Below are 72089 nucleotides of genomic sequence, written 5' to 3'. Positions count from 1 at the left end.
TACCTTGGAGTCCCTCTATCCACAAGGAAGCTCACAATCCACTAGTGCATGTCATTAATAGAGAAGATTGTAGATAGGATCAAAAGCTGGACTTCAAAGTTCCTATCATATGCTATCAGACTACAACTCATCAAGAGTGTTTTGTTTGAAATGTTGACCTATTGGGCACAAGTATTTTTAATTCCAAAGAAGGTCATCAAGATGTAATAGCATTTACAGGAGTTACCTATGGACTGGAGTACATGACAACTCTAATAGAACTCCAATTGCTTGGAAACCTCTATGCAAACCAAAAGTTGTTGGGGGTCTAAACATCATCAACTATGAATTATGGAATAAGGCTGCTCTAACCAAACTCCCATGGGCTATAATGGCAAAGAAAGATAAATTATGGATTAGGTGGATCCACAGTCACTACATAAGACATAATGATGTTGCTACCGTGAATGCTCCAAAGCAAGCCAGCTGGTTAGTAAGGAAAATATTCTCTGCTAGTGAATGGTGGGCATCTAATCTAACAATGATAAGCTCTTTTGTCTCTGATGGAAAATTCAGCATCAAGAAGGCCTATATATATTTTATGCCAAGCTATCCTAAAGTCCAATGGAAATCACTAGTTATGTTGAAAGGAATCCTGCCAAAACACTAGTTTATATAATGGATGGCAGTACAACAAAGGTTAGCTACTGTTAACAGGCTCACAAAATGGGGAATTCAGGTTTCCCAATCATGTGTGCTATGTGAAAGAGATATTGAAGAAACACATGCATACCTATTCTTTGAATGCCAATATTCAAAAAGCTTGTGGAAAGGAATTAAGATACCAAAGAAACATCACAAACTGGGAATTTGAAGTGAATTGGTTATCAACCATTGTCAATTGTCGGAATCCAAGGAGAACAATCCTAGGAATTATCTTTGTAGCAGTGGTGTATTACATCTGGATGGAAAGGAATAGCAGAAGATTTCAAAACCAGAAAAGAGAGGCCAAGGATAGAGCTAAGGACATTACAATTCAAGTGCATATAACATGTCAACAAAAATGCAAATGGAGACGTATATTCAATACACTGAATAGTTATCCTAGTTGTTGTTTATAAAAAATAGGATAGAGAAAGATCCACATTTTCTCAAGTGGTCTTGGATAGGCATCAGTATGCTTGTATAGCTTCTTATTTTGGTTATTTTTGAGACCTGCTACTAGAGTCAAAAAGTGCAAGTGGTGTATATTGAAAACTGGTTGAAATAAAAAATTAACTTTCGACCCAAATATGTATATGTATATATATTTGGTTCTTATCTTCTTCGCTAAAATGGGTATCCCACCATCCTTTAAGTTGACCTGTGAAACCTGCTACTAAGATATGGGTAGTAAGCTGGTCAGAACAGTTATGAGAAGTTCAGTATGCAGTGGCTACCATAGTCATTTGTTGTAATTTGGCCAGAATATTATACTCAGAACAACCATCTATGTTCCATTCATAGATATTATTGGCATTATAGTTGTTTTGCATAACATTGGGTCTTTCTTCTAAGGCTACATCAGGATGGGTAGCTCTAGAATAGTAAAGTCTTTGAGGTTGATGCCAGTTGAAGGATCTTGTTCTGACAGGGTTAATTTCTAGGGAAGGATTTTCATAAAATTGTTCTGACTGCGAATTGGTTTCTTGGTCAGAATCGGCTTCTCAGAGAACATGGACAGAAGACTCCTTAGTTGGAGTATCCTGAGCTATCAGGGTTTTCTCTATTTCTAGGATCATACGCTGAAGGTCAGAGAACTGAGGATAGTCTTTAGCTTGGTGGATCCAAAGTTCTGTAGCGAAAGTTCTAGGGATCTCATAAGGTTTAAACAAAGGGATTAAAGAAGTGGAGGTATCTGCTGGCTTAGAACTAGTAGATGCTGAAGTTGGTTTTGTAACCAAATATTCACCAAGCGATTGTAAATATTTGTTCGTATATTTATTTTGTTCAAAATACTTTTAATATCTTTTCCTATAATAGCTTCATTTTTATTTTTTAATTTGAAAGGATTAGATACTACTAAAGCATTTACATAACTTGTTGAAAATCCTTGTGCCGGAGGAAGTTCTGAGAGGATTTCTTCTCTGAAGGAGGTTTTCCAAATTTTTGAAACATTAACTGATTTAGAAAAAGGAAAATCTAATTGGTGATATTCAGCATAAGACTCAAACCATTCAAATAAATTGATTTTTTCTTTTACGTAGTTTAAAGACTCATAGTAGATACTTCAGAGATTTTTTCTATTATCTCCTTGAAAATTCTCAAAAAACCAAGTTCTTTTGAAAATATTTTCTGGTGAATAAAAGTTTGCTTGAAGTTTTTCTTTATCAATTTGGAAATCTTTTTCCAAAACACCTAATTCAGCACCTAAAGCTGAGTAAGTGGGAGATTGAGGTTGTTCATAAATAACTTCTGTTGGAGGGGCTGTCTCTACAGAATATTTGGCTTGTGGGATCCTAGAGTCAAAATTAACAGTTTCGATCCTAGAAGGAAAGAAGATATTGAATGCCTTCCAGGCTGAATCTCAGACTGTGTCGAAGAGGACGAGACAGAGACTCTTTGGCTAAGGGATCTTTAGAAGGAAATGGCTACAGATCCGCTAGAATATTGTTGGATCTGAGAGACCGTAGTATTTTCTGGTTTTTCAGCTTGAGTGGCATCTTATAGTAACCAGTTTTGTGGTAGAGAAACTTGGCTCCAAGAAATGGGTTTTGGTATTGACAGGTGAGATCTTTATATATTTGTTTTGAAAAGAACAGTTTCTCCTTTACGGAGGGTTTTCATAGCTCCAGTGTTAAAGGCAGAACTCATGGCTTTGTACTGTATTCTATAAATAATTGCTACTGGTAAGGATCCAGTTTTGGTTTTGTAATTGGCTGTTTTAACATTAAGAGTTAAAGAATCTAAGATATTTCTATCTTTAAGAGACACCGTAAAATTAGGAAAACAATCAAAGTAAATTGGACTGCTATAAAGGCTGGTTTCTACTATTCCCGGGAGGGAATCATTGAAGTTTAAAAATCTAGAGTCTCTAAAACAGAGGAGTAGAGACGTGTTTAGACCTTCCCTGGATATAGGTCTAGCTGCAATCAAAAATAGATTTTGTACATCCTTTTGTAAAATAGATTTAGTACAGATTGCAGCTAGACCTCTGTCCAGGGAAGGACTAGACACGTCTCTACTCCTCTGTCTTAGAGACTCTAGATTTTTAGACTTCAATGATTCCCTCCTGTGAATGGTAAAAACCAGCCTTTATATCGGTCCAATTTATTTTGATTGTTTTCCTAATTTTACGGTGTCTCTTAGAGATAGAAATATCTTAGATTCTTTAACTCTTAATGTTAAAACAACCAATTACAAAACCAAAACTGTATCCTTACCAGTAGCAATTATTTATAGAATACAGTACAAAGCCATGAGTTCTGCCTTTATCACTGGAGCCATGAAAACCCTCCATAAAGGAGAAACTGTTCTTTTCAAAACAAATCTACAAAGATCTCACCTATCAATACCAAAACCCATTTCTTGGAGCCAAGTTTCTCGACCACAAAACTGGTTACTACAAGATGTCACTCAAGCTAAAAACCAGAAAATACTACGGTCTCTCAGATCCAACAATATTCTAGCGGATCTGTAGCCATTTCCTTCCAAAGAGTCTCTGCTCATCCTCTTCGACATAGTCTAAGATTCAACTTGGAAGACATTCAATATCTTCTTTTCCTTCTAGGATCGAAATTGTTAATTTTGACTCTAGGATCCCACAAGCTAAATATTCTGTAGAGACAGCCCCTCCAATAGAAGTTAATTATGAACAACCTCAATCTCCTACTTACTCAGCTTTAGGTGCTGAATTGGGTGTTTTGAAAAAAGATTTCCAAATTGATAAAGAAAAACTTTGAGCAAACTTTTATTCACTAGAAAATATTTTCAAAAGAACTTGGTTTTTTGAGAATTTTCAAGGAGATAATAGATAAAATCTCCGAAGTATCTACTATGAGTCTTTAAACTACATAAAAGAACAAATCAATTTCTTTGAATGGTTTGAGGCTTATGCTAAATATCACCAATTAGATTTTCCTTTTTCTAAATCAGTTAATGTTACAAAATTTTGGAAAACCTCCTCCGGAGAAGAAGTCCTCTCAGAACTTCCTCCGGCACAAGGATTTTCAACAAGTTATGCAAATGCTTCAGTAGTTGCTAATCCTTTCAAATTAAAAAATGAAAATGAAGCTATCACAGGCAAACATATTAAAAGTATTTTTGAACAAAATAATTATATGAACAAATATTTACAATCCCTTAGTGAATATTTAGTTACAAAATAAACTTCAGCATCTACTAGTTCTAAGCTAGCAGATACCTCCACTTCTTCAATCCCTTTGTTTAAACCTTATGAGATCCCTAGAACTTTCGCTACGGAACTTCGGATCCACTAAGCTAAATACTATCCTCAGTTCTCTGACCTTCAGCGTAGGATCCAAGAAATAGAAAAAACCCTAATAGCTCAATATACTTCAACTAATGAGTCTTCTGTCCATGTTCTCTGAGAAGCCGATTCTGACCAAAAAACCAATTCGCAGTCAGAAATATTTTATGAAAATCCTTCCCTATAAATTAACCTTGTCATAATAGGATCCTTCAACTGGCGTCAGCCCCAAAACTTTACTATTCTAGAGCTACCCATCCTGATGTAGCCTTAGAAGAAAGACCCAATGTTATGCAAAACAACTATAATGCCAATAATATCTATGAATGGAACATAGATGGTTGTTCTGAGTAAAATATTCTGGCCAAATTACAACAAATGACTATGGTAGCCATTGCATACCGAACTTCTCATAACTGTTCAGACCAGCTTACTACCCATGTCTTAGTAGCAGGTTTCACAGGTCAACTTAAAGGCTAGTGCGATACGCATCTTAGCGAAGAAGATAAGAACCAAATTCTCTCAAGTGTCCGAGTTGATTCAACGGGAGAACCAATTCTTAAGGATGGCCTTACCATTCCTGATTCAACCAACACCCTGATTTATACCATTACCAAAACATTCATAGGTAGCCCAGGTATCTTTAGGGAAAGATCTTCTGAGATACTTAATAACCTTAAGTGTAAAACCCTTTTTCTGATTTCAGATGGTATAAGGATTTCTTTCTTACCCGAATCTACGAAAAACCTGATGGAAATCTCCCATATTGGAAAGCAAAATTCTTAGATGGTCTACCTAAGTCTCTTAGGGATTTAGTTAAAGAAGAACTCCAAAATGAGCATTCTGGTGATATTATTCCTTTCGAACAAATCACCTATGGCCAACTCACCAGTCTCATTCAACATGTAGCTCTCAAAATATGTCAACATGATAAGATATTGAGACAATTAGCCAAAGATAGAGCACAGACTCATCGAGATCTAGGTAGTTTCTGTGAACAATTTTGTTTACCACCTTGTATGCAAAAGCCTCACAAGAGACGAACAACCAAGGATACGGAGATTACGAAATATAAGTCTTCTGCACCCAAGTTTAGGAAGACCAAACCATTTTATTCTAAATCCAAATCCTTTCCCAGTAAAAATAAGCCAACGACCTTCTAAACTCCCAATTCCGGCAAATGTTTCAAGTGCAACAAACCGGGTCATATAGCCAAATACTGCAAGTTGTCTAACAAAGTTAGAAATCTTTATTTGGATGAGTTTGTTCTTAACCAGATCGAACAACTTTTATTCGAAGATAGCGACACTTCCGATGTTGTTGATGATGAACTTGAACAGCAATTTAACCAACTTGAAGATGATGACACAAAATCATTTTCATCCTAGTCTAGTCAACAGGAACCTGCGATTAATGTTCTCTCCAAAGAACAAGATCTTCTTCTTGAAATAATAAGCAATCTCCAAGATTCTGAGCAAAAGAAGTATTATCTCGACCAATTCAAACAAACAATAGATAAGTCTTCTACATCTTCGTCTAGTGTCTTTACCAATCATCCACAAGTTGCCAATACTTATAATATTACTGATATCCTCAGTTGATTCCCTTCCCAAAAACCTAAGGTAGTAACTATCCAAGATCTCCAATCTGAGATAGCATTCCTTAAAGAAGAAATTCGAGAAATTAAGGCTAGACAAGAATTAGACCGTCTTGTTTTCCAACAGCTCCCTACCAAGCCTGAAGAGTTCAAACCAACTAAAGTTAAACCAGTTGAACAAGACATTTTTTGCAACCACCTCTCCCGAATTTCTATAAGAAAATGGCACATGAGAATCATCCTAATTGTGAATAAGCCCTTTACCTTGGATATCATTGCCTTATTTAATACAGGTGCAGATCTCAACTGCATACAAGAAGGGCTCATTCCAACCAAATTATTTGAAAAAACCAAAGAAGGTCTTAGGGCTGCTAACGGCGGGAAACTAGGAATAGGCTTCAAACACTCCAATGTTGAAGTTAGAACCTCCCTAGAAAATTCTCCATTGTCAGCCTCAAGTTCTTTCCTATTAGTAAAAGACCTTACTAATCCAGTTATATTAGGAACTCCCTTTATCGAAGAGCTCATACCTTTTATGGTAACAAAACAATGAATTCTAATCGAACGCATAGGAGGTAGAACCTTTCTTCCTTTCGATAGACCACCAATGACAAAGTTCTTGTATACCATAAAAAGTAAAGAAGCACAGATCAATTTTCTCAAAGAATAAGTAGCATTCCAAAGGTTACAACAACAGCTTCAAATTCTTCTCTCCTATCCAAGACAAAAAATTTAGAAACCAAAATCCAGGAGAAACTTTGTGCTGATTTACCTACAGCCTTTTGGAATTGCAAAAGACACATTATTAGGCTCCCTTATGAACCTGACTTTGATGAAAAAACAATCCCCACAAAAGCTCGTCCTATTCAAATGAATTACGAGCTAACCATTCATTGTCAAAAAGATATCAATGATCTTCTTGAAAAACGCATCATCTCTCCAAGCAAATCCCCTTGGAGTTGTGCTGCCTTTTACGTCAATAAAAACTCTGAAATAGAATGAGGTGTCCCTCGATTAGTCATCAATTATAAACATTTGAACAAAGCACTTCGCTGGATTAGATACCCTATTCCAAACAAAAAGGATTTACTTCAAAGGCTTTATGCTGCAACTATCTTTTCAAAATTTGATCTAAAATCAGGATATTGGCAAATTCAAATAGATCCCAAAGAAAGGTATAAAACTGCTTTTACAGTACTATTTGGACAATATGAATGGAATGGAATGCCATTTGGTTTAAAAAATGCTCCTTCCGAATTTCAAAGGAATATGATATTTTTAATCCTTTTTCAAATTTTATTACTGTCTATATTGATGATGTTTTAGTATTTTCTACTAGCATAGATCAATATTTTAAACATCTAAAGGTTTTCTTTAATGTTATCAAAGCAAATGGATTAGTTTTATCAAAAACTAAATATAGTCTTTTTCAAACCAACATCCAATTTCTTGGGCATCGAGCAGGGAACCATTGTCCCTATTCAATATTCATATAATTTGTTGACAAATTTCCTGACCAAATTTTAGATGAGACCCATCTTCAAAAAAATTTAGGACGTGTTAATTATGTATCAGATTTCATTCCAAGCCTTAGCAATTTGCTAAAACCTCTCCATGATAGGTTAAAAAAACCTCTACCTCTGTGGACTTTAGTCCACACCAACGTTATCAAAGAAATCAAGTTGAAAGTCAAAGACCTTCCTTGCTTATCTCTCCCTGATCCTTCTGCATTCAAAATAGTTGAGACTGATGCATCAGACATTGGTTATGGTGGCATTTTAAAGCAGAAAAAAGATGACAAGGAACAAATTATTGCATTTGCATCAAAACATTGGAATAATTCCCAACAAAATTATCCGACAATTAAAAAAGAAATTTTAGCAATTATTTTGTGCATTTTTAAATTTCAAGCTGATTTATTAAATCAAAAAATTTTGTTAAGAATTGATTGTAAAGCTGCGAAATCTGTTTTACAAAAGGATGTACAAAATCTTGCTTCTAAACATATATTTGCTAGATGGCAAGCTATTTTATCTATTTTTGATTTTAATATAGAGTATATCAAAGGGAGCTCAAACTGTATTCCGGATTTTCTTACCAGAGAATTCTTGCAGGGAAGATAAAATGCCAAGAAAAAAGAAAGCCGACATTTCAGATCCTTCAATACCTGCTCTTCCTCCTCCGGAGAAAAATATTACTGAGACAATACCCAAACAGTCTGATACAGATGTTGTTTCCATACAACAAACAATTTCAGTTGCCTCCAAGCAACTCCCAAAAGGCGCAGCTGGACCAAACCAGCCCAAATATAGAAAGTCATCAGACTACGCTATGAGCGGAGCCCCCCAAGTTCGTATGATAGAAAGTTCAGGACCAATCTCAATTTCCAGTCCGAAAAATGGGCAGACCTAGTTGAAGAAGAAGAGTCTCAACAATCTCAAGCTCAACTAGCATAAACCATGTCTTCTCCTTGGACATAAGAAGAATTCATGCAATGGCAACAACTCATGGGCATTAAAAATCAAATGACCAAGCCTGCCTTATTTAAAAAACAACTGAGAGATCAGTATCAATTGTATAAAAATTACTGTTCCAGTGTGGCGGCACAAAGCCACGCATCTTCTTCCAACTCCGTAGCGGCCCAAAGTCACACAGCCTCTTCACTTCCTATGGTTGCCAGAAGCACCGCACAAAAAATATTGGAGGCTAAAAGCTCCATTGCAGGTACAGGGTGTCCATCCAACATCCCAAAGACTACAACCAATCAGGCATTTTCTTCATTAGAGCCACAACCTATTTCTTTACATAAGGGCTCCTCCTCCGAGGAACCCACTTATATTAAGAAATAAAGTGTTTACCCACTCATTCAAATTAAACCAGAATTCTAGTATTCCAACCTCCAAGAGGTAGCTAAGAAAATACTTAGCCCTTCAGCCAATTTCATTCAAAACACCCACCAACATACCCAAAAATATAATGAGTTTATTCTCACAGATACCAGATCCTGCTTGTTTAAGCCCCACAAAGAAAAGCAAACCCAATCATATGTCACACACACTACGGTGTGGATTAACAAAATAATCTCACCAAAAGAATGGGGGACCCATCCAGCCAAATACAAAAAACATTCTCAGCCTTTTGATCTACATTTTTACAATTACTATGACTACTAGGCAGCGTGGATGAATGCTTTCACCTTCCAAAACCAACTTGGAAAGCATTCATGGTTCATCCTCTGGAGTAAACAATTAACCTCTGAATTCCCTCAGTGGTTTATACATCAAAGGTGGCCTGTATATGGTCAAAGAGCTGAAATCCTCCTAATACCAATAAAAGAAGGATATGATTATTTCTGTCATAGGTTTTCTAGTGAACAACAAATACTCATACTTCTCCAATTTCCCACCGATTTCATATCCCATGGATATACTCCCAGAAATTTTCCTTCCATAAGCCAGAAGGACATAAAGGACTACCGTGGTTAGCCCTCCTAGGACACTACAAATGGTACAAAATGTGGGATTCATCTGAAGCCTATGTACCTGTAGTAGACAAGTGGTTTCTATCCCATCCGCGGTATCTAGCTATAACAGATGCTGCTCAAATTTTATTTATACAACAAAAGTCCATTGCAAGTGCACAACTAGTCGGTTCCAGCAGCAGGCTTGATTTTATTCAGTAAATGGAGCAAATTCTTGATACTCTCAAGACACAAATTCTAGATCAATAAAATCAAGCATCGTTGTTTGATAAATCATCAGAGGAAGAAGAAGAAGACCTTGATTAAATGTTCTGAAAAATTAATCAGAAATTACATCAGCATGACATCACAATGACATCACAGCTGACACCATCCATGACATCAGCTAGCACTTACTCCTAATGACATCATGAATGACATTAGAAAATATTATGTAATTTTTACTTTTTTGGCTATAAATAACCCCCGATATCACTTGTAAGACACACACCTTACACTACCACTTGAGAAAGAATTCTCTCTCTCTCTCTCTCTCTAGAATTGGTTAGAGCTCTCTCTTTAGTTTATTAATATAAATTTTTAACTTGTATTATCAATTTTTCAGTAATCAAGTTTATATTTATTTTACTCTTGCCAAGTTTACATTTACACTACTCTGCATAATGGTCGGTTAAACCGCCTATTTACTCTATTGCATTTTATTTACATGGTCAGCTCTGTCCCATAGATTTATTTGCTTACACTCTAACTGTATCTTCTGCAGAGCGGTCCAATTTACTTTGATTGTTTTCTTAATTTTACGGTGTCTCTTAGAGATAGAAATATCTTAGATTCTTTAACGCTTAATATTAAAACAGCCAATTACAAAACCAAAACTGGATCCTTACCAGTAGAAATTATTTATAGAATACAGTACAAAGCCATGAGTTCTACCTTTAACACTGGAGCCATGAAAACCTTCCATAAAGGAGAAACTGTTCTTTTCAAAACAGATCTACAAAGATCTCACCTGTCAATACCAAAACCCATTTCTTATAGCCAAGTTTCTCTACCACAAAACTGGTTGCTACAAGATGTCACTCAAGCTGAATATATATATATAAAAATAAAAAGAACAAAAATAAAGGAGCCAAAAATGTGTGCAACATTAGATTATGAAAAAAAGGAAATAAAAATGATTTAAAATAATAATAAATAAAATTAAAAAAAATTAAAGCATAAAAGAGAATAAAATAGTTATAATGTATAAGTTGTTCTAATAATTAAATTAAAAAAATAAGAAAAAAAGATAAAATATACATTATACCAGTTATATTTAAAAAAGGTAAACATATATTTACTATATCAATTATCTTTTCTTATTGAATAACCAAAGAAGAAATAAAAAAGAGCGAAAAAAGTAAATGAAATTAGATTATGAAGAGAAAAAGAAAATAAAAGAAAAATGAGTTAAATGAAATTAGAAAAGGAACAAGAAATAAAGAAAATAAACAAAAGGAAAAAAAAAAGAAGGAGCCAAAATTGAGTGTGAATTGCAGTGTAGCTTACCATGAATGTATTAGAGGAATATGAGGCAGCTTCACGTGAGAAGATTAACAAGGAAAAGTCCTCATTTTATATGCATGAAGGAGTGCCTGCAGAAGAAGCTAACACAATTCATTTGATCACAGAATTTCAAAGAAATTCCTTCCCATTCACATATTTGGGATGCCCTATATCCTACAGCAGGAGGAAGAAAGATTTCTACAAGGTCATCCTCTTCAAAGTTCAGGAGAGGCTATCATCATGAAAGGTAAGTTATTATCAATTGGTGGCAGGACAATTTTGACTTCACATGTGCTTGAGAGCATGCCAATTCATCTCTTGTCAGTTGTGAACCCACCAACATATGTGATCAATAAGTTACACAAGATTTTTGCTAGGTTCTAATGGAGCAATTCAAGCAATGGAAAGGCTAGACATTGGGCTTCATGGGACAATTTGTGTCTGCCTAAAAGTGAAGGAGGTCTTGGTTTCAGATCCTTACATGATGTGGCTAAGGCATTGTTTGTTAAGCTATGGTGGAACTACAGAACAAAAGATACACTATGGTCTGCATTTATGAGGAACAAATACTACAAGAAGATTAATGAGGTGCTAGTTCCTTGGAGAAATAGATCCCAGGTTTGTAAGAAAATGCTACAAATGAGAGAGGAGGTGGAGCATCAAGTATGGTAGCAGCTAAAGAATGGAAGCTCTTACTTCTGGTATAATACCTGGACTGGACTTGGTGCTCTTTACCATGCTTCAGGTCCAGATCATTGGTGTGATGAATCCATAAAACATGTGGATGAGGTGGTGGAGAATGGGACATGGAATGAAGTGTTGTTGAGGGAGCTATTGCATGAGGAGTTAGCTGACCATATCTTAGAGATGACCACACCTCCTGCACATCACTCAATGAAGGATAAGCCCTGGTGGAAGCTAGAAACAAATGGCTAATTTACAGTGATGTCTGCTTGGCAATACATAAGGAAGAGAAGAGATGAGAGCAAGTTATACAAGTTCTTTTGGGTGAACGGACTGCCTTTCAAAGTTAGCTTCTTCATGTGGAGGTTATGGAAAGCAAAGTTGCCTTTGGATGATTGGTTCCAAAGGCTGGGGTACATTAGAACTTCAAGATGTTGGTGTTATAGTCACCCTAAAGAAGAAACATTACCTCATGTCTTCTTGACATCTCCAGCTGCTAGGTTTGTATGGAATTATTTTGGTGCACCTGTTGGGATCAAAACACAAGGGAAGCAGCTGGTTTAATTGATAAATGAATGGTGGAACAAAGCAGGAAATACAAGTTTGAAGACAGAGTATATCAAGCAATGCCAAGCTTGATTGTCTGGCACTTGTGGAAGAGGATGAACTCTGGAAAGCATGGAAAAACAGTATCTTTTAATAGACTGATTTATCAGATTTCAAACTCCATCCAAATGTCGTTGAAAGTGAGGCATCAAGGGTGACACAGCAAATTGGCCTGACCTACATGAGAAGTTAGCCCATCATGTTCCAAAGCTGAGATATACAAAGGTTATGTGGCAATTACCTCTTGTGGGTTAGATAAAATGCAATACGGATGGGGCTTGTAGAGGAGACAATAGAGGAGCTTCATATGATTTTTGTATAAGGGATGGAATAGGGGACCTCATCTATGCCCGAGCAGATGCAGTAGAGGAAGCAACAAACAATATAGCTGAGGCACAAGCAATTCTGGAGGCCCTAAGGTACATTATTCAAATGTCATTCCCTCCATGCATAATTGAAACTGATTCTCTGCTTATGAAGAATGTGTTGGATGATATTTGGGAACCACTTTGGAGCATAGCAAACCAAGTAGATGAAATCAAATCATTATTGTCTAAGAGTGTATTCCAGCTAGCTCGTATACTGAGGGAAGGCAATAAGTTAGCTGATCATCTAGCTAACTTGACCTTGGACCAGCAACATATCCAAAGGGTACACTCCTTTTGGGAATTAGTACAAGGGAGGAAGATACGAAACAGTGACAAACTTCAAATACCATACTTGAGGGTAAGAGTTGCCAAGCCAAATGCTAATTGATGAAGGAACTAATTGATACAGAGAGTGAATGGGATATCATAATAATGAAGAGGAGGGGGAAAAGGTATTATGGAGGAATGAGGCAAATGATAGGGGAAAGGGAAAACATGATCCTTTCAACTCAAATCTTAAGGGATGAGAGGAAGAAGGATTTTTTCTCTAACAAATTTGTTAATTTTGCATGTACCTTGGAGAGGATTTGGCTCTATGTTTGGCCAAACTTACTAGGGTGGTATTAGTATCTTTGATACTCAATCCTATAGGTATAACTACTACATAGGTCAGTTTGATTATTCCATCAAAAATGCAAAGAGAAGGTTGCGCACAAGCTTATGTCACATGATCCATTACCATGTTCATTGTGGAGGAAACGGGAAGAGTTACACTAGGAAATGCATATCCCTTTGCATCTACCACTTCCTGAGGATCACACAAGGTAAGAAACACACAGTCTATATGATTTGTTTCTGCTTCTTTATACAGGAAATGATTTTGGTAAGAGACTAAGTGCCCCATTTCTGCTTCTTTATGATTTGTTTATCCGTGTTATGTGGTATCGGGTTAGTCGGATCGAATCCGGAATGATTTTGGTAAGGTTTGAGACACTTAGTCTCTTTAAAGGAAGTTTAAGTTGGAAAAGTCAAGCGGATGTTGGCTTATATTTTAGAGGGCTCGGATGTGAGTTCTGATGTTTCGGTTAGCTTTGGGAGGTAATTTGGGACTTAGGAGCGCGATCGGAATAAGTTTTGGAGGTTTGGAGTACATTTAGGCTTGAATTGGCGAAGTTGATATTTTGACGATTTCCGATTGGTAGGCGAGATTTTGATATAGGGGTCGGAATGGAATGGTTGGGTTTTTTATCGAAAACATAATTTGGAAGATTTTAGGAAATTTGGCTTTGAATCCGATGTGTTTTGGTTGATTTGATGTTGTTTGAGGTGTTTTGATGATTGGAACAAGTTTGAACAAGGTATTGGGATATGTTTGTGCTTTTGGTTAAGGTCCCGGGGGCCTCGGGGTGATCTCGGATGGTTGACGGAAAGGTTTGAGACTTGTGAAGTTGCAGAATCTCATCTGCTTCTGGTATTTCCGCACCTGTGGATTGCGGACCGCAGGTGCGACGCTGCATATGTGGGAGACGAGTCACAGAAGTGGATTTTAGAGGAGTTGTTAGGAACCGCAGATGCGGCTGGGGACCGCACCTGCGAAGTTGCAGATGCGGGAAAAGTATTGTAGAAGCGAAAATGGCCGAGTGAGCACCGACCGCAGAAGCGGTTAGTGTGATCGCAGATGCGGGAATGTGATCGTAGATGCGAGTTTTGCCGGTTAAGTGAGTTCCGCAGAAGCGGAGGAATGAACCGCAAATGCGGCAACGCGAAAGTGGGTATTGGGCCGCAGATGCGAAAAGTTCTGGGCAGAAAGTATAAAATGTGGCCTTCGCGAATTTTGAGCTATTTCACCATTTTTATCTCGGCTTGGGAGCTTTTTGGGCAATTTGAAAGAGCGATTTCAAGGGAACTTCATTGAGGTAAGGAATTTGGACCTAAAACTCGATCCTATGCTATTATTTCATGGATTAAAGCTAGAAATCATTGAAATTAAGGGTGAAAATTGGGGAAACTAGGGCTTGGGAATTTAGGCCTTTAATTGAGGATTTGAAGGACCATTTGAGGTTGGATTTCAGAACTTTTGATATGTATGAACTCGTGGGGAGATAAGGAACATGTTGATGTAAAAATTATTGAATTCCGAGATGTGGGTTCGGCGGTCAGGTTTTGGTAATTTTGGGATTTGTGTCATATTTTGATTATTTTCACTTGGGCTTCGTCCCCTTAGCATATTTTGACGTCCTCGTTCTGATTTTGGATAGGTTCGACGCAAGTGGAGGCCGATTCGAGGGGCAAAGGCGTCGCAAGCTAGAGATTTGACCGGTTCGAGGTGAGTAATGACTGTAAATGATGTTCTGAGGGTTTGAAACCCCGGATTTGCACATTGTAGTGATATATTGAGGTGAGGCACATGCTCGATGATGTGTGTGGGGTCGTGCACTATTGGGGATTGTGACTTGGTCCATCTCGACTAATGATTTTACCGCATATTTGACTGAAATCTATTTGTTATCATCATTTTTTGGGCTGAATGCCATATTTGGCCCTTGTGCCAACTATTTGAACCCTTCGGGGATTTTTACTGGTATTTCCTCACTGTTTTGACTTTATACTTGAACTCAGTCATGTTATTTTCCAATGTTTTCATACTCAGCCATGTTTACTCAGTTTTAATTTTCAAATGATATTTTGGGCTAAGAATCATGTTTTACTATTGCCCGAATGACTGAGTAAGGCCGAGGGCATATGTTGTGAGGAAACATTTGATACTGATTATGAGGCTGAGGGCCTGAGATATGTACGCCACGAGGTGGCTTGATTGTTATGAGGCCGAGGGCCTAGAGATGATGCCACGAGGTGGCTTGATATTGCACTTGGGCCGTAAGGGGCTGCTCCAGGAGTCTGTACACCCCCAATGAGCGCAGGTACCCATTGCGATGTGAGATTGATCCCGAGGGGCTGGTATTGTTCTATGTGATTGCCCGAGGGGCTGGTATTATTCTGAGATGTTGTCCGAGGGGAGAATTTGTTGATACTGTGCCCGAGGGGCGAACTTCTATTTGTTTGCTTTACCTTAACTACCTATCAATTACATGTTTACTTGTTGAAAAAGGATTGTTACTTAACTTTTCACTGGTTTACTACTTTTAAATGGTTTTATGCTTCATTATAGAATGCCTTGTGCCTTAAGTGTTTTCTTACTTTCAATCGTTATTTACATTTGTTACTCACTGAGTTGGAGTACTCACTTTACTCCCTGGACCCTGTGTGCAGATTCAGGCGTAGCTGGTTCCGCTCTCGAGTGCTGATCCCTCCAGCTTCAGGAGGACATTCGGAGTTCACGAGGTAGTTGTTGGCGTCCGCAGCCCCGTGTCTCTACTCCTTTATAACTTCTATCTCTTTTCAGATAGTTGTACTAGTTTATTGACTTGCCAGATTTGTATTATGACTTATAGATGCTCATGACTAGTGACACCCCGGTTAGGGCTGTGTATGGGTGTTCTTCCGCGTATTTATGTTATCATTGTTATTTTGGATTTATTTTATCATGTTTAGACCATTTCTTAAATGCTTAACTGTTAATAATTGGAAAATGGGAAGTGTCGGCTGGCCTTGTCTTCACGAGAGGCGCCATCACGACCGGGTCCAGGTTAGGGTCGTGACAAGTTGGTATCAGAGCCTAGGTTACATAGGTCTCATCAGTCATAAGCATGTTTAGTAGAGTCTCGCGGATCGGTATAGAGACATATGTATTTATCCTCGAGAGGCTGCAGAACCTTTAGGAAAAAACTTCACATTCTTGAAATTCTTGTCGTGCGAATTTGTTGATCCGAGTACTAAACTTCTGTTGTTCTATTCTCTCACATATGGTGAGAAAACACACTACCGGTTAGGATGGACGACCACCAGTACCACCGGTTGTGGCCACCAGAGGCTGAAGACGCGGTCGTGGTCGTGGTAGGGGCAGAGCAGTTAGGGCAGCACCTGCAGATCCACCAGCTGCCCCAGTTTAGGATCAGGTCCCAGTTATGGGCGCTCCAGCAGCACCAGCTTAGGCACCAGTTGTGCCCATTGTGATTTCGGGTCTTCAGGAGGCCTTGGATCAGATCCTATCAGTTTGCAATGGCCTAGCTCAGGCGGTTTCAGCCACTACAGCCGCAGCTACTTCTCAGGCCGGGGGAGGCAATCAGACTCTCGCCGCTCGCACACCTGAGCAGGTCGTGCAGGGACTTCAGACGCTGGGGGCATATCCAGCCCAGTCGGTTACAGCTGCTCAGGACTATGTAGTTCCTGCTATGCCGGAGGATGAGCAACGTAGGTTGGAGAGGTTTGGTAGACTGCAACCTCCGACCTTCAGTGGTGTAGAGGGCGAGGATGCCTAGGGTTTCTTAGATAAGTACTAGAGGATGCTTCGTACAGCGGGTATTCTCGAGACCAGCGAGGTCGCTTTCACTACTTATCAGTTTTCCAGAGCTGCATTTACTTGGTGGGAGGCTTTTGAGAGGCGTAGGCCTGTTGGTGCAGCACCCCTCACCTGGCAGTAGTTCTCCGTTCTCTTTCTGGAGAAGTATGTGTTGCAGTCCCGCAGAGAGGAGTTGCGTAAAGAGTTTGAATGGTTGCTTCAGGGAGATATGACTATGATGCAGTACAAGATAAGGTTCTTCGAGTTAGCTCGTCATGCTATTTGGATGGTTTCGACAGATAGAGAGAGGATTAGGAGGTTTGTTGATGGCCTTACTTTTCAGCTTCGTATTCTCATGACTAGGGAGAGGATGATTGGTGCTACTTTCGAGGAGGTTGTGGATATTGCCTGTAAGATTGAGTCTGTTCGTCGCCAGGAGCGAGAGGAGAGGGAGGCCAAGAGGCCTCGAGGATCTGGTAATTACAGTGGTACTCCTTTGAGATGTTAGTTTCAGCACGGCAGAGGCCGTCCATTCAAGCATGCTCAGCCAGCTCGCCCAGGTTATCGTGGGGCATCATCGGGTCATGGTTCTCACAGTTCTCATCAGGGCCTGTCATTACTTAGTGCCCTTCTAACATAGAGGTCATCTCGTGCCCCATCGGCTTAGGGTTCTTCTATGCCGAGCGCATCTGCTAGTCACTCCGGTGCGAGGGGTTCCCTTCAGTCCCCTTCTCCAGCACCTGAGAGTTGTTATGAGTGTGGAGAGATGGGCCATATGTGGAGGCAGTGTCCTCGTCGTTTTGTGGGTTCATCTCAGCAGAGGGGTCAGTCATCAGCTTCAGCGCTAGTTGCTTCATCACCACCCGCCCAGCCAGCTAGGGGTGGAGGTCAGTCAGCTAGAGGCCGTCCCAGAGGGGGAGGTCGATCAGGGGGCGGTCAGACCCATTTCTATGCACTTCTAGGTAGACCCGATGTTATTGCTTTAGATGCTGTTATTACAGGTATTGTTTCAGTCTGTCACAAAGATGCCTCTATATTATTTGATCTCGGTTCCACCTTTTCTTATGTGTAATCATACTTTGCTTGTTATTTGGGTACGCCCCGTGAGTTTCTTGCTTTACCTGTTCATGTATCTACCCCGGTGGGGGATACTGTTGTTGTAGATCGTATGTACTGGTCGTGTGTGGTGATTATTGGGGGTTTGGAGACCCGAGTGTATCTATTATTACTAAGCATGGTGGATTTCGATGTCATTTTGGGCATGGATTGGTTATCTCCGTGTTGTGCTATTCTAGACTGTCATGCTATGACAGTCAGATTGGTTATACCAGGTGTGTCACGGATCGAGTGGCGAGGTGTGACTGATTATGTTCCTAGTAGAGTGATCTCATTCTTGAAAGCCCAGCGTATAGTTGGGAAGGGTTGTCTTTCGTATCTAGCCTTTGTGAGGGATGTCGGTGCTGAGACTCCCAGTATTGATTCTGTTCCAGTTGTGAGGGATTTTTCCGATGTCTTTCCTGCAGACTTGTCGGGCATGCCACCGGACAGGGATATTGATTTTGGTATTGACCTGGTGCCGAGCACTCAGCCCATTTTTATTCCGCTGTATCGTATGGCACCAGCGGAGTTGAAGGAATTAAAGGAGCAGCTTCAGGAACTCCTTGATAAAGGATTCATTCGGCCTAGTGTGTCACCTTGGGGTGCGCCGGTTCTATTTGTGAAGAAGAAGGATGGCACTATGAGAATATGCATTGATTATAGGCAATTGAACAAGGTGACAATTAAGAATAAGTATCACTTGCCTCGCATTGATGATTTATTCGACCAGCTTCAGGAAGCAAGGGTGTTCTCCAAGATTGATCTTCGTTCAGGTTATCACCAGAACACCCAAGATTGATCTTCGTTCAGGTTATCACCAGTTGAAGATCAGGGACTCGGATATTCTTAAGACAGCTTTCAAGACCCGATATGGTCATTATGAATTCTTGGTGATGTCTTTTGGGTTGACCAATGCCCCAGCAGCGTTCATGCATTTGATGAACAGTGTGTTCCGGCCTTATCTTGACTCGTTTGTCATAGTCTTCATTGATGATATTCTGGTGTATTCGCGTAGTCAGGAGGAGCACGCGGAGCATTTGAGAGTTGTGTTGCAGAGATTGAGAGAGGAGAAGTTTTATGCAAAATTCTCCAAGTGTGAGTTTTGGCTTAGTTTAGTGACTTTCTTAGGGCACGTGGTGTCCAGCGAGGGTATTCAGGTTGATCCGAAGAAGATAGAGGCGGTTCAAAGTTGGCCCAGACCGTCCTCAGCCATAGAGATTCGCAACTTTCTTGGTTTTGTGGGTTATTATCGTCGGTTTGTTCAGGGATTCTCATCTATCGCATCGCCCTTGACCAAGTTGACTCAGAAGGGTGCTTCATTTGTATGGTCGGATGAGTGTGAGGAGAGCTTTCAGAAGCTCAAGACAGCTTTGACCACAGCTCCAGTGTTGGTCTTGCTATTAGTTTCAGGTTCATATACCGTGTATTATGATGCTTCAAGAGTTGGGATTGGTTTTGTGTTGATGCAATAGGGTTGAGTTATTGATTATGCTTCTCGTCAGTTGAATCCTCATGAGAAGAACTACCCCGTTCATGATTTGGAGTTGGCTGCCATAGTTCACGCGTTGAAGATTTGGAGACATTACTTGTATGGTGTGTCTTGTGAGGTGTTTACTGATCATCGTAGCCTTCATCACTTGTTCAAACATAAGGATCTCAATTTGAGGAAGTGGAGGTGGTTGGAGTTGCTTAAGGATTATGATATCACTATATTGTACCATCCGGGAAAGGCCAATGTGGTAGCCGATGCTTTGACAAAGGCAGTGAGTATGGGGAGTTTGGCATATATTCCAGTTGGGGAGAGACCTCTTGTAGTTGATGTATATATTCCAGTTGGGGAGAGAACTCTTGTAGTTGATGTCCAGGCCTTGGCCAATCGATTCGTGAGGTTATATATTTCGGAGCCCAGACGGGTATTGGCTTGTGTAATTTCTCGATCTTCCTTATATGATCGCATCATAGAGCGCTAGTATGATGATCTGCATTTGCTTGTCCTTAAGGAATGAGTTCAGCATGATAATGCCAGGGATGTGACCATTAGTAATGATGGGGTGTTGAGGATGCTGGTTGGATTTGCGTGCCCAATGTGGATAGGCTTCGAGAGTTGATTTTGGAAGAGGCCCATAGCTCGGTATTCCATTCATCCGGGTGCCGCGAAGATGTATCAGGATTTGAGGCAGCACTATTGGTGAAGGAGAATGAAGAAAAACATTGTGGGAATTGTAGTTCGGTGTCTCAATTGTCAGCAGGTGAAATATGAGCATCAGAGACCGGGTGGCTTGCTTCAGCAGATGGATATTCCAGAGTGGAAGTGGGAGAGGATTACTATGGACTTTGTTGTTGGACTTCCACGGACTTTGAGAAAGTTCGATGTTATTTAGGTGATTGTGGATCGGCTGACTAAGTCTGTGCACTTCATTCCTGTGTGTACTACTTATTCTTCAGAGCGGTTGGTGGAAATCTATATCTAGGAGATTGTTCATTTGCATGGTGTCCCAGTTTCCATCATTTCGGATAGGGGCACTCAGCTTACTTCGCAGTTTTGGAGGTCTGTGCAGCGAGAGTTGGGTACTCAAGTTGAGTTGAGCACAACTTTTCGACCTCAGATGGACGGTCAGTCCGAGCGCACTATTCAGATATTGGAGGACATGTTGCGTGCTTGTGTCATTGATTTCGGAGGATCATGGGATCAGTTTTTATCGCTTGCAGAGTTTGCTTATAACAACAGCTACCAGTCGAGCATTCAGATGGCTTCGTATGAGACTTTGTATGGGAGGAGGTGTAGATCCCCAGTTGGTTTGTTCGAGCCCGGTGAGGCTAGGTTATTGGGGACAGACTTGGTGCAGGATGCTTTAGAAAAGGTGAAGGTGATTCAAGAGAGACTTCGTACAACGCAATCAAGGCAAAAGAGCTATGTTGATAGGAAGGTTCGGGATGTGTCCTACATGGTTGGTGAAAAGGTTCTGTTGAAGGTTTCGCCCATGAAGGGTGTTATGAGATTCGGGAAGAAAGGGAAATTGAGCTCGCGGTTCATTGGGCCTTTTGAGGTGCTTTGGAGGATTGGGGAGGTGGCTTATGAGCTTGCTTTGCCACCCAGCTTGTCGAGTGTGCATCCGACATTTGATGTTTCTATGATCCGGAAGTATATTGGGGATCCGTCTCATGTTCTGGATTTTAGCACGGTTCAGTTGCATGATGATTTGACCTATGATATGGAGCCAGTAGCTATTTTTGGTCGTCAGGTTCGAAAGTTGAGGTCAAAGGATATAGCTTCAGTGAAAGTGCAGTGGAGAGGTGGGCACGTGGAGGAGGCTACCTGGGAGACCAAGCGGGAGATGCGGAGCAGATATCCTCACATGTTTGAGGCTTCAGGTACGTTTCTTGATTCGTTCGCGGACGAACGTTTGTTTAAGTTGGGGAGGATGTGACGACCCGGCCAGTCGTCTCATGAGTTACCACTCCATTTTCCGCATTTCTGCTTCTTTATGATTTATTTATCCGTGTTACGTGGTATCGGGTTGATCAGATCGAATCCGGAATAATTTTGGTAAGGTTTGAGACACTTAGTCTCTTTTAAGGAAGTTTAAGTTGGAAAAGCCAACCAAATATTGGCTTATGTGTTAGAGGGATCAAATGTGAGTTCCGATGTTTCGGTTAGCTTCGGGAGGTGATTTGGGACTTAGGAGCGCGATCGGAATGAGTTTTGGAGGTTTGGAGTAGATTAGGCTTGAATTGGCGAAGTTGATATTTTGGCGATTTTCGATTGGTAGGCGAGATTTTGATATAGGGGTTGGAATTGAAATCTGAGAGTGGCAGTAGTTCCGTTGTGTGATTTGGGATGTGTGTGCAAAATTTCAGGTCATTCGGACGAGGTTTGGTTGGGTTTTTGATCGAAAGGTAATTTGGAAGATTTTCGGAAATTTGGCTTGAATCCGATGTGTTTTGGTTGATTTGATGTTGTTTGAGGTGTTTTGATAATTGGAACAAGTTTGAACAAGGTATTGGGATATGTTTGTGTTTTTGGTTGAGGTCCCGGGAGCCTCGGGGTGATCTCGGATGGTTGACAGAAAGGTTTGAGACTTGTGAAGTTGCAGAATCTCAGTTGCTTCTGGTATTTCCGCACCTGCGGATTGGGGACCGCAGGTGCGACGCCGCATATGCGGGAGACAAGTTGCAGAAGTGGATTTTTGAGGAGTTTTTAGGAACCGCAGATGCGGCTGGGGACCACTCCTGCGAAGTCGCAGATGCAGGAAAAGTATCACAGAAGCGAAAATGGCCTGGTGAGCGGCGACCGCAGAAACGGTTAGTGTGAACGTATCTGCGATGTCGTAGATGCGGGAATGTGCTCGCAGATGCGAGTTTTTCCGGTTAAGTGAGTTCCGCAGAAGTGGAGGAATGAACCGCAAATGCAGTACCGCAGAAGCGGGTATCGGGCCGCAGATGCGAAAAGTTCTGGGCAGAAAGTATAAAATGTGGCATTCGCGAATTTTGAGCTATTTCACCATTTTTATCTCGATTTGGGAGCTTTTGGACGATTTGAAAGAGGGATTTCAAGGGATCCTAGGGCTTGGACCTAAAACGCGATCCTATGCTATTATTTCATGGATTAAAGCTAGAAATCATGGAAATTAAGGGTGAAAATTGGGGAAACTAGGGCTTGGGACTTTAGGCCTTTAATTGAGGATTTGAAGGATCATTTGAGATCGGATTTCAGAACTTTTGATATGTATGAACTCGTGGCGAGATAAGGAACCTATTGATGTAAAAATTATTGAATTCCGAGACGTGGGCCCGGGGGTCGGGTTTTGATAATTTCGGGATTTGTGTCGTATTTTAATTATTTTCGCTTGGGCTTCGTCCCCTTAGAATATTTTGATGTCCTCGTTCTGATTTTGGATAGATTCGACGCGAGTGGAGGCCGATTCGAGGGGCAAAGGCGTCGCGAGCTAGAGATTTGACCGGTTCGAGGTGAGTAATGGTTGTAAATGATGTTCCGAGGGTTTGAAACCCCGAATTTGCACATCGTAGTGATATATTGAGGTGAAGCACATCCTCGATGACGAGTGTGGGGTCGTGCACTATTGGGGATTATGACTTGGTCCGTCCCGACTGATGATTTTATCGCGTATTTGACTGAAATCTATTTGTTATCATCATTATTTGGGCTAAATGCCATATTTGGCCCTTATGCCAACTATTTGAACCCTTCGGGGATTTTTACTGGTATTTTCTCACTGTTTTGACTTTATACTTGAACTCAATCATGTTATTTTCCACTGTTTTCATACTCATCCATGTTTACTCAGTTTTAATACTTAAGTAATATTTCAAATGATATTTTGGGCTGAAAATCATATTTTACTATTGCCCGAGTGGCTTGTGAGGATTTTTGACTGAGTAAGGCCAAGGGCCTATGTTGTGAGGAAACATTTGATGTTGATTATGAGGCCGAGGGCCTAAGGTATGTACGCCACGAGGTGGCTTGATTGTTATGAGGCCGAGGGCCTAGAGATGATGCCACGAGGTGGCTTGATATTGCGCTTGGGCCGTAAGGGGCCCCTCCAGGAGTCTGTACACCCCCAGTGAGCGCGGGTACCCATTGTGATGTGAGATTGAGCCCGAGGGGCTGGTATTGTTCTATGTGATTGCCCAAAGGCCTGGTACTGTTCTGAGATGTTTCCCGAGGGGCGAACCTTTATTGATACTGTGCCCGAGGGGCGAACTTCTATTTGTTTACTTTACCTTAACTGCCTGTCAATTACCTATTTACTTGTTGAAAAAGGATTGTCACTTAACTTTTCACAGGTTTACTGCTTTTAAATGGTTTTACTGCTTCATTATAGAATGCCTTGTGTAATGCCTTGTGTCTTACGTTTTTTCTTACTTTCAGTCGTTATTTATTTGTCACTCACTGAGTTGGAGTACTCACTTTACTCCCTGCACTCTGTGTGCAGATTCAGGCGTAGCTGGTTCCGCTCCCGAGTGCTGATCCCTCCAGCTTCAAGCGGACATTCGTAGTTCACGAGGTAGCCGTTGGCGTCCGCAGCCCCGTGTCTCTACTCCTTTATCACTTCTATCTCTTTTCAGACAGTTGTACTAGTTTATTGACTTAGCGGATTTGTATTATGATTTATAGATGCTCATGACTAGTGACACCCCGGTTAGGGCTGTGTATGGGTGTTCTTCCACATATTTATGTTATCATTGTTATTTCGAATTTATTTTATCATGTTTAGACCGTTTCTTAAATGCTTAACTATTAATAATTGGAAAATGGGAAGTGTCGATTGGCCTTGTCTTCACGAGAGACACCATCACGACCGGGTCTGTGTTAGAGTCGTGACACATGTACCTTCATTTTTTACGCGCTTACATTTTGTAAGACCTCTAGACACATGTTTTATTTTTGATTATCTTAATAAAAAATACCACTAGGCAACTAGCCTAGTGGCATATTTGTAAAAATAAAAATAAAAAATTAAACGTGAATAGTAATAGTAATGTGATTTAGGCAAAAAAAAGAACCAAAAAGGAGAAGAAAAAAAATAAGAAAATAAAAAAAAAACGTAGAAAAGAAGGAAAAGAGAAAAGAAGCAGAGAAATAAAAAAAAGAGGAGGAAATTACCCACAAAAGCTGCCATGGATAGGAAAGGTAATTAGCTAGATGGGTAGAAATGTAAATGGATAGGCAATAATTTTATTTTTGTGGATAATTGTATTGTTCACGCCTATTTCATTTCTTATAGTAACATCTTCAATCACTATTGTTTCACATCTATATACTATAATGCAATTAACGTAGGACAAAATCAAACCATCTCAAGCAACCTTTTAGTTTTTGGGGAGTGCCGACAATGCATTTTCTATAGAGTTCGGTAAGTGCACTCCCCATATATTTATTGCCTAGGGCCCCAACAATTCTGACTTTAAGAGGTGGGGGAAAATCAGCTTTAGCAACAAATTTAATGAAATTCGAATTTGGACTAAGGTTGTAGCCTAGTAGCCTATGAAATGGATACATATATGGGAGACCAGGGTTCAGATCCTAACAAAGACAAAAAAAGATAATTTCTTTCCATCCGCCTAACCCTCCACAATTATCAGGTACTTGTGTTGATGGAAAGTAGCACGACCCCATTATTAAGAAAAAATAATAATAATGAAACTCAAATTCTTTTCTATGGAAAAGAAAAATTCTTTGAAAAGTAACAGACCACCATTAGTAAGAAAAAGTAATAATTAGCCTGCGAGTTTATAATGCAACATGTTATAACCTATGCAGCAGTGAAACTTTGATATACAAAATAATATTACAGTGCTTTTGGCCTGTAGCATGCAAATGATCATAAGTCGATCCATGACTGGAACGTACAGAGAGTAAGCATCAAACCTGCTTTACCCGCATCCAATAGTACAACAGAAGATCTTCCTAAAACATAACTGGACAACCAATGCTGTCAATTATGCAATCTCAAGCCCACTAAGGTCTTTGTGAGTGTAGACAACTGCTTTATCACCGTCAACAATTTGTCCAGTTCCCCTCGCAAGCCTACAGAAAATTGCAGCATTGGCTAAATAATTTCAACAAAATGCATGTAAGTGTGTTATGCCCAAGGAAACTAACTAAACGGCCTTAAGAAAACTTTGACAAAGACAAATTCCTTTATAAGAAATCAAGAAAGAAACGGCTGAAAAAGCACAGGTAAATGTGTGTCAGCACTTCAACTTAGGCTCTTTCCTATTAGGCACTCCCAACTTCAATAAATGTGTGCTATTAAACACAAAATGATGAGATGTCATGTTATGTGAATAACAGTTCTCTTGAGTGCGTGATGAGCCTAATATTTTTATTTTTAATTAAAATTTTATTTTTTAACTTTTCACCAGAAAACCACAATAAACCCATCGGCCACTCTACTCAGGATCGTCGATGACTGGCCAGCAGTACCACTTAAGCACCAAAACAAAGAATCATTCCTTACAAACTTTCCAATTCCACCAGCACCATTCTCAGAGAAATTTTAATTTGAGATCATTTTCACCATCCTCTAATCTTTATCTCCAATTTCATTTATTACACAAGACCGAGGAGAACAACAAAGAATCATTCCTTATGTTTACCGTGAAAATGGTAACAACAATTAAATTTGTAAATGGGATTCTAAAAATACTTGATCTATTCCCGAGCTAGTTTTTAGAGCAGTTGATGCTAAAAATGTTAAGATTAACGATGGAGCTCGAGTTAAAAAGAGGCAGTAACCAAACTGAAGGGGGGCTGTTGCCCGGGTGCATAGATGGTCGATGGGACCTCGGGGTCGGCGTTAGTATCGATCTCGAACTATCGGGGGCAGTCGGGAATGGGATAACAGGCAGGGATATGATCGAGCAAGGCTCTATGTTACCAATATTGAGCAAAGTAGTGAAGAACAAATAAGAGAATGATAAATGCTAAAGCGGCCTCGGGGCAGTGAGAGCGAACAACTTAGAAGAAAAGGGAGAGAGGGAGATTATTGCATTTTTGGAGAGAATGGAGCAACATCTGCCCCTTACAAAATGGTATGGGTTCCCCTTATATAGGCGAGGGAACACGGTATGGTGCAGAGTGCATTAAATGTAAAGATGCGGGGATGGGACGGCTAGACATGATGCCTCAGCATAGGCTCCGGATAGGCCGAGCTTGTCAAACGTAGCCATGTGCCTAGGGGGTTTCCCCCTCTGTCCTGGCTTCGTTCCTCGTTTCCTCCGAGTCGGGCTTCGACGAGCCCCGAGGCCGAGAACTCGGTCGCGGCCTCCCGCCCTCGGGGTCCCGGGGCATGCTTCTAAAATGTCTTGATAGCGAGAAATCAAGTCTTTTGATTTCGCTGCGAACAGATAGTCTCCGCGTTTCCCATAACGAAGTGATGGGAAATGATTCTTACACTTGACTCCTCGAGCTTCTTTTGGCGATGCCATATCGATGATGCGACCCCTGGCGTAAGCTTCGCGGTGATGGGGCATCCACGGGCTCGTGTTTTTCGACCTCATTCATTGCACTCCTTGATTCTTGCTTTCCAATGTGCAGGTATCGCCGTCGGTTCGGTTTTCCATGGACGCATTAACTGCGCCCGTCGGTCAGTCTTCCAAAGCCTAGATGACTGTGTTGTAATCCCCTATAAATGGGGGTGCCTTGGCTTTGCTTTTCCTATCCCAGTGCCTTCGTTGGCTATGATAATTGTATGTAATGACCCCTCGCTGCCTGTACGCAAATTTTTATGAATAAGAATATACTTTGCTGACTTCTGCTTTCCTTACTTTGCTTTGTTTCTGTATGCTCTCATGCCCTTCGAGGCTCTTTGAATGCCTTCTTTTACTCGTTGATTGTTGATATCTGACTTGAGCGCGAGCGTTCACTCTGATCTTCTGCTGATCGACATGGCTCTCCTCCGAACCCATCGTCGTGCTTCGGATCAATCTTGGATTGATCTGATAGGTCCGAGCTATCAAGGCCCTCCGAGTTGTTTGGAGATCATGCGTCGAATTCCAGGGCCTTCGGGAATGTTATCTTGGATGACGGTCATCTTTGGGTACCCGGGGGTCCCTATTGATCTTGATGTAGATAACCTTTTTAGAATGTATAGGATTGACTTCTGATGAGGAGTTTACTTATATTTAGTCGCTTCCTCGGACCTTCGTGGAGCTTTCGCGATCGGAGCTTCCATTGTTTATTCCTCTTTTCAGAAAGAGGGGATCGCGAGACCAGGTGCCTTCCTTGCGTCGAGTGTTGGCGTTTAAAGCTTACCGAGGTCCGACTTCTTTGGGCCGGGGGTTCTTGATGTAGAGTGCTGCCTCGAGCTTGGAGATAATATGAATGGCCCCTCGAGTCTTGACTCCTCGTTGAAGGGTGCTTTCTGGATCGGGTACCGATCCGTCGATCTGTTTCGAGGTTGTTTGCTTCTCGGGGCTTGCCTCGGGCAGGCGAATCGTCGCTGCTTCTCGCATATATGTGGGGCGGCTTCAGCTCCTTCGCAAGACTTCACTATTTTTAGATAGCCGCCTTTCTGCTTTGGCACGGGGTACTTCGTCTCTTTAGGCGCAAAAAGTGTTGGTGTGCACCCTTGCCCTGACCTGTTAGTTTCACCATAGTCATGGAAACCACTTCGGGGCCGATCCGACAGGGGAGGGGGGCCGCTGCTCCTGATACTCAGGAACCGAGGGATTTTGCTTTGGAGACGACGTCCTTGATAAGAGAGGAACACCTGGAGATGGCAAGGAGGTACTGCGGGTGGAGCGAGGGGATAACACTGCAGGTGCTTTCCCTAGATGAGGGCATCGCGGACTCCACTGATGGATTTTTGAGTGTATACCTATACCCTTTCGCATTTGGCCCCCCTAATAGGGTTGTGCTTGATTTTTGCTCGAAGTATCGGGTTACCCTGGCACAGATTCATCCGTCGTTTTGGCGAACGGCATTGATGACAAGATTCTTCGCGGAGAAAGCCGGGCTTGAATTCACGCTTGACCATCTTGTCAGGCTATATCGATCCTTTCATCATCGAGGCCTGCTAACTCTAAGGTGTCGTTCGTCCACGCCCTTTGTTGTTGATGACGAGGAAGGCGAGGATCGAGAGTGGGCCAGTTGGTTTGTCCGAGTCCGGACGACCAATATTATCCCTGTGGAGTTTTTGCCATTTCCCGAAGGGTGGAATCATGCACGTGAGTGAGGCGTTTGGCGCTTTTTCAGATTCCGCATATAGCGAAAACCAGCTGAGTAATAATGTTGTCTCCCTTGTTGCAGCAATTTCGTGGATGCCGGGTGAAGTCCATGATCTGCCCGGCTGGGTCCAGAGGCTGGTGACCCATTCGTCCAGCGGCGAGCGCAGGTGGCGAGTTGTGCTTCGTACCAGATGGGGGGCACAATACCAAGGTATGTGCGTATGCCGCCTTTGTCTTGCCTTCGTATACCCGAGGTAATACTTTCCCCTTTCATTTGCATTGGATTCGCCGTTTGCAGATATCAGGTGGTTCCTTGGGATGAGGCAATGTTTTTCTGAAGAGGGGAAGGAATCGTTGGCCGAGGGACGACGGCAATAAGAGGGATCGGCACCCATGGCGCGACGGAGCCTTTAGTGGTGTTGGTCGGGCTCACACTTCCGAGGAAGGGGCATCGCCCGAGTCTGCTACTCCCGGAGTGCCCGACTCTCGGCCGACGGTTCCTTTGAGCGAACATGTCGTGCCCGAGGTCAGTTCTTCTGGGGCAGCGGGGGCAGGATCAACAGGAGTGTGTTCTGACTTCGAGGAAGTCCGTCGGCTTCACTTTGTGGTGAGTTTATGCACAGTTTCCCTGTATCATGTGTCCTCCTCCCTCTATTGAACCTTGTGCAGGCCTGTGATAGGCTTAGGTTTGAGTTGCTCCGTCAAGGGGCCAAGCTCCAGAAAATTATGGATGAGGGCGAATCTCTTGGGCTCCTTAGCAAGGAGAAGGAAGTTGAGCTGCAGCATTGGCAATATGAGGCGTATTGGAGCTCGAACTATGAGAGTTATTTGATGGAGCACGTAACTTCCTGTAGTACGTGCTTCGCTCCTTTCTAACCTCAAGGCTAACTCCCTTTTGCCGAGATAATTGATGTCCGGGCAGAAGCGGCATTAAGCCAAACCAGGGCTGATCGTGAGATGGTGATTCGTACGAAAGATGTTGTTGATGCCCAAGCTGAGCTAAAGCGAGCCCTCGACCGGGAGAAGAGGATCGAGGAATATGTTCGTTGTAGATCCCGGAGAGAGGTACTCGAGGAGGTCGGTGCAAGGGCCTTCGTTCTCTCGGAGGATTTGGCTCGAGCAAGGGTAAATGGAATTCTAAAAATACGTGATCCATTCCCGAGCTAGTTTTTAGAGCAGTTGATGCTAAGAATATTAAGTTTAACGATAGAGCTCGAGTTAAAAAAGAGGCAGTAACCAAACCGAAGGGGGGCTGTTGCCCGGGTGCATAGATGGTCGATGGGACCTCGGGGTCGGCGTTAGAATCGATCTCGAACTATCGGGGGCACTCGGGAATGGGATAACAGGCAAGGGATATGATCGAGCAAGGCTCTATGTTACCAATATTGAGCAAAGTAGTGAAGAACAAATAAGAGAATGATAAATGCTAAAGCGGCCTCGGGCCAGTGAGAGCGAACAACTTAGAAGAAAAGGGAGAGAGAAATATTATTGCACTTGTGGAGAGAATGGAGCGACATCAACCCTTTACAAGGTAGGTATGGGTTCCCCTTATATAGGCGAGGGAACACAGTATGGTACAGAATGCATTAAATGTAAAGATGCAGGGATGGGACAGCTAGACGTGATGCCTCAGCATAGGCTCCGGATAGGTCGGGCCTGTCAGACGTAGCCATGTGCCTAGGGGGCTTCCCCCTCTGTCCTGGCTTCGTTCCTCGTTTCTTCCGAGTCGGGCTTCGACGAACCCCGAGCCCTAGACCTCGATCGCGGCCTCCCGCCCTCGAGGTCCCGGGGCATGGTTTCGAAATGTCTTGATAGCGAGAAATCAAGTCTTCTGATTTCGCCGCGTACACCTTATTTCCTAAAAAAATCTCCTTCAGCTTATTCTCAAAACCTTCTTCATCATCAGCGCCGTCAAAGCTCTCGTTGTCATTGACGGAACTGGAATCGCCAGCAAGATATCCGGTCAAACTCAATGGTTCTCTTATATTATTTTGAAGGTGCATGGATTTTTTAATGCGCATCTGAAATGAGGAGAGAATAGAACAAAAGGAGACAAAGGGTCAGCTCGTTGTACAGGTTGCCGGAGAATAAATTTTTGGACCAGGCTCGAGTTTTTTTCAATGGCCGCTGCTGGTCGGATATTTTTTGGTTGTTGCTTGCTCAGACTGGTTGTAGCAGCTGTTTACAGTTGTAATCAAAATGAGAGATGAAGCAAGGCTAAGGTTACAACAATAGTGAATGGGGGGAATTGGGAACTGAACCGGGGTTTGGGTGAGCGGGGAAGACAATTGGGATTTGGGGGGGGGGGGGGGTTGTTTAGTGAAAATAGTCTTTTTTATTTTAAAAAATTCCTCAAAGTATATTTCTAATAATTATTTTGGGTCGAAATAACACATGTCTTCATCCCGTTTGTCGATTTGCCACATGATCCACGAGTGAATTTACACTCGCTTTGTTTTTTTGACTGATTGTCAATGAAGTGCTCAATACACATTTTAGATATATTTTTAAGTGTCTAATAGGAAAGAGCCTTAGTTGAAGTGCATGAAAAATTGTGGCAATTTTAGGTGGCCACTTATGTATTTGGCCTAAATTTTGTACAGCTACTAAACTCTTCCTCTTACACATGCCATACACCCAGTAAAACCATCGCAAATTCATGCCTCTGATCTCTTTTTTTCCACTTTGGGGATAAAGCATTCATGCCTCCTGAATAGCAGTCAATCTAAGTGAAATTTGTCTTACCAGCCTATTTCATAACACTGCTAAAGAAGAGAGTCAAGAAAGATTTCTGATAAGAATCAAGAGTTCATGGCAAAAAAGTACATACAGCAACTATAGAGTAGATTCTTGATATTAGGTCTCCATCTCCAATTTTAGTCAGAGATGATCGTTTACGCATCCATTTTCGTGTGATTTTCCAGTATTTTCCAAGCAAAAAGAAAGAAAAAAAGTCAAGCGTTTGCCGGGCTTTATGTGCAACATGCAATAAAAGCATGTGTCTAATAGAAGAAGGCACAAACAGAGAAGGGTATATCTATACACACACACACACACACACACACACACCTTTTCAATGTATAAGCAGAAATGTAGTACCTCTTTCTGGTCGAGGGAAATATAGTAATTCTTTGACTTTACTCGACAGCCGTGCTCAAGAACTTAAAAGTTCAAACTCTTTGGACTTATTACTTAAACGATATGAACTAGCTAAGGAGTTTTGTGATGTATGTCCTTTGGCCTACCGCATCCAAATCTTGCCAAGTAGAAAAACTACCGGGCAATGGACTGCAGGCTGGATATGCAATTATGCACAGAGATCTGGCTACACTTGATATAAAAGACTGGTTTTGGTCAAGAAAAAAACTAAAGTGAGGCCAGTTCAGTCAGATGTGATCCTGTAATGAAGTAATAACTAATACTCCCTCCGTTCCAATTTATGGGAACCTGTTTGACTGGGCACGGAGTTTAAGTAAAAAATGAAGACTTTTGGAATTTGTGGTCCTAAACAAGTTCAAATGGGGCCCAGAGTATTTGTGTGGTTATAAAAGCTTCTCATTAAGGGTAAAGTTGTAACTTTAAGCTAAATTGTTACCAAATTTAGAAAGGGTTCATTCTTTTTGGAACGGACCAAAAAGGAAATAGGTTCACATAAACTGGAACAGAGGGAGTAACCAAGTTCATGCAGCAAACAGACAAAAAGATAAACAAGAAGTTGTAGCAAATGCAATAAAGCTGGAGGACATCTCTTATAGGGAACACATGGGATCTAGGTCAAGCTGAGAGACTTCATTTTCGACTAACATAAAGGGATTTAACTGACAACGTCATCTTCTTTACTTCTATTTTCTCTTTTATCATATGGGATACATGAATTGCCAAAGAGATTTGAGAAGTCTCTTGTTCCGAGGGCAATCTCTCAAGTCTCAAGAGTGGTAGTTTTCCAGATAGGACTTAAAGCCAGAATGATGTAGAAAACAGGGATTGAAATCAAAAGAGAGTTGACAACAAATATACCATCTCGTAGTTAGCAACCCTTCAACTCCAACTGGGCCACGAGCATGAATACGACTTGTGCTAATCCCAACCTATTCACCCAAAAGCAATCAAGATACTTACAAATATGAAATTATGATAGCAAAAGACAATTTGGAACCACTGATAGATTATATACCTCTGCACCCAGTCCAAAGCGGAACCCATCACTAAATCTTGTGCTTGCATTATGAAATACAGCAGCACTGAAAAGTGAAGATCAAACATGTTTAAACAGGGATGGTAGTACTAGTTCCCCCAATTAAATGAAACAATAATGAGCAAAACTTACTATCAGAAATTAATGAAATTCCAGAGGTCTTAGTATATCAGATTGAAGAAACTACTCATCAGTCATGAAAGAAAGATGAAGTTGAAAACATGAGAATGTACCTGTCAACCTGACGTAAAAATATTTCAGCAACTTCCTGATCTTTGGTAATAATGCTATCAGTGTGGGCACTGCCAATGAGTTAGGTATAAAAATAAGGATTGCAAAAGTTTGCATAGTATAAGAGTTCCAATATGAAATAATTTGAAAAAGAAAAAAATCATAATGCAGCCCTGTAAAAGATAAAAGTTAGGCAAACATAACACCTTCCATGCTGATGTATATGATCTATTGCAGCATATACATCTTCAACAACTTCCACAGTGCAAGCAAGTGAACCATATTCGTGATGAAAAGTACGCGCCTCTGGAATCTTGAGCAGGGAGCTTGCTTTTGGTCCACCATATAAAGAAACCCCTGCCACAAATGCAAACATCAGTTCACATTTCTTCAATCTAACTAAACTTTATTTTCAGGGCCAAGGAATGTGAGGATAGTCAGTCACTTTTCTCAACAAAAAAAAGGATGTTGAGGAAAGACAGCATTTACCATATTCTAAAACTATTAGGACAGAATGATTAGTACGCAAAACTGTGTGAAAACTATTAGGCAGCATTTTAGAGAGTCCGTGCAACATAGCTGTTCATTATAGATGAGCCTCAACAACAAGAGTGTTTTCGTGGGTGATGCAACTCAACGCTAAACTGAGATTAACAAAAATAATCATTACAAAGCAGATTTTGCTATCAGAAATACCCTCAGATTCTATTTTCCCTACTTTCAAGTCAAGACTCCACAGTAAGCATATAGAAGCTTTAATTACACAAGGAATTTGAAAAAGAAGTTCTACCTTTTGTTTGAAGTTCCACAATCAGGTCATTAAGACCTCCATTTTCTGCCAAATCCTTATGCACAAGAAGTGTTTCCTACCAGGGAAAGCAATGAAACAATTTTATTGCAAAAAAACAAAAAGAAAAGAAATCAATAAACTACCTGGTTAAAACTGGACACTGTTTTATGAAAAAGTATAACAAACTACCATCGCATTACAGGCTGCAGGATAATCTGTTTTTGCATCCACAACAACCCGCTTTGCCATATCCATGTCAGCAGACTTGTCAACATAAACATGGCAAATTCCATCTGGAAGCAAACATAGTAATATGACCATCGCAGGAAAACAATCCGTGACATCAAAGCAGAGATTGAGTCTAGCATGTACAAGTAACCAATACTCAATTAACACATAATTACCAGCATGGCCAAGAACAGGAATTTTTGTTGATGCCTTAATTTGAGAAACAAGTTTATTGCTACCTCTTGGAATAACAAGATCAATCACATCATCATGCTGCGGGATGCAAGAAAAAAAAAACTAAGAACCAAACTCATGTCCAGTGTAGGTCATGATTTCCTAAAAAAGAAAGAGAGGGAGAATATACGTTTCTCATTTAACATATTTGGCAGGTACCTTGAGCAATTCAGGGATCTCTTCTCTAGAAGTCACTAGTCCAATAAGCCTTTCACCAACAGTTCCAGGAATCGCTGAGGTAATCACCTAAGACAAAAAAGAAAAAGAGGAGAAGGTGACAAAGCTGGACATGAAATGATGGAAACGTGAAGCTTCAGTAAAGAGTGTATGAGAACATAAACTATCAGTTAAACCTTGTGTAAGATAGCGTTTGATCTTTTGGCCTCCTTTCCTCCTTTCAACAAGAGGCCGTTCCCACTTCGGACTGCTAGAGAAGCTATCTAGTCATGCAAAAAAAGTGCAACGAGTTTGTGAACTGTAAAGGTATAATCCAAGGACATGCAATTCAAGCATGCAGAGAATTCCGTGAAGTTTACATAGACAGACATATGTTAATCACCATTGTCCCCGCCATTAGTAAAGAAAAAGTGTTTCATAACTACTAAAAAGAGAACCCTACTAATTTATATTGGACATGCAGCAGAACCTTCCTGCTAGTGGAAAACTTCTTTTTGCCAGCATTGCTTACCTGTACAAGTGCATCCGGTCGTGACTCAAAAATAATCAATAGAACGCCTAATGGAGATGATGATTTCTCCAAGATGAATCCATCAGCAACCTGGACGAGACGACAATATTCCAGACATTAAATCAACATCTCACTCTGAAACTAAAGGCTAATAACTGAACACTGATCAATAAAGGTTTCTAGTTACAAATTGACATCTCTGTTGCTCCCAATATTCCAACAAGTCAGCCCAGTTCTTTTCATGGCTAAGAAACAAAACAACAACAACAACAACAAAATAGCTTTGGCTATACCATTAAATATAATTGTCAATGGACATAGTACAGTACCCACTAAATCGTCTGACAGTGCAGAAGTTTTTTCCTAAATAAGTACTTCACAAGACTCTTTTTCACAATTTGTTCTCTATTACTCATGTCAATAAAAACTACCTTATGCCACATATATTTGATGTGATTTGCTTACCTCCGTTCTCTTTAAAATGCGACCAATGGGCTCATCCATGTTAGCAAGCACACGAACTGAATTTGCAAGATTAGAAATCTATGACAAAGAAGTAGCCCTTTCAGCAAGAATACTAAAAAGGTACATGATCATTCAGACTAAGTTGCAAAGTGAGCACGCTCTTACTTTTCTTGGCTTTAATGCCAGCCGATATATCAAAGACTTCTCATATCCAGCCTGTTGAGCAGCAACCACATCAGCTTCATTCTCAGCGAGGATTGCCTTTTCATTTGCTTCCAATGCATTAGCTATATCCTGCAACATTTTACTCCTTTCTTGGGAAGAAAGTGCCTGGAGGTGAAGGAACCAAGAATAAATATTCACATCCATGCGGTTTACAAAATGTTACAGCCAGATGTCTCTCTAGATATACCTGAAGCCGCCTGGAACATTCCCTTGCGGCAACTGCCATCTCACGAGCACCTATCTCTCCAGTTGATGCCCATTTATTGGCATCACGATGGAAGAGGGTGCCGATACATTCCCCATGTAGCACTTTAATGATGTTATCGACAGCGAAGCCACTTATCCCCGTGAACGCGCACAGACGGATAGAGAGAGAGAGAGAGAGAATCAGCAGAAATTTTAGGTGAAGGGAGTAAGAAACTCAGAGAAATCAACTTTCACACTGAACATCTAAAGAACAATGCTTTGCTGCATATAATACGTTTTACTCATGTACTGATTTGCATTCGTTTTTCAGCCTTATTTTATTGCATTCGTCTTCAACCTAACCACTTACTATCACCATCTTGTTCTGCTACCACCCTTTTCTTTTTAAATAGCAATGGTGTTTTATTGGTGTTTTGGACCAGCTTGCACGTACCTCAACTATTCCACCGGGTAATTACATCCTCCCACCAATACACATACAGGCTAGGGTAACTTTGTCCACTTGGCCTCTGCTGAATTACATCCTCCCACCAATACACATACAGGCTAGGGTAACTTTGTCCACTTGGCCTCTGCTGGATTTCAGACCGTGGTCTCCTATGATCTTTATCCCAGCTTCATCCACTGAGCCACAGCTTGGAAAAGTTCTTCAGAACATAGTTATTCTTTCTAGCTAAGCTCATAGTCGACATTTTTGACAGTAACTTTATATTTCCAAGGTAAAAGTCCAAGGATGAAATAGAGTAATCTCTTTTAGCAGTTAATGCACCCAACATTTTCTTTTTGGACTAGAAGAGAGAGCATAAAGTATCTTCAATTGTAGTAGGACTTCTGATAAACTGTATACAACAAAGGCTAATTACCAAAAAAGAAACCTGCAGGAATCTGTTTTTGAGGATTAGAGAACAGTCTAAATTGATTCGAAGGTTGTCTTCTCCAGAATGTGTTAAGTGTTAACAGATCTGTTGGTGGATGCAAGGGCGTATCTATGTGTTGGAGCATGGGGCACATGAATCCATACTCGTCTCTCTATATCATTTATAATAATGTTATATTTCTTTAAAATTGCTTAAATATACATGTGTGCACCCTAGCTCAAAGAGTCCTGTGATGCAATGATTATTGGGTGCACCTTTACAAGTGAACTAGAGGTTTAAATCTCAGTTTGAAGGCATATCTAGTGTCCCCTATTGTATTTTAATTAAGTATTTTCTTCTTTTTCTTTCTTTTTTAATTTAATTTATTCATTCAAAATCCCCATATCTAAGACATTGAAATCCTTGATCTCCTTTTGTCATAGCAAGTTTTTAAATAATTAAAACTAATAGCAGTGGATAATATAACATGGTTCAATGACCCAATATTTTTGATATGGAATATAGGTATATATGTTAAAAATCTCTAAAATTGCACACATTTTTTTAATTTCAAGCTATAATTTCTAAATGGTAATAGATTGACCTATAACTTAACCTATTAACCTATAATTTTAACCTTTAGGTTCAGGGCAATAACTTACAAATATAACTTCTAGATTCACCTCTTTGTAATAGTGCACCCATCTTCTTAGAATCCTAGATTTGGGTGGATGAATAGAAATTTTTAAGTTTTCCAACCATTGAACTTACAACATTAGGATTATCAAAGCTTAAAATGCATTAGAATGAGCAACTTTACAAAGTGTTATCATACATAACTAGAAGCACTTTTCCTACGATGACTAAAATATTCACTCTATAGGCTGATTTATTGTTACCTCGAATCTTTTTGAGACTTGTAATAATATATTAGAAAAAGCACTAAGGCAATGCAGAAAACCATATGTACAAGGTGGATAAATCAAAACTGATCCATCGAAGTTACAAAAAGCCTAACATGTCAACCAAGGACTCTGTATTCTCTACATGACTTTCCTTACAGCAATAATTAAACAAGAGAATACAATTCATCTTGATATTTTGGAGGGGATTATATCTATCTTCAAAAACTCATGCATTCCTCTCTTTCCATACTGTCCCCTAAATGCAAGCAGGTATCAGCCTCCAACATGCCTTCAGACTAAGTGAACCTCCATTGTTATTCCAAGACTTCAAAAGCTCCTCAGTAGTTGCAGGTATGGTCCATCTGAGGCCCACAATGTTAAGGAACGATTTCCGCAGTTGCCTAGTGATAGGACAATGCAGGAATAAATGGCTGTTTGTTTCCAGATCTCTACCACATAACAGGCATCTAGAACATAACTGAAATCCCCTTCTTCTCAGGTTTTCTTGAGGCAAGCATGCTTCTCTTGCTACCCAGCCATGAGAAACAGACCACCTTAAAAGGAGCTTTAGCTTTCCATATTCTTCCATGACCATCCCTCAATATGCTGGCCTTTACTTGAAAGCACAAGATAGGCGTAGTTGAAAGTGTAGCTCCAATTCTTACATTTGTTCCATAGTAAGGTATCTACATGATCTGTGAGACCCTAGAAAGCTTCCAAAGCTTTAGAGAAGTCAGCATTTCTTGACATTTCCCAATCACTGAACCCTCTTCTAAAAGTGATATTCCAGCCATGCTGTCCCCGGGCTTCTTCCACTTTAATTTCGGGTATGGTGGCAATACCATAGAATTCGGAAAACATCTCTTTAAGTGGATCATGTCCTAACCAATTATCACTCCAAAATAAAGTGTTTCTTCCATTACCCACCTTTATGCTAGTGTTAACCACAAGAGAATTCCAAAATTGCAACACCCACCACATATGGACTATTAACAGATCTTGTGCACCCCTATTCAGTCTTGTCAAACTACACACAACCTTTCTCCATGAAGTATTGGTCTCTAAGTGGTATCCATCTTGTCTGCTTCACATAATTTCAAACTTTCCACTACTTCTTGTTCTTCAAAGTCTCTTTGCATCCACTCCCTTTCCTCCTCTCTAATGCTTGACCCATGCATTTTGTTGAACTCAGGCCTCCAAGATTCTGTTTCAGCATATAGGGTCTGATAATAGGCTATAACCTCCCTTTCGATATCGTCCAGATTAATAATGGTCACACCTTGAACCACCAAGATGTCTGATCTACTTTCAAGGTTTTGCACCTCTCACGCATAAACATGAGAGAAAAACAAAAGCACCCTGCTAAAGTTTTCCACAAAACTAGTGAAAGCGTTCTTCAAACTCATGTCAGAAGAATGTAAGATGAAAAGAAACCTCACCCACACGTTCCTCAATCCAGCAAGATTGCAAGAAACGTTGAATAAGCGAAGAACAATGAAATACAAAATAAATCACGTTTTTTAAGCAAGAGCATAGAAAAACTAATTACCAATCTTTATTTCCAGCATATTGAGCCCTTTAAATAGTGCTTACAATGAGTAAAATTGATGATGGTAAGGAAAATTAATCCTAATTAAACAAGAATAAGGTTAAGAAAAATATATCCGAACTAAAAAGGAAAAAAGAATTCTAGTAGGAATTGAATACTAACTAACAATCTTGGTTTAACTAGGACTACAAATATATAATCCTACTAAATCAAGAATCAAATTACTAGAAAACAGGAAATAAGAAATCCTAATCTTGATGGAGAAGAAATTCTAATCTTGATGGAGAAGAAATTCTAATCTTGAATGGATTCTTGAATTCCTAAATTCTTGGCCTTGTTGATTTTGCATCATTCCCCCTGGTTGAAAAAGACTCCTCCTCGAGTCTAACAACTTCCATAGATGGTGCAAGATTTGCTATATTAAGGAATGGGGACCCAGTACTCACCAGGTTTCAAGTTACATTTTGCTAGCTTATTTATGGAGCTTCTTCATGTTGTAAGTGAACTTTGCATTTGGTCGAACTAAATCCCACTTTCTAAGTTTTAACTTTCTATTAAGCCTTCTCCATGTAATCTTTCTATGTTGACTATCAAACTTCAACTTACAATATGAAGTTATTGGTGTTAAAACTTCAAAAAACTTAGTCAACTCCATGTCTAGCTTTGAATTAAGTATAGAGATCAGCGCTTTTCTTGGGAATGCATCAATTGCAATGGTTATACACCAAAATTCACTTTGATGATGGCCAAATATATTTATCAAGTGAAGACATCTTGTTCCTCCAATATACCTCAAACTCTCCATTATCCACTCTTTTTTAGGTAATCCTTCCTCTTGTTCATGCATATTTTTATGGACTTTAGGATTAACGCAATATGCTGACTTGTTTGGAATGATAGAGTCAACAATCAAGTCAACATTGTGTTGAGCATCTCTGAAAGACGGAAAGTCAATGACATACAAGGCTGGATACTCCAATGAATCATCATAAAACTTTGGTAGTAAATCCTCAATTTATGGATCCAATGCATGTTCCTTGTCTTTTTGATATTGTCTTCGTCAGCTTTGTCCTCTTCACTCCCTTGATTATCTGAATATTTATCATATTGGGCCCTTGGTACTTGTGAAAAATAATCGGAAAATTACATTATTGATTGATGTATTAACTATAATACAATGAGCCCTATTTATAATTATACACAATACATACTCTATTGCTATTCGATGTGGGACTATACTTATTTACGTAACTATCCAACACTCCCCCTCAAGTCGGTGCATACAAATCATATGTATCGAGCTTGTTACATATGTAACTAATACGAGGACCAGTGAGGGACGTAGTGAAAATATCTGCAAGCTGTCATTCGACTTCACAAACTTTATAGTAATATCTCCTGAGAGTATCTTTTCTCTAGAGTCAATCTCAATGTTTTTGGTTCCTTATGAAACACTAGATTTTGTGCAATAAAAATGGTAGCTTGATTATCCCTCACAAGTTCCATTTGGCTGCTTTCACCACGTTTCAACTCTTTGAGCAACTGTTTGATCCAAATTATCATAGCCATTGCTCGATATTCTGCTTCTACACTAGACCGAGAAACCATATTTTGTTTCTTGCTCTTCCAAGACACCAAATTTCCTCCTAAAATACAATATTCATATGTAGAACGTCTATCAGAAGGTGATCCTGCCCAATCAACATTTAAGTATCCAATGATTTGCTCATGGCCTCGATCCTCAAACAATAATCCTTTGCGTGGGGCTGATTTTATATACCGAAGAATGCGAACAACTGCATCCCAATGACTATCACAGAGAGAACCCATTAACTAACCCACGACACTCACAGGAAAAGAAATGTCAGATCTAGTACCTGTGAGGTAATTTAACTAACCAACCAACCGCATATATCTTGCAGGATCATTAAGTGACTCCCCCGGTCCTGGCGAAAGTTTAGAATTCGAATCCACAGGATTGTGAATGGGTCTACAGCCCGGCATTCCTATCTCCTCAAGAATGTATAAGGCATACTTCCATTGTGAGATCACAATACTTGACCTAGACTGAGCAACCTCAATACCTAGAAAATACTTTAATGTAAACAGATCATTAGTCTGAAAGTGCTGAAAGAGATGTTGTTTCAACTTAGTAATGCCACTTGATAATTGCCGGTAATAACAACATCAACATAAATCACCAAATACATATAGAGATTTGAAGTAGAATGCCGATAAAATACAGAGTGATCAACTTTATTACGAGTCATGCCAAATTCCTGAATAACTGCACTAAACTTACCAAAGTAGGCTCGAGAAGACTATTTTAGACCATAGAGTGACCGGCACCACCGACATACAAGACCACTATGACTCCCCCTGAGCAACAAAACCAAGTGGTTGCTCCATATAAACTTCATTTGCAAGATCATTGTGAAGAAAAACATTCTTAATGTCTATCTAATAAAGAGGGCAATGGCGACAACAGCCATGGACAAAAAGAGACAGACTGATGTTATTTTAACCACAGGAGAGAAAATATCACTGTAATCATGCCCGAGTATACCCTTTGGCAATGAGGCAGGTCTTAAACTGATCAATCTGGCTATCCTGTCTGCAAAAACCCAACGACAACCAATAATAGATTTACTTGGGAAAAAAAAAGGAACAGTTCCCAAGTACCACTTGCACGTAAAGCAGACATCTCGTCAATATAGCATGTCGCCATCCTGGAAGGGACAACGCCGTCACTTGTAATCTTAGGTATTGAAACAGAGGACAAAGAAGATACAAAAGCATAATAGGGTGATAAACAGACGAAGAAAACATAGACCGACATAATGTGGATTAGGATGAAGTGTGGATTGTATACCTTTCCGAAGTGCAATTGGTGGACTAGGAAGAGATAAGTTCATAGTAGGAGCAGGGCCAGATGTAGGACATGAATTAGCTGGGCCTGATGCTGGATGGGGACGATGACGATAAGTCAAGAGTGGTCTTCCTGCAGGGGATCTAGGAGGAGCAATACTAGATTCCTCAATGGTCAGTATGAGTAAGACTTTTGTGACTAAGGATGTAGGAGGAGCTATAGTAAACTCATCAAAAGTCAGGAAAGACCTCAGATATATCAAGGTGGTCGGAGGAGGTAAAGTAAGGTCGAGAGTAGAGACTCAAAAAAGCAACATCAGCTGACATACGGTACCTACGAAGGTGAGGTAAGGAGAAACGATATCCCTTTGAAACTCGAGAATAATCAAGAAAGACACACTTGAGAGCACAAAGAGCTAACTTATCTCTCCGGGGAGATAAGTTATGAACAAAGCATGTACTTCCAAAAACACGAGGGGGGAAAGAGAGTAAGGGTGATTGAGGAAAAAATATTGAATGTGCAATCTGACTCCGGAGGGAAGATGAAGGCATCTGATTAATCAAATAAAAAGTTGTGAGAACTACATCACACCAAAAACGCATCGCAACATAGGACTCAATAAGAAGTGTGCGAGCAGTCTCAATGAAGTGCCTATTCTTTCTCTCTGTTGCCCCATTCTGCTGAAAGGTATACGGACAAGATGTTTGATGAATAATTTAAGAGGATAAGTATTCTAAGGCATTACCACGGTGAAAGATGCGAATAGAAACGCCAAACTAATTTTCTATTTAAGCATAAAAACTTTGGAAAATAAAAAACAACTCAGAACGATCTTTCATTAGGAAAATCCAAGTACATCTCGAGTATTTTATCAAAAAACTAACAAAATAACGAAATCCTAAGGTTGAACTGACTCTACTAAAACCCCATATATCATAATGAACTAAAGAAAAATAGGTTCTGCACGACTCTCAACACTACGCGGAAAGATTGCTTGGTTATGTTTCCCAAGTTGACACGACTCACAATCTAATATAGACAAACTAGGGACCATCTTCTGAAGCTTGGATAAACTTGAATGTCCTAAGCGCATGTGAATTAGGTTCGGAGGATCTGTAACTGGACATGATGTGGAGGGATTGAGTGAGTTAAGGTACTAAAGGCCTTGTGCCGCCCTGGGCCAATCGTATGTCCCGTATTGCGGTCCTGCATAGCAAAAGAATCATCAATAAAATATATATCACAATGGAGGGGACGAGTCAAACAACTGACAGATGCAAGATTAAAAGGACAATCAGTGACATAAAGAACAGAACCTAAAGTGACGAAGGATAAGGAATTAGCTTGTCCAACTCCTTTTGCTTTTGTTTGGACTCCAATGACTAAAGTAACATTGGGAAGAGACTATGAATAAATAATATTTACCAAAAGTGACCTATTACAAGAAATATGATCAAAGACACCCGAGTCCATTACCCACGGTCCAAGAGTAATAGATTGGGAAACACAAGCAAAGGATTGCCAACAACATAAGTATCAATCTGAGCAACAGAGGCTACTTGTAGAGGTATCTGCTTACTTGCTCGATAATGAAAGAACTCGTTATATTCCCCATCAATTAAAGAAAACCCCTAATTACATGAAATCTCATTTTGAACAACATGAGCATTTTTAGATGGTTGACCATGCAAAGAGTAACACACCTCACGAGTGTGTCCAAGCTTATTACAATAAGAACACTTGGGTTGAGGTCCTCGAAAACGACCTCCTCGTCTATTTTCCATTTTCTAAGATGCCCGATTTTCCACTTTCTAGGATGCAAGGACAGAGGAGTCAATTATCTGTGATGAGATCACTGGGTGACTGACTACTACAGCAGCGCGAAGTAATCGAGAGGATAATTCGTCAACTGTAGGGACAGTCGGACTAGCCAAAATCTAGTCGCGTACAGAATCAAGGTCATTAGAAAGTCCAACGAGTGTAAAACTAAGAACATCTTCTGTTGTTGCTCTTGTTGCATCACTAGCTAAAACGAGCATCAACTTCTCAAATTCTGCCTGTACTTATCCCAAGTAAGTAGACATCCAATTCCTGTTTCTTTAAATTTGTCATCTGTAACATCACATCATAGAAATCAGATACATCATTAGTGTATAAAGCGCGAGCCTTCTCCCAAACTAAATGACATGTCTGGAATGGACGAAATAAGGGCATCTACTTGGAATCAATAGATCGCCACAAGATACTACATCATTAAGCATCGACTTTCTCCCAAAATGCTTGGGCCTTTTCATCTCCCTCACAAGCCTTTTAGGTTAAGTGATCTTGAACATCTTGACCCTTACACCACAACTCAACAGAGAAAGCCCAAGATAAATAGTTTGAACTTCTCATTAAGGGCTCCAAAGTAATCATAAAGCTTGAATTTCTAGAAGCTCTGAAGTAATCATAAAGCTTGAATTTCTAGAACCCATATTTTTAGAACCAAATACATCAAATCCTAAAGACATCGTTGGATTGAAGGGAGGTCTAGCAAAATATCATCATATAACAGAAACAATCAACTGTATCTCACTGAACAGGCAAAGGAAACATTGTTTCTGCCAAAAAATCACTATGCTATTGGAAAAATTGCAAAATGAACATAATAAAAATAAACTAGTACGGGTAAGCTCGGAATCACTGGACAACCAAACTGTCCTAGAGGACATTTGTCAAAATATGGTCGGCAAGTGTCTCATGCTCCCTCACTAGCCTTTTAGGTTAAGTGATCTTGAACACCTTGACCCTTGCACCATAACTCAACATAGAAAGCCCAAGCTAAATAGTCTGAACTTCCCATAAGGGCTCCGAAGTAATCATGAAGCATGAATTTCTAGAACCCGTATTTTTAGAACCAAATACATCAAATCCTAAAGACATCGTTAGATTAAAGAGAGGTCTATCAAAATATCATCAAATAACATAAACAATCAACTGCATCTCACTGAAACAGGCGAAGGAAATATTGTTTCTGCTGAAAACTCACTATGCTACTGGAAAAATTGCAAAGTGATCAGAATAAAAAGAAACTAGTATGGGTAAGCTCGAAATCACTGGACAACCAAACTGTCCTAAAGGACTTTTGTCAAAATACGGCCGAAAAGTGTCTCATGCACCGGGGCGCGACTCGGAACATTGCCGGAAAATTTCTTCTGGTGCATGACGGCGTGTGGGTGGTTCTCTGCTGGAGAAATGGGTCGGTCGGTCGTCGAAGACTAATTTACCTCGTGGTGGTATTGATTTTTGCACAACACAAATGAATATGACTTCGACGTAGACAACCCTATAGTCACCGAAAAACTGTGCGGGTTGACTGATTTCTTCTTCCTGGAGTCACTAGTATTTTGCACATCGATTGATATTTCACGGTGGCTCTTATACCATGTGAGAAATAATGGAAAAATTATATTATTGATTGATGTATTAACTATAATACAATGAACCTTTTTTATAACTATATACAATACATACTCTACTCTTATTCTATGTGGAACTATACTTATTTACATAACTATCTAACAATATTCTTATGCCTTGGTCAAATTCAAACTCTTCAGCTTCCTCAATATATCTTGCTCTATGTTGTTGAATTGTTGGATATCAAAGTGGTAGACATGGCGGTAGCACTGGTATGTTATGTGGTGGTGGAGGTGGTGGTGGTGAAGGTTGTCGGCATTGTGCTAGACTTGGTGGCTGATTTTGAAGCACCAAGCGTTCACCTAATTCAGTAAAGTTATCCATTGGTTCTTCATGCCATTTAGCTACACTTAAATTTTTCTATTGTCTCGTTTAAGGACTATACTTCTTATTTTCTAAATTTTAAATTTCAAATCGATCGAAGAGAATACCAAACTTGGTACTTGCTTCTTCGGCGACATGATGAACAATAGCAAATCAAGGCTCGAAACTTGAAACATGCTCTGAGACCAAATTGGTGTACTTTCAAGATTTTGCACCTCTCAAGCACAAAGAATAGAGAAAAACAAAAGCATCCTGCTAAAGTTTTTTACAAAACTAGCGAAAGCATTCTTCAAACTCACGTGAGAAGAATGTAAGATAAAATGAACCTTACCAACTTGTTCCTCAATCCCGCAAGATTGCAAGAAACATTGAATAAAGGAAGAAGAATCAAACGAAAGAGAAATCACATTTTTGAAGCAAGAGCTTAGCAAAACTAATCACCAATCTTTATTTTCAGCATATTAAGCCCTTTAAATAGGCCTTACAATAAGTAAAATTGATGATGTTAAGGAAACTAATCCTAATTAAACCAAAATAAGAATAAGGTTAAGTAAAACATATTCTAACTAAAAAAGAAAAAGAATTCTAGCAGGAGTAGAATACCAACTAACAATCCTAGTTTGACTAGAACTATAAATATAATCCTACTAAATCAAGAATCAAATTCCTAGAAAACAGCAAATAAGAAATCCTAATCTTTATGGAGAAAAAATCTTAATCTTAAATGGATTCTTGGACTTCTTGAATTTCTTGGATTCCTGGCCTTCTTGATCTTGCATCATTTATGTATTTGAATCTTCTATGAGAACTTGCCATTTTTTAGGCAACTTTTAAATTTTTGTTTCTTTCCTTTAGCCATAATATTCTGGATTTCTGCCTCCATACTATCTCTTCATATTTTGCAATCTCCTCAAACTCCATGAGAAGACTAGCCTTTTGTAGTAGTTCATTACATTGCTTCTAAATAGTTGCTTCAAACTACAATATAGAAATATTTGCTCAATGTCTAAGCGAAGATCTAGAAGAATTTAATTAAATATAGATACAAGATTGTACTCTATAATAGTTCTAGGAATACATTTTATTTATCTAGAACAAAATAGAAATATTTATTATGATTTACATAGAGAAAAACTATATTTAGTACGAAGGTTATTATCATCTACTCTAAGTAGAATATACTTTTAGACTAGAATTAAAAGTAAACTACTACTAATTTAGGTTTAGACTGCTATTATATTGGTTCCTAGTATATATATGTGTGTGTATATATATAGCGAGAGAGAGTTGTAGTAGGTTATATATATATATATAAAAGGTTTTGCTAACATATTTGGTTCAGCAACACATTAATAGCAAGCACATTTTTGTCCTCTACTGAAAACTTAAACCCAAACTCTTCTCCCTTTTTTCTCATTCTAGTATTCTCTTTAGCTTCCTCTTCCGATCTATGAAGGAGTTGCAATCTGATGTTTTTGTGTGAGATTTTTTATCTTTAGAACTTTATATGTCTAAATCTAACCTGTTCATAACTTTTAGAAAATTGGAACTGTATACCTTTTTCCTCTTATCATTTTATGGATACTCGGCAAAAGAACAATCTAGTATGAGTAAGTAAGAATCCAATGTCCGAACATAATGCTACTTAAGCTTCCTCTTTTCAGTCCAAGCTGCACCTTCAATTTTCTATATCGGTTTTTAGTCCAATCTTAATCATTCATGAATTTCACCCAAATTCCCCAATTTCTACTCAGATAAAGTGGAAGACAATGCCTTGGGAGGTCGATGAAGTGATGCAGAACAAGCTCTACATCCTCTTTCCTTGTTTTACTCGTCAACATTGTAAGCCGGTTTGACCAGCATTTTGAAGATTAACCATAGCTGGATTTTGATCTGAACAGATCTAGAATCAAAATGGGGATTAGTATTACAGATCAGAACATAATGAGTCCTCTGCCTTTTTGTTAAAAACTTGATTCAATTTTTTTTCGGAAAAGAACAAAAAAAAAAAAACAATTGAAGCCCAACATTGATAAATTGCTAAAAGGACATTTGTTGCATTAATAACAAAGAATTCCCAGTTTTCAGCAAAAACGGGATTACAGATTCACGAGGACGGAAAGTTGGCTGAATGGAGATGATTGCCCTAATAGATTTAAAAGACAAAGATGTCTTTACTATTAAAGAAAACGTGGGGGTATTTTGGAGAAATAAAATATGTATACAATGCTAACTTACTACAACAATGTAGTAGGTTAGCAAGACCCTATGCGTGTGTACATACACACACAAACACTCTTGCTAGGTCCTTAACCATGCATAATTAGAAAATTATTACATTTGCCTTTCTCACTATCTATGGACATTAATGGTCACAAGAGGCATACTAATATTCAACAATAGAATACAGTAGTCTCATATGCGACAGATTTATAAAAAGTCTACCCATTTTAATTTTTCATTTATAAACTGCTTAGCCTGAAATTCAATCAATTTTCAAATGAAATATTACAGGCATATATCAGCCACTTGATATACCCAATATTTACAGAAATAATATGGCAGCATAAAGAGCTCAAACTTCTCCACCGTTGGCATACTTTCGTTGCTGAAGAGCGTCTTTTCTTAATTAAGCATCAACAACCAGAAGCCAAATTTTCTGGAAGCAGGTTCACCTAAAAGTCAACTGCCCCAACCCACTCATTTAGTTTGCCCAAGCAGTTCACTCAAAGATAACAAGATTTTTTTAAAAAAAAAAAATGGTTATACTACTCAAAATGCATTCTTCATAATGCAGGCTATGCAATACAGAATAGGTTTTACCTCATGTTTGTTCTTGCTTTTGCTTCATTTTTATTTTTTTTATTTTATTCTTCTTCTTTTTTTCTTGTGTGCCTGTTTGTGCTTTCAGCAGATCAATTGTCATGTTTTATCACAGTACAATGACATCTTTTTCTCCAGTAAAAGACCTCAGATTCTTCTGCATTTCCTACCGTAAGCTATAAATTCAACTTTGATACAGACTCAATGACAGCATTTTCCTTTCAGCTCCAGTCAGGTACCTCAGATTTTCTTGTGCATCCCCAACAAAGCTATAAATTCAACTTTTAATTCAGACTTTTTTTGCACTTTTAAGGTCATCCCAAATGCTTCTCTTTGGACAGTTATATTATTTTTATTGACAAAAAAGAGCAAAGCCTATATATAAAGAGGTATCACAAATCCTATCCACTCAACTAAGAAGACAACACTTGAATATTTTAAATGAACAAGTGTACAACTGATGCACATAAACATTAAAAATTCCAATTACGCAAATACTAGTATCAGACCTGGTTATGACAACAGGAATGCCAGCATAAGCAGCATACATAGCAGCTTTTACTTTGGCAGTCATGCCCCCTCTTCCCACCCTGGACTTGTCTCCAAAAGTAATCACTGTCTCATGCCTCTCCTTAATGTATGTGTGAATTAACTTCGAATCTGGATTACGGGGAGGGCCACTATAAAGACCCTCTACATCACTCAACAGAACTAGAAGATCAGCTTTTAATTCCAAAGCTAGTAGAGCTGCCAAACTGTCATTGTCCCAAAATATTCCAGAAGAGTCCTACAAGAAGTGTTCATTATTACGATAAAACCATGAGCTGAGGAAATGAAAAGATATAAGATATTATATCTAGAAATACTTGCTAGAACTCGATTTCATATTACAGATTTAGAGAACAGCAGGATTCAACCAAGCAAAAGCTCATTAAAGCAAAGATGAAATTTTGGGACCAAAGTGGCAGAAACCAACTTTAAATGACGTGCATGGTCACATGCACTATCTTAATACATTCCCCTCCCAATCCCAGGAAACAACAATGAGAACAATAACAGAGAACTAATGAGTAGAAGTATAAATCAGACAACCATATATGTATATGTCAACTGTAAAATCAACAAACGAGTTCTTTATTTTTGATTAGTTAATAACAGCACATAATGAAGTTAATACTTGAAACAGATGCATGAACGTTACTCAAGGGATTTCTAGTTCCAACTTCCAACGCATGGATTGACCAATTATGCAACTGGTCAGCCCTACAGCAAGAAACATTGTGATCTATCTACTAATGAGAGGAACTTTCTGATGAACATACAAGCTCAAAACGTGTTGTTAGAGCAGCACAAGTGGAGGCCATGTTTTCTACAGCAATGGAGGCTATTGGGTTCATGAAGGTGCCAATGGATTTGGAGAATTGGGCCACGAATTTAAAATGGTCACACTAATTAGCCTTAGTCAAATTGAGGCCCAAGAATCTCAAGAAATTGAAGAAGTCCAAGAATCCATTCAAGATTAGGATTTCTTTTCCTTAAATATTAGGATTTCTTAATTCTTGTTTTAGTAGGATTATATTTATAGTTCTAGTCAAACTAGGATTGTTAGTTGGTAGTCCATTCCTACCAGAATTCTTCTTCCTATTTTAGTTAGGATAGGTTTTCTTCGCGTTATTCTTATTCTAATTTAATTAGGATTTGTTTTCCTTAACCTTATCAATTTTACTCATCGTAAGGCCTATTTAAAGGGCTCAATATACTGAAAATAAATATTGGTGAATAGTTTTTCTAAGCTCTTGCTTCAAAAACGTGATTTATCTTTTATTTCATTCTTCCTTCGTAGGAACGAGTGGTATGGTTCTTTTCATCTTACATTCTTCTTACGTGAGTTTGAAAAACGCTTTCACTAGTTTTTTGAAAACATTTAGCGGGGTGCTTTTGTTTTTCTCTCTTCTTTGTGCTTAAGAGGTGCAAAACCTTGAAAGTACATCACTTTCACAAAAAGGGGCAAGAAGACAGCAACTACAGTGTAAAATCAGAGAGACACACCTCATAAGGAGCTTTCCGCGTACTGATAGCGTCATTCTCATTAAATATAGGTATAACTTTAAGAGACAGCAAAGAGTTTACTGTGTCATTGAGTTGTCTCCTAAAATCTGGATCCCTAAAGTCATTATCAGTCACCAATAGCTGAGCTGATGTCATATCCAACTGTATAAAGATGGTACAAAGAATAAAAAGTCAGTAGACAATCCTTTAAGCTAAGAAGGACAGTTATGTGGTTATGACAAACAAATCAAGAGTTAGACCAAACAGAAAAGTTCCAAGAATTGTGCTTCAACCTGACTGAACAATGAATCATACAGAGCCATAAGGCCATTCTGGCCCACAGCAGCACAAGCTTTGCCATCAAGCTCACTTTGGGGCTTTTGAAGATCAAGAAAACTGCAAATATGATGACTTGGTAGTTAGTAGCAAATTGCAGATACTGGAATATTCAAATCCTATCGTTGGAATCTTGTCACTGAGGATAAAAGATAGAGTTTATACCCTTTCAGCACTATATCAAATCAAAAGGTAAAAATTGATTCTTTTTCAAGTAATTTCTGATTCACAGAGTGGGATATATATAATGCATTACTTTATTATTCAGATCATTAGTACAACCAATATACATATCTATGAACGAGTTACAACCTAAGACCCAGTTCATATGACCCTTCTTTCCATTGAGATCCCAAAAGGATTGACACCATATCTTTATACAATTTTCCAGAACTCAAATTCATTAAACTATTCAAATTTTATACTGACTTGATATTTTTTCTATCAAACTAACTTTTATTTTTGCTTTAATGCTTTCTGCTACCATCACTAATATAATGTGTTAATTAATATCTTAAGCCGATGCACAATCAAATATAGCCATATAAAATGGGATGGATAGAGTACTTCAGATATGTTTGTATTTCATTTGCATAATTCAATATCAACTATACCGTCAAGGTTAGCTCTTACTAATAAGTCAAGTTACATTTGAGTTAAACTTGTTTATTAACAATTCTAGTTATAACCTATTTACTAAGTAAATATCTTATTTGACAGCAAGGACATGATAGAAACCTGCTATTCAGCAACTTCCTATATCTAAGCCGCTGACGACCAACTCCTACAGCACCTGAAGTCACCAGAATAACTTCATAGCCTTGCGAGTTAAGCTCCTGAATCTGTAATGCAGTTTGCAGTAAAAGCAGTAAGCTTTAGAAGATGCAAATATATACTAACAATCAAACTAATTTCTCCCTCCGTTTCAATATATGCGACACAATTTTCTTATTATCCCATTGCAAAAAGAATGACAAATTTCTGTATTTGGGTCACATAAATTGAAACGGAGGGAGTATAAGATTCACCTGCTCACAAAGCGCTCCCAATCTTCCAAGTGCTAATCTTCCATCAGTCCGTGTCACAACTGCAGTCCCAACCTTTAAAAATGACATCAAAATTTAAATTGATAGCAATATATTAAGAAAAACCTAAAATAACAGACAGAGAATAGAAGGAACAACATACACAATGATTTTAACTTTCGTACATTGCCAGTGTAAAAACTATCCCCTCTGTTCCAGTTAATATGACCCTATCTCCTTTTTAATCTGTTTCGAAAAGAATGACAGTCTTTTTAAATTTGGAAACAATTTAAGTTAAACTTTCCAGTTTAACTTAATGGAAAAAGTCTATAACCTACAAGTATTATGGCATATCTAAAATCACAAAAAAAATCATTTCTTTTCTTAAATTTTATATAAGTTAAATCCTTATACATACAATAAACATAAGTATGATAGCTAACTAAAATCAATCTCCATTAAGGACAGACGACTCTTTCCAATCTGACAAGAATTATTCTACAGAAGGAAATCAGCGCCAAATGCAATGCAGGGATTAAGCAATAATAAGGAAAAGAAATTAGAGGAGAAAAGGAGGATAAAGTTGAGACCTTGACAATTACTCGTTTCACGTTCCTGACAAATGTCCGAGTAGAATCAGCTGTCTCCATTTTTAGTTCAGAAGAGAGAGAAAGAAATGTAGACTGCAAAGAGGCAGCACAAATATGTGGAGTCAACTGCCTTCAGCCAATTCTCTAGTTCTACTTAATCCGACTTCGATTTGGGGATTTTGGGTTTTGTACGGGCGTGTACTGGAACTTGGGGATTGCTCAGCACGTTGTTTTTGTTGTGGAAGGTTGTTTTCACTTACCTTATTTTGCCTTTTATCCAACAGACTATTTTCTTCTTTTCCGAACTATATCCAACACATAGTTGAGACTTCAGAGAGAATTACAACTCATACTCAAATACTTTTATGTTAACCGGAATAAAAATTAGGCAGAATACTGTGGGAGATACTTGTACTTGTTTCGGTTTGTCATTCCGATTCCTACAATCCATAAAGTTTCGTCTAGACACTTCAACTTAACCAAAATTACTCGCACCATTTGAATTTTGAGAGTCACACTTTTTAATTTTAATCATAAATTCAAACATAAAATCTTTACATTTATAAAATAAAATTTACACACTTGAAAAAAAAAAAGAATTTTCATAAACCACTATAGTTAAGTACAGTTAAGTACATATTGCTTCATGGCTATTAACGTTCTATAACTATAATTTTCATAATTACTGGTCGTAGCTACAGATACGTTGCTAATGTGATGTATTTCATGTATTTGTGCGGCTGTATAAATAAACACAGTGGGGTCATTTGGCTAAAAATAGGGACTACAACTATTTAATTACAGAAAACGCGATAAATCAGCGTGTATCACGCTTAAACGATCTCAACCTATAAAATTAGAACGCGGCTCTTTATTCTTCCATAATTGGAAGATTTTTGTGGAATTTTCAAAAGAACAAAGCATATATGGCGTGAAAATTGTATTTGAAGATTAAAAAACGCATTGAGATTTGCAAATGAAGCTTCAGTGATACATCATAATTATTTTTTGAGTGTGATTGAGGTTGTGTTCTGACTGATATTGATTGGATTGAATTTCGTCCCACATTAATGCGAGGTATTAACAGCAGCAATAGTAATTGAATTTACGAATTCATAGTATTTTGATCAGTTATAAATTTTATAATCGACATTGCATTATCTCCTAATTAAGTTTTGAATGTAAATATAGTGATGACAAGCTTAACAGTGTTAATTCGATTCTGGGAAGTGGAACAGTGAAAAGTGTCATGTCAATTATACAATAGAAGGGATCATGATAAAGGAGTATGCTTCGTATAGTGATTTAGTTGCTGCAATTTCGAAGCAACTTGATATAGACTTGAGTTCGAAGTCTATTAAAATCGAATACAAAGTAAAAGGCAATTGTGACTATGGAAATACATAACGACATGGGTTTCAGGGTGTATGTAGAGTTGAAAAAAGGAGAACAGAAATTCAGGATGTATCCATTGTGTATAACTACAATAGAGAAAGAAATTGCAGAATAAGGAAGTGTTATTCAAAGTGACCTAGTACAACTTGAATACACAGATGGTGTATATACAGTTGATACAAGTGATATACTAGCATTAGCGGCGTTAAACTCAGGTGAGCAAATTGAAAATTTTGAACCAGAAAGGGATTTGACTATTTCGAACCATAATTAAGGATAAGGCGAGGATAAAGGCTGTGATGGAGCAATATGGAAGGACAAGTATACAAGGATAAAGCAACAATAAAAGGCTATGATGGAGCAATATGCAATTGCTACAATATTTCAATTCTGAGTTGAGAGGTCAAATGCTATTAGGTTATGGTGTTTATATAATTATCTATTAATTAGAATAGCATTACTATTAGACTGCTTTTACATATTAGAACTATATAGTGTATTCTGTACTTGACTTGAAATAATAACATATTGTATATTTTATTTAAGTTTTTGCGTATTCATTACTGATTGTATCTGTATTCAATTTGTATTTGCAGCCACCTTGTATGTGTTTTTGAACATTGTGAACAAAAATTTAAGGCTTTAAGTATTAGCAAATCCAAAATGTTCAAAGTGAGAGAGTTCCATGATAAGCACACATATTCATTGAAGGATAAGGTGTATTCACAACGTCGAGCAACTAGTATGTTGATTGACGGCATGATTAGATCCAAGTTTACTAATCATAAGAGGAAATACAAGCCAAGGAATATAATAGTGTAATGACCCGACCAGTCGTTTTGAGCATTTGCACTTCGCTCGATGATTTGCGGGCATGGGAAGTTATGTATGATATAGTATGACTTTTGTGTATTGTCATTTTCAGTTTTCGGGTGATTCGAAATTAGTTTGGAAGAATGATTCTCAACTAGGAAGCTTTAAGTTGGAAGAGTTGACCAAGTTTGACTATTACGTATTTGACCTTGGATCGGAGTTTTGATGGTTCCGTTAGGTATAGATGGTAATTTTGGACTTAGGCGTATGCCCAGATTTGTATTTGGATATTTCTAGAAGGTTTTTGGCACTCATTGGTGAAAATTGGAAATTTGAAGGATAGGAATATTCATAAGTTTGATCGAGAGTTGACTTCGATGTTATCGGGATCAGATTATTGTTTCGAGAGTTGGAATAGGTTCGATATGTCATTTAAAACTTGCAAGAAAAAGTTAGGTTCATTCCGAATTGGTTAAGTTTGAATTGGACATTTGCGATCATGTGGATTTGGTCGTGTTAGCAAATAGAAAAATAGGAAAAATGGAGTTGTGAATCGCGATTGCGGAAGCTTTCTCGCGATCGCGTAGAATAAAATCTTTGCTGCACTGACCCGATTTTGGAAGCTTATATCTTACAATTTATAAGTAATTTGGAGATGATCTAAAAATAAAATTGTAGCCGTTTGTGTCTAATTTTCAAAAAATCAAACCGTTTCTCATTTGGAGTTTTATACAAAAAGTTATGGCGAATACACTACAGGTTGTCTCAGAAGAGCTATGAAGGTTTAAATGGAAGTTTGTCCTTTGCGATCACGGGAAATGGCCACGATCGCATAGGGTAAAAATTATCCTGCAAAATTTTGTAATCGCAATCACGAGGTTTGTGACTGCGATCGCAAAGGTTACCCCTGGAATAGTGTATATAGTACTCTATTTCGAAGGTTTCAGATATTTTTGCATATTTGGAGCTATGGAGCTCGGATTAAGGTGATTCTTGAAGCAATTTTCACCATATGAATTAGGGTAAGTGTTCTCTACTCATTTTTTATTATATTTCATGAATCTATCTTCCTTTTTGGTATTTTATTGAGGATTTCAAGAGAGAAATTGGAGATTTTTGTCTAAAGTTTCATAGAGTGAATTTTCAAGTTTTGAGCATCGATTTGGAATCGGATTTGAGTGAAACTAGTATGGTTGGACTCGTAATTGAATGGGTTGTCGGATTTTATAAGTTTTGTTGGGTCCTGAGGTGCGGTCATAGGATGGACTTTTGGGATGATTTTGGGCTTTTGATTAAGGATTTGACCTTTATCATTTGAAATTGTTTCCTTAAACTTTATTTGATGTATTTGAGTTACTTTTGGGTAGTTTCGGGTCATTCAAAGTCCATTATGCGGGAGATGGCATTTTGGAGCATCGTTTGGCTTGCTCGGTATTGGATTTGGCTTGTTCAAGGTAAGTAACACTTCTAAACTTGGTGTTGAGGGTATGTAACCTCGAATCACGTATTATATGTTTGGTGTTATGGTAACACACATGCTAGGTGACAAGCGTATCATGACCCAAAATCCACTAAGCTCCGTGATGGTACCGGACACCACTATCAGGCAAGCAACACCAAGAAGTTAATTAAATTTCCATTTTAGTAGTTATTGAAATAATTTCTTTTATAAATTAAACGATAATAATGAAATTTACTGAATAAATAATGATGTCTTTAACAAACTTAATGTTGAATAATTCCATAATCATCCCAGAAACCGGTGTCACAAGTGCATAAGCAATTTTTAGGAAATAAACTACAACACGATTACTGTCCGAAATACAATTCGACAGAAAAGAATTACTATACTCTGAAGGAGACTCTGCTGGTCGCGGGTCGTCTCGAGAGGTGCAGCTCACCTAAGTCTCCGTATCAACCATGCTGCTGCGTCAAACTAGGTCACTAGATATGCATATGTCTGTACAACAAAAATGCACATCAAGTGTAACATGAGTACGAAAATAACGTGTACCCAGTAAGTATTCCATCTAATCTCGAAGAAGTAGAGACGAGGGGTCGACTTCAACACTTGCTAGTGGTCCAATAATGATATATCAATAATATAATAAATCGAGAATTTTATAAAAATGGTTGTAACTCAATAGCATGAAGCAAGTAAACAGTTCTTTCATTAATATGGAATTTCTAAATTTATTTTCATTATTTATTACATTTATTTCAGGCCAGGGAGGCAATATCATCATTTACAATTTGCAAGGCAAACAAATACAAGCATGCGCAAATAATGTCGAGCTCGTATGACCCGATCCAATAATATTTAAATTGTGCACTGCCAGAGGGTCGAATGGCGCGAACCATAGATATATCTATTACCCCGCTCGAGAATCATACGTGCGAGGCGGTCAAATATAAATAAACAAAACAAGCAGTCAATCAATATTTCATCAAGGAGCAATTATTCAAGGAAAAACAATTTCTCTTTTAAAAGTTCAGAAAACGATGTCTAGCCTTTTAGAAATTTATGTACAAAGTTCGATATGTTTTAAGCATTTAAATTGACAATAAGGTTGCAAATATTTACAAGTAAATCATGGTTTTGGTTCCTAGACTACCCAGTCTTAAGCATAATAGTAGCTACGCATGGACTCTCTGTATGCGGCGAAATCAGAGGACTTGATTTCTCGCTACCAAGCCACTTCGGAAGAATGCCTCGAGACCCCGAGGACGTGAAGCCACGATCGAGTTCCCTCCCTCAGGGCTCATCGGGGCCCGACTCGAAGAAGACAGAGGACGAGGCTAGAACAAAAAGGAAAGTTCCCTAGGCACACGGCTAAGTCTAACAGGGCCGGCCTATCCAAAGCCTACACCGAAGCATGGCGTCTAGCCGTCACATCTCCATACTTTACAATTAATGCCCATGTACTATAGCCGGGTTCCCCTCCTATATAAAGGGAACCCACACTACCTTGTAAAGGGCTGATGTTGCTCTAACTATTTCTCCACAAGATCAATAATATATCTCTCTTCTCTCTAACTCACTTGCTCTCACTAGCTCGAGGCCACTTTAGCATTTATCGCTTTCTTACTTGTTCTTTATTTATCGCTTGGCCTTGGCCATATAGAGCTTTGTTTGATAATAACCTAATTGTTATCCCATTCCCGACTATCCCCGATAGCTCGAGATCGACCCGGATATCGACCCCGAGGTCCCCCATCGACCAGTCTTATACCCGGGCAGAAGGCCTCTCGGTTTGATTACTGCTTCGTTTTAGCTTGTATTTCATCATTAAACTTCATATTCCTAGCATCATCTGCTCTAACAACTAGCATAAAAATAGATCACGTATTTTTAGAATCCCACTTACAAATTTAATTGTTGTTCCCATTTTCACGGTAAATAGTTTGGCGTCCACCATGAGGCTAAAAATAATAGTGATTATTTTCTTGCTGGTTTCATTGCTCAAACGTAAGTTATCTTTCGCACTTTTTCTTGTCCAAGATCTCTTGATTTCAGGTCAAAATGTCTGGCTCGGCAAATAGGGTTGAGAACAACTACCTCGAAAATTACGGCGAAAACTGTGTGGCTGCTCCAATCGTTGGCGCGACGCCACAGAACACTGATAACGCATCTGGGCTGACTCCAGTGGATGCGGATTTGCAAGATGCACAGCAGGTCGACGAAGCCTTGCACGCCGACTGTGAGCACCTAATTTTTGACAATATTTAATTTTTTTGTCACTTCTTCTATGTAAATATTTTAGGGGGTTTTAACATAAATTTTTTTAACTTTGTTATACTTTTTATTATAGGTTAAAAATACAAAATTTTAGAAGGTGAATTATTACTATTAATATTATTTTATTGTTATTCTTATTTTTAAATAATAATAAAAAATCCGAAAAATATTATTATTTTTTTTAAATTTTAGGGAGAGATTTAAAAAAATAAGAAAAAGGGAAGTATGGAATTAAAAAAAAAGTAAAAGTAGGTGGAATTCTCTTTTAAAAAAGTAAAAGAAAGTGAAAAATTAAAAAAATAAAAGTAAAGTTTTGTGGAAATTTTTTAAAAATAAAAAGTAAAAGAAAGTTGGAATTAAAAAATAATATAAAGGTAGCTGAAAATTTTAAAAAAGTTTAAATTAAATAAAGTAGAATTTTTTAAAGAAAAGTAAAAGAAAGTGGATTGTTTTTTTAAGAAAAGTAAAATAAGTGGAATTTTCTTGTAAAAAAGTAAAAAAAAGTGGGATTTTAAATAAGATAAAAGTAATTAAAGTTGGAAATTAGAAAATAAAAGTAAAGAAAGGTGGTAATTCTTTTTATAAAAAAAGAAAAGCAAAATGTAAGTGGGATTTCTTTTAAATAAAAAAAAATCTGAATTTTTTTGAAAATTCTCCTATAAATAGAAGAGAAATATTTGAAGAAAAGAAGAGAAGAGAAGAGGGAAGAATATTGAGAGAAAACAAATTTTCTTCTTCTATGCTAAAGAGAATTTCTACTAGTTTTATTCTTTCTACCTATTTCTTTCAACAAAAAAAACATATAGTCATTCATTACCTTGTTTAAAAAAAAATACCTCAAAAATAGGAGCTAAATCACACCAAAAATCAAATCCAAAAGCTTCAAACTCAATTTAAAAGATAGCCCAAAATACTAGCCCGAAGAGGTCGAAGTCGAGTTCGGTTCGAAAGGTTTCCGCTCGTTGCCTCTGATTGTGGTTCATTTGCACATTAAATTTGATGGTTGTTTGATCCATATGTATTGAATAAGATCTTCATCTATAAAAGGTTCATTCTTTTCTTAACCAATGTTTCCATTATTTTTCTTTCACTGTATTTCCTTTTGATTTGTATATTATATTTTGGTTATCTACCAACTTGAAAGATATGAACAAAAAAAATGATGGAATAGCATTAAGAAATAGAATTCGTGAAAGACAGGATGAGTTTCTTCAATGAGATTGTAGTTCATAGGGAAAGATAGGAAAATGTATTCAAAATGGAGAGAGAACGATGTAATAGCTTGGATCCAAATTAAAGGATGTTAAGTCAATAGCAAATTTGATACCGACATGGGTGATTAGGTCCATAATAACTCAAATCATATATTTCTTCAATAATAATAATTCCATATTCATAAATCATGACTTTGCAATAATCTCAAAGTAGTTTTAGGAAGAAACATAATCATGAATATTTGTAGTTTGCTTTAAATTGAATACAATCCTTTTAGAATAATCGAGGCGCGTCATGCCAAATAAAATCTCAAAACTCATGGCCCTCATTTAATTAATTTTAATCCTTAGAAATCGAGGCGTGCCATTTAGTTGAATTTTCCATGGCCCTCGCAAACTTGAAAGTGCGTAGTTGCTTTAGGCGCGCTATTTTTTTAAAAAAAAATAATTTCCTAAACTCGGGTGTGCATTTTATGTGACCCAAATCTAAATCTCAACAACATTAGATAAAATGTGTCGTGGACCGCGGGTGCATTTCATGTGACGTGGTTCAATACGTGTTTTATATGACGTTGAATTTTTCCAAAAAAAAAAAATTAATTAAAAGCGGTTAATAAGTTAAAAATATACCATAGGTTGAAACATGTTTTAAAAATCAGATAATAGGCCAATTGTAATAGTTTAAGCGAGTGTGCTAGAACTACGGAATTCGGGAATGCCTAACACCTTCTCCCGGGTTAACAAAATTCCCTACTCTCGCATACTTCAAAAGGAAAGTCGAAATTTCCTCGATTTGGGATTTAAAATAAATCGGTGACTTGGGACACCAAATAAACTATCCCAAGTGGCGACTCTGAATTGAATAATTAATCCCATTTCAAATAATGTCACTTAAATTGGAAAAACTCCCTTATATACCTTCGGGTATGTAAAAAGGAGGTGTGACAGTTCTGGCGACTCTGCTGGGGATCCAAACCCAGAACTTCGGTTCAGGGTTCAAGAATTCGAGCTTAGAATAACTGTTATAGTTGGCTTGTTTTATCTGACTTTTGCATGTTGAGCCTAATGTGCTAAATGGCTCTTTTACCGCTTTGATATTGTTTGGACTGTATATAAATTGCTACGAAACCCTCCTCTCTCTGAGTCTTCTAAATCATCTGGGAAGTGTGCACTTCGTGTGACTTCTTTTCTGTTAGAGTCTTATCCCAATTTTAGAATGAGGTTCGGACAAGTTGCAAAGCCGGTGAAGTTTCTGTATTCCCGGTACACTGCTCCTCTCGGCTCGAGCTGTCCGCTCGGGTAAGCCAGGTCTAGAACAATAAACCCAGGTTTTTAAACCTAGTATAACAAGCCTCATGTCGGATCCCTAGTAGGAACGTTTGTTTGCATCATATGCATTTGACCTTGGAGACTCAACACAGGGGTTGGGTCTGTCTAGGACAGGTGTACCCAAATGAAAAAGACCATCCTGATGCATCTTACGTGCTACTTGCGCATCTGTTTGTTTCGGCTTGCATGTTGACCGGCTTCTAGAACAGAGGAAGAAAATCAAAAAATCAAAAAAAATAAAATAATAATAATATAGGAGTGAGAGGTAGGTATTTAGAAAATTCTGAAACTCTGCCAAAATTCCGGAAAAAAAGAAGAAGTCATCTCCAAATGAGCCAAAGTTTTCAACTGCCATGTTCTGTCAAAACTAGCGAACTACGCGGGTCTGATTCTCACCGGATGTGAGATACGTAGGCAAACCTCATCGGTTCCGGCCCATAATTTTCAAAAAAAAAATCCAAAAATATTTTCCTTTACTTCCTCTCTAGAAAAGTCTTTTTTTAAACGCCAATTTTCAAAAAATCTAAAATAAAATATTTTCCATTACTTGCTTCTTTAGAAACTAATTGTTTTAAAAAAATATATATATATATACAAAAATATTTTCTTTTACTGCTTCTTTAGACCCTAATTGTTTTTAAATAAAATATATATACAAAAATATTTTCTTTTAATTTCTTCCAAAAATATTTTCATTCTTCTTTCAAAATTGAAAAGAAAATTCAAAATTCAAAAATATTTTATCATTTTTTTAGAAGCATTTCTTTCATAAATTCAAAATAAAATTCCAAAAATATTTTTCTTTCTTCTTTAGAAGTTTTTTTTTCTATCGAAATTCCAAAAAAACCCCAGTAAAAGACTAAATTAAAAAAAAAAATCTTTCTTCTTTCGAAATTCCCAAAAAAAAAATTGAAATCAAAAATATTTTCTTTCTTCTTTATAAGTCTTTCTTGCGGAAATTAAAATATTCCAAAAAAAGAGTTAGTTTATTTACTTTATTTTTGGTCTTCCCGAACTACGCTAGTTTGATTCTCACAGAATGTGGGATACGTAGGCAACCCCCATCGGGTCCAACTTCATTTTTGTAAAAATAGCCCAAAAAGAACAAAAAATTTTGTTTTGATTGTAAATAAGAAGGTGATGTCATTCTTGTCTAAAATAGTTGAATGTCTCCAAAAGGGCGCCGGAAGGCCGTTTTTGCAAGAACAACCACCTTTAGTAGTTTATTTAAGGTTTTGGCCGTTTAGCAAACACAACCTTAAAATCTTCTTCCCCGAAGTGCTGAAAGGTCGTATTTGCAAAGCCGGATTTTTTATGAAAATTAAAAAAAAATTAGTGATAACCTTTTCTTGAGTCAAAATGAGTCATAACCTTTTAAATTAAATCACCCTAATAAATGTGCAGGATGAGCACAGATGAAAACGAACCCTTCGCAGCTCTTGAAGAGATCCCCTTACAGCTCCACATGTGGTGGAATGACCAAGGAAAAGGTAGCCGAGGAACTGTGATAAAAGTTTTGGGTGGTCTTGTCGAACTTTTTAACATCAAGCCAAGATTGGACGTGATTGAAGCCTTGATACCTTTTTGGGATCCGACTCGTAATGTGTTTCGCTTTTCTGATTTTGAGCTCACACCCACGCTAGAGGAAATTGCGGGTTACGCCAGCCTTAGCGGAAACCTTAGAAGTCGGTACCCGGTGTCACCGAGACCAGTATCTCCTCACAAGTTTTTGGATATGTTGAGTATTAGCCGGGATATTCAGGATGGGAATTTATCTGGAGGGTTTTGCACTTTCCAGTTCCTGTACCAACGCTATGGCAATCCCTAAGGTTTCGAAGCACCGAATACTGGTCTGACCCTTGCCGGAAATAAAGATAAATGGGAGGCAAGACGAGGTTTGGTTTTTATAGTAGCATTCTTGGGTGTTATAATATGTCCGCGAAAATACGGCAACATAGAATTGGGCCTCGTGGGAATGGTTGATGTCGCAATCAAGAAAGCTAATGGCACATTAGTTCCCCTGATCTTATCTGAGATTTACCAAGCTTTGACCATCTGTCGAGAAGGGGGAAAATTCTTCCAAGGCTGCAACTTACTACTACAATTGTGGATACTGGAACATCTCTGCCACCGTGTCGGGTATATGAACTACGGCATGACCGGTTTGGATTGCATCGAAGAATTTGAAAGCCGAGTGGCGGGGGTTGAATTTCCAGAGGGTACCGAAGCTTGGTTTGCCCACTTGAGTTCTTTAACTTCGGATAAAATTGAGTGGACGTTCGGATGGCTCCCTGCCACCGAAGTCATATACATGTCAGCTAAAGTGTGCTACTTTCTCCTAATGGGCATCCGGAGCATCCAGCCATATACTTCTCACAGGGTTTTGCGTCAACTAGGAAGATTTCAAACCGTCCCCCATGATGAAGATTTAAGTGTACATGTCGTCGAATTGGGCCCAAAGGCTGTATTTCCAGAAGGAAGAGTTCGCCAAGTTTGGAATGAGTGCAGATTTCTCAAACTCAAGACTATGGTGCGGGATCTAGCTAGAGGTGAGGTGAACCCCAATTATATGGTTTGGTTTGGCAAAAGATTTCATATTTCTCGAGAGCCCGAGAGACCTTCTAAGAGACCTCATGTCCAACAATTCACTAATTTACTCGCAGGAGCAGTGGGGCTGGTTGGCAAAAGAATAAAGCTATAGGGCTAAGATAAGTAAATTAGAGGGACAAATCAGGGACCTCAAATTTGGCCATAGTATCCAAGCTGTCGCAGATGAAGGGGAAAAGAAAAAGCTAACTCAGGAAAACGAAGCTCTCAAAGCTCAAATCCATAAAATGAGAATAGCTGCTAGAAACCCGGAAAGAAGTCGGGCAGATGAAAGGCTTATAAGCGGTCTGAGAAAGAAAGTACTTGAGTGTCAAGATGACCTAGAAAAATCTGAGGCTAGTCTAGCAAAAGTCCGAGCACAATTGGCAGAGAATGCAGAAGGGCGGGAAGAGTTTGTGCGACAAATGAAAAGAAAATATGAGGGGACAATCACCAATTTAAAGAGAAAGCTAATCACCCTTGAAAATGAGGCGGACAAACAGGCCAGGAATTTTAAAGCCGATAGGGAACATTGTTATGCTTTGATGGCCCAAATAGACGAAGATATGCAATAATTGCGGAATCAAAATCATCATGACACTCAAGTGTTGGAAGCCCGGAATCAGCAAATCGGGCGTTTACTTCAGGAAAAGGGTATTGTCCGAGAGAGGGTTAGAGCCATTGCCGACTACATCGTCATGAAATGCCACGCATGTGAGGATATGACTCAGACCACTTTCTTCGCTGCTGTAATGACATTTGTCCGCCAGATAATGAGTGATTTGGAGTGGCTTCAAGGGGATCTCGCACGTAGGCCCGTGAGACCGAATGATGTCCCACGGGCCCCAGGAGTCGAAGCATTGATGTATTCATGATTTTTCACTTATTGAGTCTGTATTTTGGAAATTATTTTTTAGTCTGTTGGTAGTTTTAAAATTCCAAGAAAATGAGTAGTTTGAAGTCTTTTATAATAGAAAGTTTAGGAGTTTTATTAATGAAAATTTGAAAATTCCCAAAAAATTATTTCTTTATTTTTCGCACTTGTTTTTCTTGAACTATGTAATGATCTAATTCACGCGGCGTCGTGATACGTATGCAATCCTCATCAGATCCAGTCACGATTTTTGTAAATAACTCAAATAAGAGAGGGATGTGAAAAAGAGAGCCAAAGAAAAACCAAAAGAAAAACGAAAAAAAGGGCAAGGAAAGAGAGGAAAGAAAAGATTGGAAAATGGGAATAAGAGGAGAAGTACAAAAGCCAAAAGTGGAAAGAAAAAGAAAATTGGGAAAATAAGCAGAGACGGGATGAAACATGCAGCCGTTGCGAAACATGTAGAAACACATTTAACTGTATAGGTGCATCACACCCCAACGTACGATTTCCTATGTGTTAATTGCTTCAAACTAACTGGTTTGTTGTCTACTATTGTAAAGGTTCTATAGTAAGGTGGTTGATTTTGTGGTAGTCTGGCTTCACATTCATACTTCACAAGGTCAAAAGGAAGCGTTGAAATGTCTTCGGAAATTCCTCTGCCAACAGTTCCTATTCCAGAGGATAGTCCGATCTCGGCCATCCCAACTTCTGAGTCAGCAACGGCTGAGGAAAATAGAATTCTGCGTCTCCGCATGATGGAAATGTGGGACGCCTGGGCCAATGGAAAAGAACCGCCAAGTGCGATCCCTGGATTCCCTGAGCTTTTTCCCAGGGCAAGTGGGACCTCCAACATTCTCATAAGTTATCCAAATACCCCACTGGGATATCCTACCATTTCAACCCACTTTGCTGGAACACCTTTTGAGTCTCTCCCCCAGGTGTTAGCTTCAAGTGCGGCTTCAAACATATTCACCGCGCCACCTTGTTCAGCTACGACACAACCTGCTTTACCTAGGCCTAACTTTGATTCATCTTCCTTCACATTTCAAGCACCATCTTTCCCAGTGGAACCTCCTCAGTTTCCTACTTATACTTACCCTCAACCACCCCAATTTGAGTTCACTGCGGGGCAAGAAAAGACCACCAAAACTCATGAGCAAGATGAGATTGTTAGGAAGATGAGGAGTATGGAACAAAGTCTCAAAAGCATACAAGGGTTGATTGGACAGAAAAGTGTATCTTATGCCGACTTATGCATGTTCCCTCATGTGCACCTACCATTGGGATTCAAAACCCCAAAATTTGAGAAGTACGATGGGCATGGTGATCCTATTGCTCATCTCAAGAGATATTGCAATCAGTTGCGAGGAGCCGGTGGAAAGGAAGAACTACTCATGGCCTATTTCGGAGAAAGTCTGGTTGGCATCGCATCTGAGTGGTACATGGACCAAGATATATCCCGCTGGTACATCTGGGATGATCTTGCTAGAGATTTCATCAGGCAGTTCCAGTACAACATTGATATTGCTCCAGATAGGAACTCATTGACAAACTTGAAAAAGAAATCCTCAGAAAGCTTCCGAGAGTACGCAGTTAAATGGCGTGAGCAGGCATCCAGGGTAAAGCCTCCGATGGATGAAGTTGAAATGGTCACAGTTTTCCTTCAAGCTCAGGAAGCTGACTACTTCCAAAATATGATGTCCGCAATGGGTAAATCGTTCGCTGAAGCTATCAAGATTGGCAAAATGGTTGAAAATGGGCTGAAAACGGGTCGAATTCTAAGCCAATCCGCTATCAGAGCTACCTCCCAAGCCATTCAGGGTGGGTCTGGAGGAATAGCAAAGGGAAAGAAAAACGAAGAAACATCCATGGTAGTGTCGGGTGCAAGGAGAAACTGTACTCCCAGATCCCTTTTCTCAGAAAGGACCCCGCAACACTATTACCCTCACCAAGTCTTGGCCTATACTCCTCAGCCATACTCGGTCATGAATGCTCAGCCTTATGTCCGGCCACAACAACAAGCCAACAGAAATCAAGCTCCATTTCCTAGAACCAACCTCCTTACCAAACCCACTACAACCCCCGTCCTCCACAAAATAATTTCCACCCTCATGAACCGCCCAAGAGGCCAAATTTCACACCAATTGGCGAAACCTACTCCAGCCTGTTACAAAAGCTTGTTCAAATGGGTCTGCTACAGCCTGTTCCTCAAACCAGGCAAAACCCAGCATCACCCACTTACAGAGCCAGTACCCGATGCGCCTATCACTCAGGGGCAGAAGGGCATGACACGGATGATTGCTGGACTCTGAAGAGAGCCGTGGAGAACTTTATAGAACAAAGGAAGATAGTGCTGAGGGATGAAGATGTTCCCAATGTGACCAATAACCCACTGCCAGCCCACAACAACGGGTCGGTAATTGGAATGATTTGTGAGGATAAGGAATTTGACCCAGCATTGAAGACCATCATTGCCATTGATGATGAAGAAAAGAAACCAAAAACTGCCCCAAAGCAAGATAAAGGGGAGAAAAATAAAGAAACCACCCCTCCAAAGTCAGAGAAGAAAATTGAAGTTGAGACCGGGGCAACGCCTCCCAAAGATGTTGTTCTCTATGTCCCTCAAGGCCGTAAAAAAAGCAGATGACATTGAGTCCTCCCAGGAGATTCGAGCTGAACAAAACAACCCAGATATATGTGCCCAAGGGGGCTTATGTGATGCGGGGGCCAATTAAGCTGTCGAGGCTGAATGAGCCCGTGGTTATTGGACGCGCGCCACAGAAGCCCATGAAAGATCCTACTGTTGTGCCCTGGAACTACAACAAAACGGTGGTGACCTATAAGTGCAAAGAAATCCCAGGAGAAGTTCAAGAAAATAACCCTGTTGAAAAGTATTCCAATTTGGAAGAGGTGAACAACGCTACTAAAAAGCGTTCCCACTTAAGAAGCCCGTGGGTGCTGAAGAAGCGGAGGCTTTCTTTCAAAACATGAAAATGGAAAATTATGAGGTGATTGACCAGCTTCGAAAATTTCCCGAACAAGTCTCCTTGTTAGCTTTGTTGATGAACTCCGCCGAACATCAGAAGGTATTGATCAAGACCCTTAACGAAGCATATGTGCATGTTGACACTTCTGTAGAGCAGTTGGAGAGAATGGCAAAAAGATTTTTCGCAATCAACCAGATCACTTTCAGCAAAAATGATTTGCCCTCAGAAGGGGCCGCACATAACAAAGCCCTGCACCTAACAGTCAAATGCAAAGGGCACTACGTGAAAAGGGTTATGTTGGACGGAGGCTCTGGAGTAGACATTTGCCCACTTTCAACTCTACAGCGCATGGAAATCAGGACCAAAATAATCCGACCCAACAATGTCTGCGTACGTGCCTTCGATGGCATCAAAAGGGACACAATTGGAGAGATCGATCTAATTCTGACCATCGGCCCAGTAGACTTTGAAGTAACCTTCCAGGTTCTAGACATGGACACATCCTACAACTTTCTTTTAGGGAGGCCATGGATTCATGCAGCGGGGGCTTTACCCTCTACTCTTCATCAGATGGTGAAGTTCGAGCATGAGGATCAAGAGATCGTGGTCCATGGAGAAGATGAGCAATCAATTTATCGGGACCCATCAGTCCCATGTCTTGAAGCAAGAGAGGGGAGTGAGCACATAGTTTATCAGGCTTTTGAAATTGTGGTTGCAGACCAGTACAAAGAAGGAAACCCTTGCCCCCAACCCTTCCTTTCTAATGCATCAATCATGGTGGCCAAAGAAATGATCCGACATGGCTTCAAACTGGGGAAGGGACTTGGGAAATCATTGCAAGGGATAGTTGAACTTATCACCCTGCCCACCAGTGAAAAGTTCTTCGGGGTAGGCTTCCGACCCACTCCAGCTGATATAAGATGGGCAGATGATAGAAAGAATGATGGTTGGGTCTTGCCTCAGCCGGTTCCGCATCTGTACAGAACATTTTTCAAGCCAAAATACCAGAAGAAAGAAGAAGATGAGGCCTTTACTGCCGAAGAGATTGAAGAGATCTGTGGGGCAATGAGGAAGATACTATATGAAACCCACATGGTCCAGCCAGGGGAGGGCTCAAGCACTGCTGAGGTGTTGTATATGGGACCCAATGCCAAGCTGCAGAATTGGAAGGCTACGCCATTCCCAATCAGGCGGGAGTCCTGGTAGACCTATCCTGCCACTTTTTCTGCATCGCGAGTTATGTCAGGGTGTAACTCGGATGTTTTTCTTTAGTTTCTTGTCTTTTAATTTCCAATGTAAACCCTGTTATCTTCAAATTCAGAGAAATGAAATCATATTTCATCGTCCCTCCTTCTTTATTCTTTCTGATTTTGTTATTTTTTCTCTTTTTTCTTTCAGCTCTAATAATGTGGCTTTAAATAACATGACATGCTTGCGGACTTCATGCCCAGATCCAAACATGCTGTCTAACTGCGAAATAATTAACCAAGAACCGAAATATGATGAAGAAGAGGCTTTTAAGGAAATAAATCGAGAATTGGAACAATTTGAGAATAAACCTAAGCCAAACTTAAATGAAATCGAGCCGGTTAATTTGGGTAGCTCTGAAGAAGTCAAAGAAACCAAGATAAGCATTCATACAGATGAAAGAACCAGGGACGCATTGATCCAACTTTTGTTTGAATTCAAAGATGTGTTTGCTTGGTCATACGATGACATGCCAGGATTAAGTGTCGATTTAGTGGTCCATAAGTTGCCAACCTACCCCGATTATTCCCCTATCCAGCAAAAACAGAGGAAGTTCAAAATTGATATCAGTGACAAGATTAAAGAAGAGGTCACAAAACAGTTAAAGGCGGGAGTGATCCGAGTGGTCCGATACACCACATGGCTGGCTAATATAGTTCCTGTGCCAAAGAAAGATGGGAAAATTCGGGTGTGCGTTGACTACCGAGATCTGAACAAAGCAAGCCCCAAGGACAATTTCCCTTTGCCAAACATCCACATCCTTGTTGATAACTGCGCCAAACATGAAATACAGTCTTTTGTGGATTGTTACGCAGGATACCACCAGGTGTTGATGGATGAAGAAGATGTAGAAAAGACAGCTTTTACCACACCTTAGGGCACTTACTGTTATAGAGTCATGCCATTTGGTCTAAAAGAATGCCGGGGCAACCTACATGAGGGCCATGACTGCCATTTTTCATGATATGATGCACCAAGAGATAGAGGTGTATGTGGACGATGTAATCATCAAATCCAAAACCCAGGACGACCACGTTCGGGACTTGAGAAAATTCTTTGAGCGGCTGCGCAAATATGATTTGAAGCTGAACCCAGCCAAATGTGCATTTGGGGTACCATCCGGCAAACTCTTGGGATTCATAGTCAGTCGGAGGGGCATCGAGTTAGATCCAACAAAGATAAAGTCTATTCGGGATTTGCCTCCTCCAAGAACCAAGAAAGATGTTATGAGTTTGTTGGGAAGATTGAATTACATCAGTCGTTTCATTGCTCAGTTGACCTATACGTGTGAACCCATATTTAAGTTGTTAAAGAAAGATGCGGCAATCAAATGGACAGTTGAATGTCAAGAAGCTTTTGATAAAATCAAGGAATATCTGTCAAATCCGCCAGTCTTGGTCCCACCTGAGCCAGAGAGGCCTCTGTTCTTGTACCTGACCGTCTTGGAAAATTATTTTGGCTGTTTCCTCGGGCAACATGACGTGACCGGAAAGAAGGAGCAGACCATTTACTATCTGAGCAAGAAGTTTACTAGTTATGAAGCCAAGTACACTTTATTGGAAAGAACTTGCTGTGCTTTGACATGGGTCGCTCAGAAGCTAAGGCATTATTTGCAAGCTTACACCACCTACCTCATAACCAGGTTGGATCCTTTAAAGTACATATTTCAGAAACCAATGCCCACTGGGAGATTAACAAAGTGGAAGATCTTGCTCACGGAGTGTGACATAGTCTATGTCACTCGCACGACAATGAAAGCTCAGGTATTAGCGGATCATTTGGCTGAGAACCCGATTGATGATGAGTACCAACCTTTGAGAACTTACTTCCCAGATGAAGACGTAAATTCAGTTGAGGCAATATCTGAAGACACTCATGCTTGGAAAATGTTCTTTGATGGGGCGGTAAACGCAAAAGGTGTTGGAATTGGGGCAATTTTGATCTCACCCACTGGTCAGCACTATCCAGCCACAACTCGGCTTCGGTTCTTCTGTACAAACAACACCGCCGAGTATGAAGCTTGCATTATGGGTATAAACATAGCAATCGACCAAAATGTCGAAGAGTTGTTGATCATGGGAGACTCAAATCTGATTATCCGGCAAGCCCAAGGAGAATGGGAAACCCGAGATGTTAAGTTTATCCCTTACAAGAAGCATGTGGAAGACCTCAGCAAGCGATTCAAGTCAATAGAGTTCAGGTACATTCCTCGTTGTCACAACGAATTAGCCGACACACTTGCTACTTTGGCCTCAATGCTGCCGTATCCAGGCAATGCTCACATAGATCCCTTGGAAATTCAAATCCGGGAAAGGCATGGTTATTGTAATACAATTGAAGCAGCACCAAATACCCAACCATGGTACCATGACATCAAAAAGTTTCTGAAAACTCAAGAATACCCCGAGCAAGCCAGTGGAGACCAAAAGAGAACCATTAGACGGCACGCGAGTGGTTTCTTTTTGAGTGGGGATGTCTTGTACAAGAGAACTCCGGACCTCAATTTGTTAAGATATGTTGACGCATAAGAGGCTGGAAGAATCATGCATAAGGTACACGCGGGAGTATGCGGGCCCCACATGAATAGGTATGTTTTAGCAAAAAAAATCCTTCGAGCGGGTTATTACTGGATAACCATGGAAAAGGACTGTTTTAGTTTCGTTCGGAAGTGTCATCAGTGTCAGGTGCACGGTGATTTGATTCATGCACCTCCCACAGAACTGCATCCCATGTCTGCACCTTGGCCATTTGTTGCCTGGGGCATGGACGTCATTGGGCCAATCGAGCCAAAAGCCTCAAATGGACATAGATTCATACTAGTTGGCATTGACTACTTTACAAAATAGGTTGAAGCAATCACTCTCAAGTCTGTCACCAAGAAAGCTATGGTAGATTTCGTGCACTCCAATCTTATCTGCCGTTTTAGCATTCCTATAAC

General features: G+C 39.3%; 1 protein-coding gene across 1 annotated transcript; it reads right to left on the bottom strand.

Moving 5' to 3' along the window:
* Nucleotides 1–25481: 25481 nt before the first annotated feature.
* On the bottom strand, nucleotides 25482–53192 carry LOC107819560 (delta-1-pyrroline-5-carboxylate synthase-like; the record flags this gene model as incomplete). The annotated part of the gene is given in 20 exon segments (NM_001326050.1): nucleotides 25482–25774; nucleotides 32935–33005; nucleotides 33092–33158; nucleotides 33346–33414; nucleotides 33550–33700; nucleotides 34134–34209; nucleotides 34323–34426; nucleotides 34538–34634; nucleotides 34755–34841; nucleotides 34949–35035; nucleotides 35284–35373; nucleotides 35749–35826; nucleotides 35914–36078; nucleotides 36161–36311; nucleotides 49476–49753; nucleotides 51016–51177; nucleotides 51309–51411; nucleotides 52090–52193; nucleotides 52380–52451; nucleotides 52967–53192. Coding segments are annotated over 20 exon segments (2160 nt in total). The 5' UTR covers nucleotides 53027–53192.
* Nucleotides 53193–72089: the final 18897 nt, after the last annotated feature.

Source organism: Nicotiana tabacum, chromosome 5, assembly GCF_000715075.1.
Source record: "Nicotiana tabacum cultivar K326 chromosome 5, ASM71507v2, whole genome shotgun sequence".
Taxonomy (NCBI): domain Eukaryota; kingdom Viridiplantae; phylum Streptophyta; class Magnoliopsida; order Solanales; family Solanaceae; genus Nicotiana; species Nicotiana tabacum.
This window is presented reverse-complemented; position numbering and strand designations above follow the sequence as displayed.